The sequence below is a fragment of the Homarus americanus genome, unplaced genomic scaffold (genome assembly GCF_018991925.1).
Source record: "Homarus americanus isolate GMGI-L3 unplaced genomic scaffold, GMGI_Hamer_2.0 scaffold58482, whole genome shotgun sequence".
NCBI lineage: Eukaryota > Metazoa > Arthropoda > Malacostraca > Decapoda > Nephropidae > Homarus > Homarus americanus.
In genome coordinates this window covers 1-57,599 of record NW_024750711.1, presented here as the reverse complement: position 1 = coordinate 57,599, position 57,599 = coordinate 1, and the positions used below count along the sequence as shown (strand labels likewise).

General features: G+C 39.4%; 3 long non-coding RNA genes across 4 annotated transcripts; 1 reads left to right on the top strand and 2 right to left on the bottom strand.

Annotated features, from left to right (window-relative positions):
* Positions 1 to 1,029: 1,029 nt before the first annotated feature.
* Positions 1,030 to 2,735, bottom strand: LOC121854153. Of its 2 annotated transcripts, none has more exons than XR_006086492.1 (3): positions 2,619 to 2,735; positions 1,989 to 2,081; positions 1,030 to 1,091 (listed from the first exon to the last, which is right to left on the bottom strand). It is a non-coding gene; the product is annotated as an uncharacterized LOC121854153 (long non-coding RNA). The 2 variants fall into 2 exon arrangements; XR_006086491.1 differs by lacking the exon at positions 1,030 to 1,091 and adding an exon at positions 1,360 to 1,419.
* A 10,978-nt stretch (positions 2,736 to 13,713) lies between these two features.
* On the bottom strand, positions 13,714 to 30,681 carry LOC121854152. The gene is made up of 3 exons (XR_006086490.1): positions 30,622 to 30,681; positions 26,275 to 26,387; positions 13,714 to 13,773 (listed from the first exon to the last, which is right to left on the bottom strand). It is a non-coding gene; the product is annotated as an uncharacterized LOC121854152 (long non-coding RNA).
* A 21,004-nt stretch (positions 30,682 to 51,685) lies between these two features.
* On the top strand, positions 51,686 to 57,497 carry LOC121854151. Its single transcript, XR_006086489.1, has 3 exons — positions 51,686 to 51,803; positions 53,703 to 54,407; positions 54,554 to 57,497. It is a non-coding gene; the product is annotated as an uncharacterized LOC121854151 (long non-coding RNA).
* Positions 57,498 to 57,599: the final 102 nt, after the last annotated feature.

Here is a 57,599-nt window from a genome sequence, read left to right as displayed (position 1 = left end):
ATCCGTTTGATTGATGTCCGTGTATCTCGTTGTACACCTTGCTGATACTTCACCTGTGGACGAAAAATATACAGTATTATAAAATGGAAATTTTTTTTGCAACCACAACAAAACTGTGACTACCACTGTAGTTAATAATGCTACTGTACATAATGTATCTTGCTATTTTTAATACTTTGTGTGGCTTTAATCAAGGTTCACTCCAACAGTTTTGAATGCATTAGTACAGTACTTTAAGTATTTTCTCAAGTTTCGCTAAATTATAACAAAAATATTTCCGTAATACTTAACTTTCACATTACACTATTCTTACAGTAGTGTACAGAACACCAATTCTGTTCTTTCTTAGTAAGGTGGTAGTCATCAAGGTGTGGGATGCTAGACAGTCGTGGTCACCTTGTTGTCTGGTCCATCTATCTTGTACACCAACCACCTGCAACATGACTATATTTGTTTTTAGATACTCTACATCTGAATTAATTAAGCTATTTTATAACACAACCAATACACAATATTGAGGTTAACTTGTACTGTATGTTCTTAAATGCACTATTTTAAGTAATATATCTAGTTTTGCTAAATTATATAAAAAAGGTTTCAGTAATACTTAACTTTTACATTACAGTACACTATTCTTAACAGTAGTGTACAGAACACCAATTCTGTTCTTTCTTAGTAAGGTGGTAGTCCTCAAGGTGTGGGATGCTAGACAGTCGTGGTCACCTTGTTGTGTCTGGTCCATCTATCTTGTACACCAACCACCTGCAACATGATTATATTTGTTTTTAGATACTCTACATCCGAATTAATTAAGCTATTTTATATCACAACCAATACACAATATTGAGGTTAACTTGTACTGTATGTTCTTAAATGCACTATTTTAAGTAATATATCAAGTTTTGCTAAATTATATAAAAAAGGTTTCAGTAATACTTAACTTTTACATTGCAGTACACTATTCTTAACAGTAGTGTACAGAACACCAATTCTGTTCTTTCTTGGTAAGGTGGTAGTCCTCAAGGTGTGGGATGCTAGACAGTCGTGGTCACCTTGTTGTGTCTGGTCCATCTATCTTGTACACCAACCACCTGCAACATGATTATATTTGTTTTTAGATACTCTACATCTGAATTAATTAAGCTATTTTATATCACTACCAATACACAATATTGAGGTTAACTTGTACTGTATGTTCTTAAATGCACTATTTTAAGTAATATATCAAGTATTGCTAAATTATATAAAAAAGGTTTCAGTAATACTTAACTTTTACATTGCAGTACACTATTCTTACAGTAGTGTACAGAACACCAATTCTGTTCTTTCTTAGTAAGGTGGTAGTCCTCAAGGTGTGGGATGCTAGACAGTCGTGGTCACCTTGTTGTGTCTGATCCATCTATCTTGTACACCAACCACCTGCAACATGGTTTGGATTTAGATCAATCTTAATTAGCCTTAATGTATTACTACCAATACACAACATTTACTCCAGAATTTCTTGGAATCTAAACTTGCATTCTTATATATATGTGATATATCCATACACTCAAACACCCTCCTATATCACCTTACACAGGAGCATTGTCCTTCTCCCTTTTGGCTGCAGCAGTCTTCATCTAGGCATCATCCCCCACATGCCTTCATAGTACATGCTATTTTTTGCATCACATTTTTAACATGCACTCCATTCACCATTGCTTGAGCACACCACCATCCATGCATGAGCGCCCCCACTGTACGAGCGCCCGTCCACTATACGAGGCACCCACCCCCACTGTACGAGCGCCCGTCCACTATACGAGGCCCCCACCCCCACTGCACGAGGCCCCACCCCCATTGTACGAGCGCCCCTGCACTGTACGAGCGCCCCTCCACCGCCCAATGCTCCTCCTTTCCTACCCTTCACACAAAGTAAGTTCCTCCTCTCGAGTCTTACTTCCATTAGTTTTTGGGGATGGCCATACTAAGGTACATAAGTAATTTACCTAAGAAGGCTTAAGTAACATGCTGGGTGTTACATCTTGCTCAAGGTGTCGGTCACTTCCTCTACATTGGCATTCACGTACGTCAGCTGTCACCTGCAACATGTTTAAAGTTGTAATTTATGTACAATGAAGATTAAACATACAATTTCCATCTACCACCAGACTATATGTACTTATACTATCCCCAATTGTTTATTTAAATACCTTATCTACAAAAGATCTTATTTTAAGTTGCATTAGTGTTTTAGTTTTCTTGATACCTCAACAACTAACATTTAGCACAACAATAGTATAGCCAATCATAACAAGCCTTCATCACCAATACTGCTACACTACTAAATCTCTCCACACTGCTTCATACACAGCAGTTTACCACTGTTCACTTACTGAATCCTCCCTCCCTTCCTCCCACCCCTCAAGCCCCCTTAGGTATTCCCCTTGACAACTTGGTCACATTTAGCTTGAATGAAAAACTTTACCAACACACCTGCTCACCCCATATGCCAACACACAAGCCATATTGTCCCCCCCCACCCTAATTACAACAAGCCACACCCACACAATGTTTAATGATTTCACAAGTCCCACAAGCTTCCCTTGCCTAAATAAAACTCCGTAAGTTGACTTTACCTGTTCTGGCATTTTAAGTTATTTCTCCTTAGGTTCAGTATGATGTTACTTCTGGCCAGCTTAACCTGAGGAGAAAGTCAGTACAGTACACGATTAGATTTTGAAAAGGAAACTGCAAAGTACACAAGCTATTGATTTTTAATAATTTAAACAAGTGAAATTTTTTCTAGCTTAACTTTCTGAATTCATGATCAGTTAACTTGTGGCAAATTTTAAGTTACATTCTTTAATATATTTGTTATCCAATATATAAACTATATAATAGGTAACTTAATATTAATTTGGGTTAGTCTTGATTAGTTACATTTAATCTGTTAGGCTGATTAGGTTAGTTAATTTGTTAGTTAAAACCCACCTACTAACAACCAGCTTTACTTACTATTAATCACATTACTACTACTAATGCTCACTAATACTGTAACTAATTGGCATTTAGTCCTGTACATTTTTATAACACTTTATTAAGCTTTCCCAAATCTCTACAGCTAATCTTAATTTGACTCCCAGCTCAGTTTATCTAGACAGTCCACACAGCTCTCCAGAGCCCATGGTAAAATTGCAGTTTCGTCGAATATGCCCTCGTAGTTTAGAAATTCGTTTATCCTGTGTATTTTGGGTCGATTCAATGAAATGTGGCCTTTATTTCCAGGGGAAAGCACCCTCTTTAGAATTATATCCCCCCCCAAAAAAAAAGCATGGAAATCTTTAAAACTCCTTTCTGACATTCTTTGCTCCCTGGTTAAAATGGTGTTAGAAATACTCCAATAAGGAGATCTAAAGGTTGGGGATGGTTAAGTCAGGTGTGTACTGGCCGAAACTGCAATAATACCGAGCCCTCCAACACACACACAGTCCTCCAACACACACACAGTACTCCAACACACACACACAGTACTCCAACACACACACACAGTCCTCCAACAAACACACACACACACACACACACACACACCCCCACCCACACACACAGTCCTCCAACACACGGTCCTCCAACACACACACACACACAGTCCTCCTTTACACACACACACACACGGTCCTCCAACACACACACACGGTCCTCAACACACACACACACACAGTCCTCAACCACACACACACACACACAGTCCTCCAACACACACACACAGTCCTCCAACACACACACACAGTCCTCCAACACACACACACAGTCCTCCAACACACACACACAGTCCTCCAACACACACACACAGTCCTCCAACACACACACACCCCCACCAACCCCCACACACACAGTCCTCCAACACACACACACTCCTCCAAAACACACACAGTCCTCCAAAACACTCACACACACACAGACCTCCAAAACACTCACTCACACACACACAGTCCTCCAACACACACACAGTCAGTCACACAGTCAGTCTCACACACACACACACACTTCTCCAGAGCCCTCCAACACACACACAGTCCTCCAGAGCCCTCCAACATTCACAGTCAGCCAGGTCCCACACACACACCCTCCACTGCCCAGTGTAGGAGCACAGTGTTGAGTGGTTTATGGGCTGACCATAATAGCTAAGATAATATATAACTAACTTAACTGATGAGGCTGAAGTAACATGCTGGGTGTTAAGTCTTGCTCAAGGTTCTGTCACTTCTCCATTGGCCTTCAAGTACACCAGCTGTCACCTGCAACATGCTTAAAGTTGTAATTTACGTAGAATGAAAATTAAACTTGCAACTTCCATCTACCACTACACCACGTGTACTCACAGTCCCCAACTGTTTACATAAACCATTACCTCCACACTAAAACTATAGCATTTTTAGATCTCATGGTGTTGTCCCGACCTCCGTAAAGTGTCATTAATGCAAGAACGAATGTAAGTGTCGTCAAGACCAACATGTGGTAACTCCAACGAGAACCAGGCCAATAAGGTAAGAAATAAGGGATTCCAACATATGGCGAGAGTCGGTTAGATTAGGTCCGGTTTATGTTTTTATAGGTTTTTTTTTTGCATTTTTCATTCGCCGAGCCAATATTTTTTTCGGGAAACACCACCAAAAAATCTATTAAAAACGACCAATTTCCGACGGAAATGGAGGTCATAACCGATCTAAACACAAATACGCTAATATTATTTTGTTTTACTTTCTAATTGTTGTGTGCACATACAAATGGACCTTTTTACACCAGGAGACAACCAAGGAACCTCCAGGTTACGTTACGTTGTTAGGTTAGTTATGGTGCTTTTTGGTTGTTGACCAATGGGTTTTTCCGATTGTAAAATCCATGGTTGTCCACTTTTAAAAAATTACCAGGACCTTAATGTTACGGGATTTAATATATACTGTATTCTGAAACGTCTCGCCCTCTAGCCTAGCCCCGCCCCGCCCGGCTCACTACCTCACCTCATCTTGCCCGGCTCCCTGCCTCGCCTCGCCTCGCCTCGCCCCGCCCCAAGCCCGGCTCCCTACCTCACCTCACCTTGCCCGGCTCCCTACCTCACCTCGCCTCGCCCCTTCCCTCGCCTCGCCCCCTACCTCACCAAGCCCGGCTCCCTACCTCACCTCACCTTGCCCGGCTCCCTACCTCCCCTCGCCTCGCCCGGCTCCCTACCTCCACCTCGCCTCTCCTTGTCCCCACCTCGCCTCTGCTTGGCTCCTACCTCCTCCCCAGCTCCTCCTGCCCAGACCTGTTTGTTGGCTGTGTGCTTCCCTCCCTCCTCCCCCCTCCCTTCCTTGGTGCATCCCTCTCTCCTCCTCCCTCCCCTCCTCCCTCCCTCCCTTCCTTCGTCCCTCCCTCCCTCCCTCCCTCCTCCCCTCCTTCTTCGTCCTTCCCTCCCTCCTCCCTCCCTCCTTCCTTCCTTCGTCCATCCCTCCCTCCTCCCTTCCTCCTTTGGCTCCCCTACCTCCTTCCTCCACCCCGCCAGCTCCCTACCTCACCTCACCCAGCTCCCCTACCTCACCTCGCCCGGCTCCCCTCCCACCCCTCCTTGGCTTCCTACCTCACGCCCGGCTCCCCTCACCTCCTTGGCCTCCCCTCCTTGGCTCCCCTACCTCACCTCGCCCGGCTCCCTACCTCCCTCCTTCGCTCCCTCCCTCCCCCTCCCACCCCTTGGCTCCTCCCCTCTTGGCTCCTCCTCACCCCCTTGGCTCCTCCCTCCTCTCCCTCCCACCTTGTCCCTCCCTCCCCTCCCTCGCCTCCACCCCTTGGCTCCCTCCCTCCCTCCCTCGCCTCCCACCCCTTAGCTCCCTCCCTACCTCGCCTCACCCCGCCCGGCTCCCTACCTCGCCTCACCCCGCCCGGCTCCCTCGCCTCACCCCGCCCGGCTCCCTCCCTCGCCTCACCCCGCCCGGCTAGAACCCGTAATAAATTGTTTCAACTCCCAGAAATCGTAGCTAAAGAGAAAGCAAAGAACTAGCCAGTAAAAATACATCTTAATTCCGCAAAAAATACTTCTATTTGTGTTAAATCTAGTCAATGTGGCGCAGTTGTCAATGGTGAATACAGTGGTGGTGATGAACTGCGCAGTTGTTGAGTTATGACCACCCGGCTCCCCCATAAGTGTGTTGGGCTTCGAAGCAAGAAATAAAAAATAAATAAAACGGTAATCTACCCCAATCTGGTCATTGTACTCACTTACTGGTTAATTATTACCTAAATACTGATGAACGGTTTACGCTCGTTACTCACTACCGGCTCATAGTTTAGGCTCGTTTGTCATGACTCATTTGGCGGTATATTTGCCTAAAACATTAAGAAATTACTGGTTAGACGTTAGAGAGCCACTTAATATAATACTAATGTATTTGTTTAAGCTGCACAGTAGGTACCATGGGCCTTAGAGCCCAGTGAAACTTGGGGATACGACCCTATGAACTGCAACAACCGGCCGGCAAGTTTTGGACTTAAATCAGCATTTATTACGCCATAATTAAGTATATTAAACACTACCCAAAAGAATAACCATTTCTCTTGGCCATTTTGACTGTAGGCAGTCGGGCAAAAAATTTACACGTATATAAAGGAGACTAGAGGAGCGGCGCTTACCTGCCTGTCAGCTGCAGTCAGTGAGTGGCGAGTGGTCGGTGAGGAAAGAGACGAAGGCGAGTTAGTCGAGGCCTTATATGTCAAGGTTCACAGTGACGTCACGAAGCTTCATTGTATCATTTTTTTGCTTCATTGAAGCATTTGAAGCTTCGAACTTGTATATACGTTAAAATACGTAAAAACGTCAAATTTGTGGCCCGATTTCACTTTTCATTAACTTTAAGGGAATAATACAACGAAAACAGTGTCCCAGAAGGAAAAGAAAAGCAAAAACAAAGCAAAACGGCTCTGTGAGCGGCAGTTTTTGGAGTAACTATTATATTTAATCACAGAAAACGGAGCAGATATTTAATCATAGAAAACGGAGGAGGAGTAACTATTATATTTAATCACAAAATGGAGGGGTAACTATTATATTTAATCACAAAATGGAGGGGTAACTATTATATTTAATCACAAAATGGAGGGGTAACTATTATATTTAATCACAAAATGGAGGGGTAACTATTATATTTAATCACACAAAACGGAGCAGGGGTAACTATTATATTTAATCAGTGTTCAGTCGCAGCCAATATATTAAATATTGACCTCATAGATAATTTTTCTATTAAATTTGTTTATATCTTGACAGTCTTGGTCTGTCCTTCACTGTCGACAACAGTATTGAAGTAGTTGGGTTGGTTGGTGATATAGAGATGAACCATTAGCTCTGAGGGTGCAGTACCAGGCCGGTCTCTTTCAGGCCAAGTTATTCTATTTCATGGGCCTTTATATGTTAGGGGAGTCCTTCCATGACCCTTGTGTCAATAGAAGGATGATCCCCATCTTTTTTGTTTCTAGTTTTTATTATAGTTTTCGTAATATTGGATATTTTTGTTATATCTCCTTTATTTCTGCATATATTTCTTTTTTTATTTATTTATTTAGTTTATTTTGTATTTCCTAATTACTAGTTGAAATAAATAAAAATTTACCAATTGTTCACTCAATTATTTAAATAAATTTATAAGCATTTAATATTTAAGAGTGTGTCACTTTGGTAAGGGAAACAATGTTAAGTCTTGTAAGTGTATTTTACTCTCTCCTCTTGGTCACAGATCGTCTTGTTACTTCACACTCTAGTGCCTCTTGAGTTATTCTAAAGGTATAAACTATATTTACTGTGTTATTACCGTACATATGGTGGTTCTCAGTCCACATTCCTGCCACTAGGGTCCAGGTACAGGGTGTATTAATATACCTTCTCAGTGGAAACTTTTCTTTTTTTACAGACACTGTACTGTACGTCGCTGCTCTTCAGTGACTACATCACAACACATTCACGTAAATAGTTCTCAGTTAAATCAGTCGTTGTAAACAAGGAAATAAATAACTTTCTCCTATTATAACTGACTTTTAACTCACCCTGTTAAAGATACATTTATTTACATCAGTTGTATCATTAATGAGGGACATCTGTACTGTACTGAACTGTACTTCAGTTGCAACATTAATGAGACATCTGTACTGTACTGTACTGTACGTCAGTTGTAACATTAATGAGGGACATCTGTACTGTACTGTACATCAGTTGTACCATTAATGAGGGACATCTGTACTGTACATCAGTTGTACCATTAATGTGGACTACTGTACTGAACTGTACTATACTGCACTGTACTGTTCTCTACTGTACTGTTCTGTACTGTACTGAACTGTACTATACTGTACTGTACATCAGTTGTAACATTAATGAGGGACATCTGTACTGTGCTGTTCTGTACTGTGCTGTGCAGTACTGTACTGCTGAACTGTTCTGGAGTACTGTGCTGTGCTGTACTGAACTGTTCTGGACTGTAATGTACTGAACTGTACTGTACTATACTGTACTGTACATCAGTTGTAACATTAATGAGGGACATCTGTACTGTACTGTACTGAAATGTACTGTACTGTACATCAGTTGTAACATTAATGAGGGACATCTGTACTGTACTGAACTGTACTGTACTGTTTTGTACTGTGTTGTGCTGTACTGTACTGTACTGTTCTGTACTGAACTGTACTATACTGTAGTGTACTGCGTACTATACAGTACTGTTCTGAACTGTACTGTGCTGTGCTGTACTATACTGTACATCAGTTGTAACATTAATGAGGGACATCTGTACTGTACTGAACTGTACTGTACTGTTTTGTACTGTGTTGTGCTGTACTGTACTGTACTGTTCTGTACTGAACTGTACTATACTGTAGTGTACTGTACTGTACTATACAGTACTGTTCTGAACTGTTTTGTACTGTGCTGTGCTGTACTGTGCTATACTGTACATCAGTTGTAACATTAATGAGGGACATCTATACTGTACTGTACTGTACTGTTCTATACTGTGCTATACTGTACTGTACATCAATTGTAGCATTAATGAGACATCTGTATTGTACATCAGTTGTAGTATTAATGATGGACATCTGTACTGTACTATTCTGTACTGTGCTATACTGTACTGTACATCAGTTGAAGCATTAATGAGAGACATCTGTACTGTACATCAGTTGTAGTATTAATGATGGACATCTGTACTGTACTGTACATCAGATGTACCATTAATAATGGCGTTACAGCTCCATTTATTTCTATAAATTGAAGGGTAAAGTCTACATATCTCCCTTAATATTGATGTAATTGATCTGAAATTCATTATGAGCAAAGAAACCTTAGCTTAAAGTGCCACTTTGTTCAGTGTTCTTATGAATGCAGCAGATGAGTGCTAACAGGCATTAGTCGATCCATAGTTTACCATGATGAGGTGTATCAAGTGAAACAAGTATATGGAGCAAGTAACAACATCACTACATTATAAGATGTTGTAACTGATAGACTAAGGTTAGGATATAAGTACCTCTGGCAGTATGTCCCTCAGGCAGATGTGAACAACACTAAATGTGAAGTGTGTGGCCAGACATATGGCCACACACTCTGGCAGTATGTCCCTCAGGCAGATGTGAACAACACTAAATGTGAAGTGTGTGGCCAGACATATGGCCACACACTCTGGCAGTATGTCCCTCAGGCAGATGTGAACAACACTAAATGTGAAGTGTGTGGCCAGACATATGGCCACACACTCCAAAACTACATCCTTGACTGTGTGAAAATAGAACCTGAATATTAACCCCCAAGTGCAGTACAGAACAGTACAGTATAATATGGATCAGTACAGAACAGAACAGTACAGTACAGAACAGAACAGAACAGAACAGAACAGTATAGTATAGTACAGTACAGAACAGTACAGTATAATATGGATCAGTACAGTATAATATGTATCAGTACAGAACAGAACAGTACAGAACAGAACAGAACAGAACAGTACAGTACAGTACAGTACAGTAGTCCCTCATTAATGCTACAACTGACATACAGTACAATACAATACAGTACTGTATAATATAGATTAGTACAGTACAGGGTTAAAGCTTCACATATAACAAAGACAATGTTGAATCTTGGTCAAACACTTAAACAGTCACCAGGAAAGTGATCTGGACAATAAATACTGACTCCAGTTTACTGTATACACAATGTAAACACTAGTGACCCAAATTTATATAAAACACTCGTCTCTATGAGTTATTGGCAGTCACCTTCAACCCTTGCCATCATGTTATTTAATAATATTCTATCTAGACTCATTTCCAGCAATAATTACGGTCATAAAACAGTAAATTATCATAAATATTACCTTGGCTCCTCCCCGGGCGTCGTCCAGACCAATCTAACATTTGGCTCTCAACTCAAAATATAAACCAGCCATGGAATCTTCTGCTCATTAGATCCCATAAATACAAAAACCTATTATTTTACTGCTTCTTTACTCATAATGAATTTTAGGGCAATTACAGCAATATTAATTCAAGATATCCACATACAGTATCTGAAGACCAGCCATTATTGTACACATGTTCTACAATATTGGGGGTAAAATAAAATATTCAGCAATAGTTTAAATACTTATATGTCATTCTGTAAGATATTAATGTTTGTGGCACATCATGGCCAAACATAAAGTGTATACAGGCAGTCCCTGAGTTACGGCCGTCCGACTTACCATCACCCGCACTTATGAACGGGATCACATTCACTGCAATTTTTTTAAATTAAAATCCCAATTTTTTCATTAGTTTATAATTATATATTGTTTAACATCACTTTATTTACATTATTTTTTTATATATGGGATATTATTGTTGTTTTGTATGGGCTTTAACCTAACCTAAACTATGGGTCCAGGAACTTATCCCTGTTGTAAGTTGGGGACAGCCTGTATTAACATAAAACTCTATATTCATGTCCACAAAATTAATTCCATTCTTGTAGCAATCATTTTTTAAAAACCATTGTTAGATAAACACAAGCCAGTACTATTAGGAAAAGTTGTATATAAGAACAGCAAATATCTAAATACTATATGCTAATTTCAACAAGTCTTCTGCTTGACATGATTTAAAAACAAATTTTAACCCAGAGTTTGACATTTCAGCATTGGCTACTTTAAGAAAATGACTGCCCAAGGATGAATTTATATATAACCAAGAAGAGTTACCTAACTAAGGTACAAGATGCTAACTGAACAATATATTAAACATGATATTATATACAGTTAAGAGGTGTTAAAGTTCATCTGCACCATAACACCAGGTACTATATATGAACCCTAACCATTATTTACCAGACAATGGTACCATATATCTGTAAGTGATGAAAGAATATATTTAAAACATGAATCAAAACTACCAACCATTTTAGTAAAGATAAAATATCAAAATATCTCGTCAGAGTTGAGCAAAACTTATCAAATATTTACGTACAATTTCAAGAGAGATTGAAGAGTTTCCGTGAGATAATGACAACACCTTGACGATAACAAATGGTCTACCACCACTGTACTACTTTACCAAGATGATTTACTACCCGTGTTAATGTACGTACAGGTTATACCTCTCTAGTCCGGCAACCTCGGGACCTGACCGGTGCCGGACCATGGAAATTCACCCTTTTCCTGGATAGATAGTGACTTTTGCTTATGCCTGGAAGCACTAGCACCACTTTCTCTGCATCATGGTCTCTTTGAAGACATATTGAAGGGTTAAATGTCGTATAGTAGCTTCTCAAATTTCGCGAGTTTTTAATTCTTAACGTATTTTATTGGAACACACAAAAAAATAAATAAATAAAAATTTTGACGGCGGAAACTTGAATTTCGACGGGTTTGAACGGCCCGCCAACGTGCAGACAACGTGCATAATCGTGTAAACAGCGTCATTTCTCTTAAGTACAAAAGATTCATTATTATTGATTACTGAATGTCTTTTTTATTGAATTAATGTTTATATGTGCAAAATGAGCAATACAATTCATTAATAATACGTAGAAAATTAAAACACATGAGGAAATGACACAGCATTGTTTTCGTTGATTACAAAACCAGTGACCGACTGGTTCTACATATAAAACTGAAGAAAATAAGACCTTGGTTGTAGCTGTAGTAAAATTAATATGGTTGTTTTAAGTAATGTTATTTAATGTTAATAAATGGAACAATAGAAGTAGCTAACGATAATGGTAAAGAAAAAAGAGAGATCGCGTATGTAAGTGCGCATGCGCACACGTGAAAACATATCGTCATTACTTTACATAAGAATATGAAAGCAACACTTATTTACTGTTCATATATATTTTAATTAATGTTTCTGAATTTGTTTTTATTGAATTAATGTACGTGTGTGCAAAATTAACAATACAATTTATTAATAATACGTGGAATATTAGAGGAGACGAGACGGCTGCCGGCATTGTTTATGTTAAAGCTTACGAAACCAGTGACTGATTGGTTCTACATATAAAACTGAAGAAAATAAGACCCTGATTGTAGCTGTAGTAAAATTAATGTAAAAAATGAATATGGTTGCTTAAAGTACCTGTAATGTTATTTAATGTTAATAAATGGAACAATATAAGTAGCTAACCATTAATGGTAAAAAAAAAAGTGAGACTGCTCGTATGTAAGTGCGCACATGTGAAAATATATCGTCATTACTCTACATAAGAATATGAAAGCAACACTTATTTACTGCTCATATATATTGAAGGGTTAAATGTTGTACTCTGTATAGACAAGCAGAGAGAGAGAGAGAGAGAGCAGCCGAACTGCCGGATGTAAACAAACCTTAATTTCCCGCGGCTTTGTTGTTGTTTTTTTTTACGGGGATTAGCCCACCCGGGCATAGGTCACTGACCCACATTGGGGCCTGAGGGGCAAAAATTTAATACTCCTGTAATAATAATAATAATTCAGACAAGTAAAAAAAAAAAAAAAAAAGCTGCCTATCTACCTATTGGACAAACTAAAATCGTTCCGGACCACGGGAGTTTCCGGACCACAGAATGCCGGACTAGAGAGGTACAACCTGTACTTGTGATAAAACTTACGTCACGTGTAAATAAAGACAGACGTACACAGTTGACACAACTACTGATGCACAAATTATAGTAAATGAGAGTTCATCAATGTTCAACACAACTTATCCAGTAAAGATGAAATTTTAAGCACATAGATGATAAGTTTAACCTTTGCTTACTACTGTACTGTAAACAACATTATTATTATGAGTGATATTTAACCAACACCAAATGTCTACACCAAGGCCATGGTAGAAGAAATTTACATCTTAAGAGTAGATAATTATAACTTGTGCTTAATATCTATAAAAGTGGCATTTGTCACTTGTCTTTATTTCTGGTACATTCATAGAGTTTGTTCAAGTGGTTTTATATTGATGTATACCACTGTATTCAAGTTTATGTGTCACATTTACCTTCTGTTAAAGTCATTCAAACATTTATTGAATTCTGTTTTTTTCATGCACAAAAATGTGTTTCTTGAGAGTACTCTTCCAGGAGAAACATTTCCCACATTCCTCACATTCAAACTCCTTCACACCATTGTGTACAAGAATGTGTCTCTTGAGATTACTCTTCCAGGAGAAACATTTCCCACATTCCTCACAGGATAACTTTTTACCTCTGCTTGACATTGTGAACTTCTTCTTAGTTACACTTGGTCTTGAGATGTGACATCACAGTATCTGAAACAAAATATTTTGCCTTAGATAATATTCTTATAAAAGTCCAATTTATAAATGAAAACTACAAGTGACTAAATCAATTTGTGTAAAATAAGAGTAAAAATAATTTAAAAGTATAAAATAAAAAGGTTATATTAATCTACACCGCAAAGATGACGGAAAACCAGCTTTTTGAAGTGACAGATTGCATGGGTATGGAAACACAGAAGGCAGAGCATTCCACAGTGTGAGGAAAGAAGGAGGTACTATAATGGGTTAATATAGTGTAACCCACATCCACAGAGAGACAGTTTGGCTGTGTGAGTAAAGAAGGATGTACTATAACGGGTTATTATAGTGTGACCCACATCCACACAGACACAGTTTGGCTATGTGAGTAAAGAAGGATGTACTAGAACGGGTTATTATAGTGTGACCCACATCCACACAGACACAGTTTGGCTGTGTGAGTAAAGAAGGATGTACTAGAACGGGTTATTATAGTGTGACCCACATCCACACAGACACAGTTTGGCTGTGTGAGTAAAGAAGGATGTACAGTGACCCCTCGTTTAACAAACGCCTCGGTTAACGAAATTTCGGTTAACGAACTGCCTTCCATAAGGATCTTCAATTCGGTTAACGAACAAAAATTCAGTTAACGAATTTCTTACGAACCGACCTCAACATGTTTTCGCTTGCACTGGCCGGGCAACCAGCTTTAGTATCAGTCCGCCAATACATTAATCGGTTTTAGGGCTTAAATTCCTTACTATTTTAGTAAATATCAAGAAGTTTATACTATTCAATAATTTTAAAAGTTTAATATTCAATTTTTTAGTCATTTTAACAATTATTGAACATAATTGAAGGTAAAGTGACTAGATTAATGTGCGGCATCCAGCCTCTTAACACAGCAAACAGGCGTTAGTCTCTCTCTGTTTTCACTGGAGGCAACATCTTGCTTGAGACTCTCTTCAACTAAACGCTTTTTTTCTGTGTTTCCAAGCAAATTATTGATCATTTTGAAATTTAATTTACATATTGACAATATATAATGCAGTGCAGTGTTGATTTAAAGAAAATAATCTTCAAATACACCAAGAGAACTAAAATTTTATGGGTGAAATAGTGCCATGGGGTGACTTCTCTTCCACCCCAATGCCTTCTCTTCTTCCTTCTCCTCCACCCCCATTCTAATTCCCATCATCATCATCCAGGAGCCTTCTACATACACACCTCAAAGTAAGTGAACTTTTCTACCATTTTTGTTGAATTTAGGCAATTTTTGGTGAGCTGGAACCAATTACCCAAAAACCCATTGAAACAATGGTTTCGGTTAACGAACGACCTTCTGGAACGGATTGAGTTCGTTAACCGAGGGGTCACTGTACTATAACGGGTCAAAAGAACATAAGAACATAAGGAGTCTGCAATAGGCCGGTTGGCCTGTGCATGGCAGCTCCTGTTGAGAGTTACTACCACTCTCTATCATCCATGAATCTATCTAGCCTCCTTTTGAAACTTTCCAGAGTTCCAGCACTTACTACAAAGTTGGTGAGCTTGTTCCACTCGTCCACCACCCTATTTGTGAACCAGTTTCTTCCTATCTCCCTCCTAAACCTAAACTTATCCAACTTAAATCTGTTGCTCCGAGTCCTATCCTGCTCGGATATTATAAGAACTTTATCTATATCCCCTTTATTGATTCCTTTCACCCACTTAAATACTTCTATCATATCTCCCGGCACTCTTTGTCTTTCTAGGGAATGCAAGTTAAGTTTCTTTAACCTATCCTGATATGTAAGGTTTCTAAGTCCCGGAATCATTTTCGTCATTCTTCGCTGCACCGACTCTAGTGAATTGATATCCATTCTATAATAAGGGCACCAGAACTGAACCGCATAATCGAGGTGACCCACATCCACACACAAACTTAGGCGCAGTATGGGTCAATAGGCCAGCTACAGTTTCCTCCATTCTTAACTGTGGGCACCGTGGGCATGACGAGTGTTACGAGCCCACGGCCCTGATGGTGGTACACAGGACGATAAATCCACTTTACTTACTTACTGTATTGTGTCTTAGTTATTACCTTATCACAGCCATACATAATGTTAACTTACCACGAGGGAGGGAGGAAGGCCCACAAATTAACATTTACTAACAATAATAAACCAGACGACCACGTTAGTTGTACTGTGTCTTAGGTATTACCTTAACACAGCCATACATAATGTTAACTTACCAGGAGGGAGGGAGGAAGGCCCACAAATTAACATTTACTAACAATAATAAACCAGACGACCACGTTAGTTGTACTGTGTCTTAGTTATTACCTTAACACAGCCATACATAATGTTAACTTACCAGGAGGGAGGGAGGAAGGCTCACAAATTAACATTTACTAACAATAATAAACCAGACGGCCACGTTAGTTGTACTGTGTCTTAGTTATTACCTTAACACAGCCATACATAATGTTAACTTACCAGGAGGGAGGGAGGAAGGCCCACAAATTAACATTTACTAACAATAATAAACCAGACGGCCACGTTAGTTGTACTGTGTCTTAGTTATTACCTTAACACAGCCATACATAATGTTAACTTACCACGAGGGAGGGAGGAAGGCCCACAAATTAACATTTACTAACAATAATAAACCAGACGACCACGTTAGTTGTACTGTGTCTTAGTTATTACCTTATCACAGCCATACATAATGTTAACTTAACCACAAGGGAGGGAGGAAGGCCCACAAATTAACATTTACTAACAATAATAAACCAAACGGCCACGTTAGTTGTACTGTGTCTTGAGTTATTACCTTAACACAGCCATACAGAGATAGTGAAGAAAACAAATTAGTGGGATAGTAGTGACTAGCAACGATGTTAGTAAGCAAATAGACAAACTAAAGCCAAATAAGTCACCTGGTCCCGATGAGATATTTGCCAGAGTATTAAAGGAATGTAAGGAAGAGCTTAGTATGCCCTTAGCAAAGTTGTTTAACATGTCATTAAAAACAGGTGTAGTACCAGAATCCTGGAGGATAGCGAATGTAATACCGATTTTCAAGAAGGGGATAGATCACTATCCTCTAACTACCGCCCAATCAGTCTAACATCAATAGTAGGCAAATTACTGGAAGCAATCATTTCAAACTCTATTCGAAATCACCTGGAGAAGCACCGATTGATCAATGATTCCCAGCATGGCTTCACAAGCGGACGTTCTTGCCTAACTAATCTATTAACATCCTTTTCATCAGTTTTCGAATCGGTGGACGAGGGGCACAATTATGATGTGGTATATCTCGACTTTAGCAAAGCCTTCGACAGAGTCCCCCACGAAAGACTAATTAGAAAGGTAGAAGCTCATGGCATCAAAGGTGACATCCTTAAATGGATTAGGGCGTGGTTACAGGACAGGAAACAGCGAGTGAGCATTAACAGCACTAAGTCCCATTGGAGCAACGTCACAAGTGGAGTTCCCCAAGGCTCAGTACTTGGACCATTATTATTTATTATATACATAAACGACATAGATATCGGCATAGACAGCAACATAAGTAAATTTGCTGATGACACTAAAATAGGACGTGTTATCAAATCTGACGAGGACTCGGCAAAACTACAGGAAGATCTAAACAAATTTTTCGAATGGTCTGAAAAATGGCAGATGAAATTCAACGTCGACAAATGTAAAGTACTCAGTATAGGAGATGTAAACAGGGAAACCAGATACCAGATGAACAACGATGCCATAGAGAAATCCGACTGCGAGAGAGATTTAGGAGTAATGATAAGTAGGAACCTTAAGCCAAGTAAACAATGTGTTTTTGCTCGTAACAAGGCTAATAAAGTACTTGGGTTCATACAAAGGAGTGTTAGTTACAAGACTAGCGAGGTCATCCTAAAACTGTATCTTGCTCTTGTGAGACCACACCTGGATTACGCAGTTCAGTTCTGGTCACCGTATTACAGAATGGATATAGAATCCTTGGAAAGAATTCAGAGGAGAATGACAAGACTAATCCCAGGCATTAGGAACCTTGAGTATAGAGACAGGTTAAAGCATCTTAATTTGCACTCCCTCGAGAGACGTAGAGCGAGGGGCGACCTGATAAAGGTGTATAAGTGGAAGGCAGGGCTAAACAAAGGGGACATTACAAAGGTACTCAAACTATCCAACCAGGAGCGAACTCGTAACAATGGTTTTAAATTAGATAAATTTAGATTTAGGCGAGAAATAGGTAAACACTGGTTTGGAAACAGAGTAGTGGATGAATGGAACAAGTTACCAAACATCATCATTAACTCGAATACGCTGAATTGCTTCAAACATAGGTTGGATGCTCATATGAGCAATAGGGGTTGGGTGTAAACGGGACTGCCCAGTATGGGCCAATAGGCCCGCTGCAGTTTCCTCCATTCTTATGTTCTTATACATAATGTTAACTTACCAGGAGGGAGGGAGGAAGGCCCACAAATTAACATTTACTAACAATAATAAACCAGACGGCCACGTTAGTTGAACTGTGTCTTAGTTATTACCTTAACACAGCCACACATAATGTTAACTTATCACGAGGGAGGGAGGAAGGCCCACAAATTAACATTTACTAACAATAATAAACCAGACGACCACGTTAGTTGTACTGTGTCTTAGTTATTACCTTAACACAGCCATACATAATGTTATCTTACCAGGAGGGAGGGAGGAAGGCCCACAAATTAACATTTACTAACATTCCTTCTTACACTATCCCTTAACACATCAGACTGCTCCACCTGTATGGAATATAGCACCGTCGGTTATCATACATAGTAGCACCATCTCAACACACCTGTTACACTCCACCCCTGCAGGTATGGGACTCCTTGTAACTTTCAGGTATACACAACAGGCACCTCGTTCGCACACCGCCCTCGGTGGGTAAAGACGAGGGCTTCACCAAGAGACATACCAGTAACATACCAGTACTATTTCTACGCCTGGTATTATAGGTCGCTCCAAGTGACGACCGCAGTGTTTCTCAAGGTTTCCTTATTTGTTACTACTCATTTGGAGTGGTGTGCTGGAAATCCACAGGTTCACAGTGGATTGGCATAGCTGGGAGTAGTCACCACCTGTTGGGACGCTCATAGGGATAATGGCTGCCGGGCAGCAAGGCACTCCGACCGCATGGAACCTGAGGTGACGGTAGAACGGAGGGTACTCAGAAATAATGCCTGACGGGCGGTTATCACACCCCCTAACACATTACTATTGCACTTATATATCAGGCAAAGCTTTAAACTGTAATAACTTCTATATAAGCCTTAATTATAGGGCGGGATATAGCCCGCTAGGACACTGACCTGAGGTGACGGTAGAACGGAGGGTACTGAGGGCAGTGCCCTGCCGCTCGTCACCGCATAGGCCTACAGTTTCCAATCTTTAATTTTTACTTTTATTTCTTACGGTTCTCACCTGAACACTTTTCGGTATATTGTCACTCATGCCGTATAAACACATATTTTAATCCTAAATTACACACTAAGGTAAGGTCTTGGTTTGCTAGTTCGTGGGTAAATTCATTGGGTTATAATATCAACGCGGCACACCCGAGGCGGGTACATGACGCGCCTTAAAACAAAGGCTGAATGTTCATGGCGGGGTGTATCAACTTCACTTAAAACTGTAATGAGGGATCCTCCTCTCACACATTGCACTATTTGAACACAGACATAAGATTCTCTGATCACTGTACCTGTCGTGGGTATATGTCACGTGAGGATACGAGGTGTATTAAGTTCATACCGACGCATACAAGATATTTCCTTTCAAGTATAGTTTCTGGGTCACTTCCAACACCTCACATAGTTCTGATACATTTATCCTTTTTCCAGATCATTGTTCTCATGTATTTTCATATGATATCTGTGGAAGTTATGTTCGCTACACGCTCACAGATGTAAATAGTATGACCTTCAAACCCTGATCCACACTTAGTCCTACAGTACACTAGTCCGGCTCAACTGGACTTTAACATTCATCTTATGGATACCCTGAGTTCTCCTTAATGCTATGAATACATACAATTAATATGATATAACTGTACCTGGGTACAATACAACACATGGTCTAGTAACATTGAGTAGGTGAGTTATCCTTTATCAATGTTTCCCGTTTTCTGAGGTTCTACAAGCGCGGTGGATTTGAATGTTATATAGCGTAATATGAATTAAATAGGGTTTTTAGGAATGACAATGATGTGCGCAGTACATAGCCTTTCCCTCCCAAAGATTCATATCATGCGAAATAATATGCAAAAGCACTAACGCTGTAGTGTACATACATTTTACAACATCCTAACAGTTCGGGATTAGAGTACGTTAATACGTCAAACAAAACATTAGGAGACTTAAACGTTTCCCACGAGCGTCTCCACTACCATATACATCAGACAACCGTTTACAATCCTGCTAGTTCGGTACACAATATATCAGTAAAAAGAAAATTATAAGGAGACAAACTTTTCATACTCGAGTCTCCGTTACCTATACATGCAACAACTTATCAACTCTTATTTCAGTACAATATAGTATAGGGAACATTCCCCTAACAGTTCATCAGCGTATTACCTCAACATACTTTTGGCACCAGCACATAAACAGTGACTCTTTAACATTACATCTACAACAAAAGTTCTCTGCATGAAATTACATATACTAAGGAATTTAAATTCTTGTCTATGAATGGGGAATTAGTTACATCAGACACTTCCTCAGATTACTACTTTGTTTCAATAATAATTCACCTTTTCAACACAAAACCGTGGTTCTAGACGTACACATTGGGGCTCATAACACAAGACACGTATTTTCTATCTCACAGTTCAGAAGAACTGGTATTTCAAGGTCGGGGTGACTTCCTCACCCGGAGCGAGTCAACAACCCAAAAAACTTTCGACACACATATAAACTGAGATTTCTCCCTTCGACAACATAGGCAGCAACTGGATTTCCGGACTTCAGTTCATAAGAACTGGGATTTCAAAGTCGGGGTGACTCCCTCACCTGGAGTGAGTCAACAACCCAAAAAAAAATTATGACACACATAAACTGAGATTTTTCCTTTCGACAACATAGGCAGCAACTGGATTTCCGGAATTCAGTTCGTAAGAACTGGGATTTACAATGTTGGGGTGACTTCTGTACGACTGACGAAGTCAACAACCCCCAAAAAAAACATTTTCAGACAATATAGATACCACTACTAACAGCTGATCTTCAAAAAGCATCCCGACAAACCATCTGAGCAACTGTCTCCCCCACCAAAAACTTTATAATTCAACAAATTAACCTAACAAACTGGAAAGCCAATAATATTCAATTGAAGCAACATTCTGGAACTATATTTCCTACAAATCCATTCTAACTACTGGTCTCCTCTGCCTCACAGGGAATCTACTTGCAGGTTGACCTTCCACATTTCTGTCCTCACTTTCCTCATCTGTTTCGTCTGAACCCGAGTCCGAGGAAGAATCATAGGGTGGGAGTAGGGGCTCATTCAGCTGAACAAACATGTCTCTACTTACATACCTCTTTACTTTCTCAGCCGCCCTCTTTATCACCTCACTTTCGTCCAAGGGGTTAGTCAACTCATACGCGGCACCATCTCGTATAATTTCTGTTATAGTGTACGGACCCCTCCACTTGGTATTCAACTTCCTACTGGTCCCAGGGTTGGGCCATTCATTCCTCACCCATACTGTTTCTCCTAACTGCACAGTTTGGTTCGTTCTTGATCTATTTGCTCTCTCTCTGGTCTCTCGTGACATTCTGGCAGACATCTCTTTTATCAACCTATGGGCTTCTTTCAACTCTTGACTACTCTAATTCTCTATTATAGGTAAGTCAATTCCTATTTGTCTTTGTACATGCCTCGAAAAAAAAGCAAAATGGGGCTGTACCCCAGTTGTGCCATGGACAGACGTGTTCAGAGCCGACTGCACGGGACTGAGAAATTTTGACCACTGAAGTGGATTATCTTCACACATGATTGCAAGTGTTGTATTAAAGGTCCTGTGCATTCTCTCTGTGACACTATTACCTCTAGGGTGGTAAGGCAATGTAAAATAGTTCTTAATGCCAGTTACTTTACATACAGTAATTCTCTAAACTGTGTTGCTGTAAATTCACTTCCATTATCTGCAATGACTACTCCAGGGCTACCAAAAACATTAATGAATTTACCAAATTCTCTGGTCACTTCCTGAGTGGATTTGGTTGTCAAAGGATAAAATTGACAAACGTAGAATAGTGATCTATGACGGTCAACACATAGCGATATCCATTCACACTATTATGTAAGTCTGTCAAGTCCACAGATACTCTCTCCAAAGGTTTAGTTACTTCTGACATCCCCTGCCATTGCTGTTCTAACCCTTTTGTCCCTATGAATCTTTGACACACTTCACATGATTCTACAAATTTCACACAGTCTCTGCAATAATTGGGCCAATAGAAAAGGCCTTCTACTCTGGCTATAGTCTTCCACTGTCCTAAGTGACCTGAGGCCTCTCTGTTATGTGCCCACTCTAGTGCTGCTCTACGCAAATGATCAGGTATTACAAGGCAGTACATCAATGCTTTATCAATTTGTTCCTTCACTAAATACAATACCCCCTCCACTACTTTAAATTTGTCAATAGTCGTCTTGGGATATTTATGTTTGGGTACCTGTCCTCCTTCTAAATAACTAGCCAATGCTTCCCATCTCTCTTCTTTTCTTTGTTCTACTCCTAACTGCCGATGCGTTAACCCGTCTAGCTGAGGGAACTGACCTGCCGTCCTACTCCTGGCTACTTTCCTTAGGGCCCCTACCGGCCTACTCAATGCGTCCGCGACTAGATTTGCCTTTCCAGGTTTGTACTCTATCTTATAGATGTAATCCTTCATTTCCAACATCCATCTATTCATTCTTTGACTTTTAGTTTTCTTGTTAAAAACAGACGTTAACGGCTGGTGATCAGTTTTGATGGTGAATTGGGAACCCCACAAAAAATGATGGAAAAATCTACAGGCTAACACTATTCCTAATGCTTCTTGGTCAGTGGTGGAATACCGTGTTTCCGCGGGCTTTAGTTTCCGAGAGAAATACCCAACAGGACGCAAAGAACCGTCATCCTGTGTAGCTCAAAGGGTTTATCCATGTCTACTTTTACCAGTACTGGAAAGGAAGCTAATGTCCGCTTTAACGTTTCAAAAGCTGTCTGGCATTCTTCTGTCCAAGCAAAGGCAGCCTGTTTCTTAGTGAGTTCTGTGATAGGATATGCAATCTTAGCAAAATTGGAAACATGCTTACGATAAAACCCGCACATCCCTAAAAATTGTTGGACTTGTTTGACATTAGTGGATGGTTTACACTCTGTTACTGCTTTTACATTCTCAGGATCCGGCTCAATGCCTTTCTCTGGCACAATATGTCCCAAGAATTTTACTTGTCTTTGACCAAACTGACATTTAGATAGATTTAATTTGATTCCCATATTTACAAACCTGTCAAATACTTTAGCCAATCTGCCCATGAGGGTATTGAGATCATTAGCCCACACATGACATCATCTAGATAGTTCCTGACCCAATCTTCTTCTGCTAAAGGAGCTAAGACCCTGTTTACTTCCCTAGTAAAAACGGCTGGGCTGGCTGACAAACCAAAAGGGAGGCATTTGAACCGCCATAAATTATATCCATCACTGAAGGTGGTTATGTCTCTACTGTGAGGACCAAGAATTACCTGATAGTAAGCATCTTTCAAATCTAAGGTGGCATAATATTTATTTCCGGCAGCCTTCTCAACTAATTCATCCAATCTTGGCAAGGGTTGTATATCTACTTTCAAGTGTTTGTTGACTGCTCGGAAATCGAGGCACATACGTTTCGATCCATTAGGTTTAGTTACTAACACGATAGGTGATAGCCAGACAGCGGTTGATGGTTCAATGATGTCCCTATCTCTCATGTCTCTCATCATTTCTTTAATAGTACCCTTGGCTTTCTCGGGATACCTATACTGAGGTCCTCTTACAGGTTGTTCATTGACCAATGGGATGTTAGCTGGCAAACCCTTAATTGTTCCTATTTCATTTGGACCTAAGACAAACAATGCATCATGATTCATTACCACCTGTTGCAACTGTGTCCGCATGTCCCTATCCAAGTGTGGCCATTGCTGGGTCCTAATTAACTCCTTCAATTTGTCCTGTCTAGTTTCTCCACGCTTCACTTCATCACAGTCTGGTACCATAGAATTTAATACTTCTTGAGCTCGTCTAATTTTCTGGACTGGGGAATTTTCCATACCCCTACAAAGTATGCATTGAGTTGGGAATTTCACATCATGAGTCAATCTTAAGGGGATTTTGTTAGACCTCTTATCATTTTCTCTCTGTATGGCCAGGTGATGTGGTGAGCACAGTGGTATTTCTACAGACCGGTCTACCTTACCTAACTCTTCATAAATGTGTGAGATAGTTCCGAGATTATGCCCTTCATCATCAAAGTAACAGAATTCATCATCATTAACTACTTCATATTCACCTAAAACCGTACCAGGACTCAAACACACTGGCTGCTCCGAAACATTACTCATAGGAACACAAACACAGGAATCATCTTGGACTACCACACATATATCCGGTTGTTGTTTCAACCCCTTATGCGTAAATCTGATACCTAAGGTCTGACCTAACCCTACCTTCACTTTAACTGGTCTAATCTGAGAACTGTGCCCACTTATTATAGTCTTCCTATCAACGTGTAAGTTAGTTAGCTCCTTGGGAGAAGATAAGATCGAAGCATTCGTGAGCTGTTTGACTTTGACAACCGTTCGCAACTTTCCTCCATGACTTGGTTTCCAATAAACTTGTTTATGACCCCCCCCCCCAAATGAACTGATTTTTTTCGTGATGCCACCAAACTCCAAATCTGCCTAAAATGTCTGCTCCCAATAATACATCAGTGTCCAACATGCTATCTTCCACTATTACAGCTTGGTGGCGGATTCTTTTCCTACGGGACAACTGTACACTGATGACAACAGTGCCTTGGGCCTTAAACTCTTCCCTGTTAAGAGCTACATATCTCTCGGTACAAGGCCTAATGGGCCCCACCTTCAAGGCCCTCACCAAACTATCATTAATGATCGTAGATTCACTACCCGTATCAACCAACGTTATACAAGTATGTCCACATATAGGTAACTTAATACATGGAGAACTGTGTGGGTATGGATGTCGTGGTCATTGGCCCGAAGGGGGATTCCTAGCTTGGCGTCTTGGACAAGTGGAAAAGAAACTCCTACAGTTCATCCTCATGCACATGTAACATGAACCTGGTCTGGGCCTGGAGGGACAATTATGCGGGCTATGACTGTCCCTCCTACAATACCCACACCATTCATTCCCTGTCCAACTTTGAGTGTTAGTCTCCTTCCACCTCGTGTTCTGATCCCGTCTGCCGTCAGTCTCGTTCATACGGTAGTCTCCCTGAACTCTATAATTCTCAAATATTGTCGTGGGTTGTACTTGTTCGTGGCGGGATTGTCTAAAGTGATATAAGTCCCTGCTATCCCCACCCAGATATTCACTCCTACTTCGCTCTAACATTCTTACAAATGAATCCAATGTACGGCAGTCTTGTATATAGGGGGTTAAGTCTCTCTGCATTGGTTTAGGCACAGCTCTGTACAGTCTTTGTATTATGTAAGTATCTTTAGTGGTTACTGCTCCAAACTACTTCTCCATGACTGCCAACCTCGCTCTCATGTCACCTACATAATATCGGGGGTTATTATTCACGTTATACACGATTCGTTTCAACACCTCGCATGCTTCATCTTCGGTGGATGGTCCTAAATTCAATCTTAACATAACCTTTCTGAAACTGTCCCAGTCCTCACTAACTGCCACTAACAATGGCCGTACCAACTTGGCCACGCTGTTTTCCATCCAACTCAGGGCAGTTGATATTCTTCCCTCATCCTCTGTCACACATCTTTCAACTTTCCAAAAAAACTTACTAAGGACCTCGTCTACCTGTAAGCTCTGCAATTCTTCCAATGTCAGCTTATCAGTATGGTTAAAGTGGCATGGAATGTTTACGCTGACGGCGCTCCTACTATTTGGTAGTGGGGTTGTGTCATCTCCTACAACTGACTCTTGCTCATTGTTTGGGTTCTTTGCATGCTGGAGTGTTTGTTTTAGTTCCTTAATCTGTTTCTGTAATTCTTCTAACTCCGAGTATTGTCTCTCGTTGATCAGCAACGCCCGTTCCAATCTCTCTGCCAATGTGTCCCCAACTATGGTACTTCCCTGTTCTACTGACTCATCCATTTTGACCTAAAAATGTTACCCCTCGACCCAAGACAAATACGAACCACTTAACACAACTACTCTCCTGTACTACTACAACCTGAATTGATCAATGGTACAATACCACACCTTAACATGGCACCAAAAATTATAACTCACATGAACTGGAGACCAAAAGTCCTATGGTATTCCATAGGCGAACCACTTGAGACACTTCTCAGACACAGTGTGGACTCCCTTACTTCAACGCCAACAAGGTTAATCCACAACTTCTGTAATTATTAATACATATTAACACTGGATAAAACACCAACACACAACACATCAATGACACACATGACTTCAGTACTGTATAAATTTTTAAAAATTCTTCTTACATTTCTGTACTCAATGTTATTCACCTGCAAGTATCCCTCAAAAATCAGATAATCCATCATTAAAATACTTGTCTATTTCTGCAACGTAAATCACAGCTTCAATTCCCTCGGATTTGATCAATGATTAAAAACCATCCCACCGCTATAGCCACCAATTTATACTGCCAGACTGGGGGTCACTAATGCTAAGGGGGAATACTTAACTCTATCTTAATTTCTAAGGGTTGCTGCCACCAGACCCCCTCTGGACAGCATGTAGCTCGTTAGGTAGCGTGCAGAGTGGACTAGGCAATGGGCTAGGTTTTCCATTGACCAGATCGATAAGGGGAAAGAAGGGTGAAACCACAATATGTCTTAATTAATTTATTCCTTATAAAGCATACTGGTAAAAAACATACACATGAATTGGTCTTCCTCGGAAGAACTACGAAAATGTTGGTTACCCAGATGGGCACCAGACTCTTACATTAATGGCGTGTTATCCACATACTTACTGCATAACAATCTGTGACCACCTTACCTTGGTCATTCCTTCTTACACTAGCCCTTAACACATCAGACTGCTCCACCTATATGGAATATAGCACCGTCGGTTATCATACATAGTAGCACCATCTCAACACACCTGTTACACTCCACACCTGCAGGTATGGGACTCCTTGTAACTTTTAGGTATACACAACAGGCACCTCGTTCGCACACCGCCCTCGGTGGGTAAAGACGAGGGATTCACCAAGAGACATACCAGTACTATTTCTACGCCTGGTATTATAGGTCGCTCCAAGTGGCGACCGCAGAGTTTCTCAAGGTTTCCTTATTTGTTACTACTCATTTGGAGTGGTGTGCTGGAAATCCACAGGTTCACAGTGGATTGGCATAGCTGGGAGTATTCACCACATGTTGGGACGCTCATAGGGATAATGGCTGCCGGGCAACAAGGCACTCCGACCGCATGGGACCTGAGGTGACGGTAGAACGGAGGGTACTGAGGGCAGTGCCCTGCCGCTCGTCACCGCATAGGCCTACAGTTTCCAATCTTTAATTTTTACTTTAATTTCTTAAGGTTCTCACCTGAACACTTTTCGGTAAATTGTCACTCATGCCGTATAAACACATATTTTAATCCTAAATTACACACTAAGGTAAGGTCTTGGTTTGCTAGTTCGTGGGTAAATTCATTGGGTTATAATATCAACGCGGCACACCCGAGGCGGGTACATGACGCGCCTTAAAACAAAGGCTGAATGTTCATGGCGGGGGTGTATCAACTTCACTTAAAACTGTAATGAGGGATCCTCCTCTCACACATTGCACTATTTGAACACAGACATAAGATTCTCTGATCACTGTACCTGTCGTGGGTATATGTCACGTGAGGATACGAGGTGTATTAAGTTCATACCGACGCATACAAGATATTTCCTTTCAAGTATAGTTTCTGGGTCACTTCCAACACCTCACATAGTTCTGATACATTTATCCTTTTTCCAGATCATTGTTCTCATGTATTTTCATATGATATCTGTGGAAGTTATGTTCGCTACACGCTCACAGACGTAAATAGTATGACCTTCAAACCCTGATCCACACTTAGTCCTACAGTACACTAGTCCGGCTCAACTGGACTTTAACATTCATCTTATGGATACCCTGAGTTCTCCTTAATGCTATGAATACATACAATTAATATGATATAACTGTACCTGGGTACAATACAACACATGGTCTAGTAACATTGAGTAGGTGAGTTATCCTTTAACAATGTTTCCCGTTTTCTGAGGTTCTACAAGCGCGGTGGATTTGAATGTTATATAGCGTAATATGAATTAAATGGGGTTTTTAGGAATGACAATGATATGCGCAGTACATTACCACGAGGGAGGGAGGAAGGCCCACAAATTAACATTTACTAACAATAATAAACCAGACGGCCACGTTAGATGTACTGTGTCTTAGTTATTACCTTAACACAGCCATACATAATGTTAACTTACCACGAGGGAGGGAGGAAGGCCCACAAATTAACATTTACTAACAATAATAAACCAGACGGCCACGTTAGTTGTACTGTGTCTTATATTACCTTAACACAGCATACATAATGTTAACTCACCAGGAGGGAGGGAGGAAGGCCCACAAATTAACATTTACTAACAATAATAAACCAGACGGCCACGTTAGTTGTACTGTGTCTTAGTTATTACCTTAACACAGCCATACATAATGTTAACTCACCAGGAGGGAGGGAGGAAGGCCCACAAATTAACATTTACTAACAATAATAAACCAGACGGCCACGTTAGTTGTACTGTGTCTTAGTTATTACCTTAACACAGCCATACATAATGTTAACTCACCAGGAGGGAGGGAGGAAGGCCCACAAATTAACATTTACTAACAATAATAAACCAGACGGCCACGTTAGTTGTACTGTGTCTTAGTTAATATCTTAACACAGCCAAACATAATATTAACTTACCAGGAGCGGTCCGACTAATTTCCCAAATGTAGCCAAATATAGCTGGAATGAAGTCAAATAATGGTCCTACTGTAGATGAATAAATCGGACTGCCAATCACTTCTCGACTAGTATTTTGTGTCAGAAAGTAAAAAAAAATTGGAAAACTTACTTTTAATCTGAGTTAATAGATCGCGTGCATGTACCGAGGGAGCGAGGAATTACCCAAATGTAGCCGCAATGAAGTCAAATGATGGTCATACAAGCGTAATTCGGGCTGTGAATCACTTCTCGATTATTATTTGGTGTCATAAAGTAAAAAAAAATTGGTAAACTTAATTTAATCTGAGTTGTGTTGTGTTAGGTTAGATTAGATTAGGTTAGGTACATGCACTTGATCTATTAACTCAGATTAAATTAAGTTTACCAATTTTTTTTGACTTCGTGACACAAAATACTAGTCGAGGTTAGGTTAGGTACATGCACTCGATCTATTAACTCAGATTAAATTAAGTTTACCAATTTTTTGTGACTTTGTGACACCAAATACTAGTCGAGAAGAGATTGGCAGTCCGATTTATTCATGTACGACCATCATTTGACTTCATTCCGGCTACATTTGGGTAATTCCTCGCTCCCTCGGTACATGCACTTGATCTATTAACTCAGATTAAAGTAAGTTTTCCAATTTTTTGTGACTTTGTGACACCAAATACTAGTCGAGAAGTGATTGGCAGTCCGATTTATTCATGTACGACCATCATTTGACTTCATTCCGGCTATATTTGGCTACATTTGGGTAATTAGTCGGACCCACCAGGAGGGAAGGAGGAAGGCCCACAAATTAACATTTACTAACAATAATAAACCAGACGGCCACGTTAGTTGTACTGTGTCTTAGTTATTACCTTAACACAGCCAAACATAATGTTAACTCACCACGAGGGAGGGAGGAAGGCCCACAAATTAACATTTACTAACAATAATAAACCAGACGGCCACGTTAGTTGTACTGTGTCTTAGTTATTACCTTAACACAGCCAAACATAATGTTAACTCACCACGAGGGAGGGAGGAAGGCCCACAAATTAACATTTACTAACAATAATAAACCAGACGGCCACGTTAGTTGTACTGTGTCTTAGTTATTACCTTAACACAGCCATACATAATGTTAACTCACCAGGAGGGAGGGAGGAAGGCCCACAAATTAACATTTACTAACAATAATAAACCAGACGACCACGTTAGTTGTACTGTGTCTTAGTTATTACCTTAACACAGCCATACATAAAGTTAACTCACCAGGAGGGAGGGAGGAAGGCCCACAAATTAACATTTACTAACAATAATAAACTAGACGACCACGTTAGTTGTACTGTGTCTTAGTTATTACCTTAACACAGCCATACATAATGTTAACTCACCAGGAGGGAGGGAGGAAGGCCCACAAATTAACATTTACTAACAATAATAAACCAGACGACCACGTTAGTTGTACTGTGTCTTAGTTATTACCTTAACACAGCCATACATAATGTTAACTCACCAGGAGGGAGGGAGGAAGGCCCACAAATTAACATTTACTAACAATAATAAACTAGACGGCCACGTTAGTTGTACTGTGTCTTAGTTATTACCTTAACACAGCCATACATAATGTTAACTTACCAGGAGGGAGGGAGGAAGGCCCACAAATTAACATTTACTAACAATAATAAACCAGACGGCCACGTTAGTTGTACTGTGTCTTAGTTATTACCTTAACACAGCCATACATAATGTTAACTCACCAGGAGGGAGGAGGGAAGGCCCACAAATTAACATTTACTAACAATAATAAACCAGACGGCCACGTTAGTTGTACTGTGTCTTAGTTATTACCTTAACACAGCCATACATAATGTTAACTCACCAGGAGGGAGGAGGGAAGGCCCACAAATTAACATTTACTAACAATAATAAACCAGACGGCCACGTTAGTTGTACTGTGTCTTAGTTATTACCTTAACACAGCCATACATAATGTTAACTCACCAGGAGGGAGGGAGGAAGGCCCACAAATTAACATTTACTAACAATAATAAACCAGATTCACGGCCAGCCTGTGTCTTGAAGTATTACCTTTACAGCCATACATAATGCTAACTTTCACCAGGAGGAAGGAGGGTAGCCCACAACCAACATTTACTAAACAATAATAACCAGACGACTATTGTTAGTTGTAATTGTGTCTTAGTTATTACCTTAATACAGCGCATACACAAAGTTAACTTCACCAGGAGGAAGGAGGAAGGCCTAGCAACTAAACATTTACTAACAATAATAAAACCTTAGACGGCCATGTTAGTTGTGTATTGTGTCTTAGTTATTACCTTAACACAGCCATATATAATGTTAACTTACCAGGAGGGAGGGAGGAAGGCCCACAAATTAACATTTACTAACAATAATAATCCAGACGGCCACGTTAGTTGTACTGTGTCTTAGTTATTACCTTAACACAGCCATACATAGTGTTAACTTACCACGAGGGAGGGAGGAAGGCCTACAAATTAACATTTACTAACAATAATAATCCAGACGGCCACGTTAGTTGTACTGTGTCTTAGTTATTACCTTAACACAGCCATACATAATGTTAACTTACCAGGAGGGAGGGAGGAAGGCCCACAAATTAACATTTACTAACAATAATAAACCAGACGGCCACGTTAGTTGTACTGTGTCTTAGTTATTACCTTAACACAGCCATACATAATGTTAACTTACCAGGAGGGAGGGAGGAAGGCCCACAAATTAACATTTACTAACAATAATAAACCAGACGACCACGTTAGTTGTACTGTGTCTTAGTTATTACCTTAACACAGCCATACATAATGTTAACTTACCAGGAGGGAGGAAGGAAGGCCCACAAATTAACATTTACTAACAATAATAAACCAGACGACCACGTTAGTTGTACTGTGTCTTAGTTATTACCTTAACACAGCCATACATAAAGTTAACTCACCAGGAGGGAGGAAGGAAGGCCCACAAATTAACATTTACTAACAATAATAAACCAGACGGCCACGTTAGTTGTACTGTGTCTTAGTTATTACCTTAACACAGCCATACATAATGTTAACTCACCAGGAGGGAGGGAGGAAGGCCCACAAATTAACATTTACTAACAATAATAAACCAGACGGCCACGTTAGTTGTACTGTGTCTTAGTTATTACCTTAACACAGCCATACATAATGTTAACTCACCAGGAGGGAGGAAGGAAGGCCACAAATTAACATTTACTAACAATAATAAACCAGACGACCACGTTAGTTGTACTGTGTCTTAGTTATTACCTTAACACAGCCATACATAATGTTAACTCACCAGGAGGGAGGGAGGAAGGCCCACAAATTAACATTTACTAACAATAATAAACCAGACGGCCACGTTAGTTGTACTGTGTCTTAGTTATTACCTTAACACAGCCATACATAATGTTAACTTACCAGGAGGGAGGGAGGAAGGCCCACAAATTAACATTTAGTAACAATAATAAACCAGACGGCCACGTTAGTTGTACTGTGTCTTAGTTATTACCTTAACACAGCCATACATAATGTTAACTTACCAGGAGGGAGGGAGGAAGGCCCACAAATTAACATTTACTAACAATAATAAACCAGACGACCACGTTAGTTGTACTGTGTCTTAGTTATTACCTTAACACAGCCATACATAATGTTAACTCACCAGGAGGGAGGAAGGAAGGCCCACAAATTAACATTTACTAACAATAATAAACCAGACGGCCACGTTAGATGTACTGTGTCTTAGTTATTACCTTAACACAGCCATACATAATGTTAACTTACCACGAGGGAGGGAGGAAGGCCCGCAAATTAACATTTACTAACAATAATAAACCAGACGGCCACGTTAGTTTTACTGTGTCTTAGTTAATATCTTAACACAGCCAAACATAATATTAACTTACCAGGAGGGGAGGGAGGAGAGCCCCTGAAATTACTTTACTAACAATAATAAACCAGACATGCACGTTGGTTGTACTGTGTCTTAGTTATTACCTTAACACAGCCATATAATCAGTAACTTACCACGAGGGAGGGAGGAAGGCCCACAAATTAACATTTACTAACAATAATAAACCAGACGACCACGTTAGTTGTACTGTGTCTTAGTTATTACCTTAACACAGCCATACATAATGTTAACTTACCACGAGGGAGGGAGGAAGGCCCACAAATTAACATTTACTAACAATAATAAACCAGACGACCACGTTAGTTGTACTGTGTCTTAGTTATTACCTTAACACAGCCATACATAATGTTAACTTACCAGGAGGGAGGAAGGCCCACAAATTAACATATACTAACAATAATAAACCAGACGGCCACGTTAGTTGTACTGTGTCTTAGTTATTACCTTAACACAGCCATACATAATGTTAACTTACCAGGAGGGAGGCCCACAAATTAACAATTTACTAACAATAATAAACCAGACAGCCGCGTTAGTTGTACTGTGTCTTGAGTTATTACCATAACACAGCCATACACATAATGTTAACTCACCCAGGAGGAGGGAGGGAGAAGGCCCTGAGTAACATTTTACTAACAATAATAAACCAGACGGCATTAGTTAATGTCTTAGTTATTACCTTAACAGCCATGCATAATGTTAACTTACCCGAGGAGGGAGGAGGAAGGCCCACAAATTAGCATTTACTAACAATAATAAACCAGACGGCCACGTTAGTTGTACTGTGTCTTAGTTATTACCTTAACACAGCCATACATAATGTTAACTTACCAGGAGGGAGGAGGAAGGCCCACAAATTAACATTTACTAACAATAATAAACCAGACGGCCACGTTAGTTGTACTGTGTCTTAGTTATTACCTTAACACAGCCATACATAATGTTAACTTACCAGGAGGGAGGGAGGAAGGCCCACAAATTAACATTTACTAACAATAATAAACCAGACGGCCACGTTAGTTGTACTGTGTCTTAGTTATTACCTTAACACAGCCATACATAATGTTAACTCACCAGGAGGGAGGGAGGAAGGCCCACAAATTAACATTTACTAACAATAATAAACCAGACGGCCACGTTAGTTGTACTGTGTCTTAGTTATTACCTTAACACAGCCATACATAATGTTAACTCACCAGGAGGGAGGAAGGAAGGCCCACAAATTAACATTTACTAACAATAATAAACCAGACGACCACGTTAGTTGTACTGTGTCTTAGTTATTACCTTAACACAGCCATACATAATGTTAACTCACCAGGAGGGAGGGAGGAAGGCCCACAAATTAACATTTACTAACAATAATAAACCAGACGACCACGTTAGTTGTACTGTGTCTTAGTTATTACCTTAACACAGCCATACATAATGTTAACTTACCAGGAGGGAGGGAGGAAGGCCCACAAATTAACATTTACTAACAATAATAAACCAGACGGCCACGTTAGTTGTACTGTGTCTTAGTTATTACCTTAACACAGCCATACATAATGTTAACTCACCAGGAGGGAGGGAGGAAGGCCCACAAATTAACATTTACTAACAATAATAAACCAGACGGCACGTTAGTTGTACTGTGTCTTAGTTATTACCTTAACACAGCCATACATAATGTTAACTCACCAGGAGGGAGGGAGGAAGGCCCACAAATTAACATTTACTAACAATAATAAACCAGACGGCCACGTTAGATGTACTGTGTCTTAGTTATTACCTTAACACAGCCATACATAATGTTAACTTACCAGGAGGGAGGGAGGAAGGCCCACAAATTAACATTTACTAACAATAATAAACCAGACGGCCACGTTAGTTGTTGTTGATCTGCGTCAACTTGTCCGATTCTCTCTATCTTTCAGTAATTACAACTTTTAATTATTATTACTTTACTAAATGTATTGTAATAATAAATAATACATAATATAAATAAATTATACTTAATTATAATGCTTAATTATTGAATAAATGCCACTTATTGGTAATATATTAATGTTAAACTAAACTTAAGTCTTAGCCACAGAATCAAATATTCGACAGCATTTACAATTCCACCAAAATAAATTAAATAACAAAATATTTTTCCTTTGGTTATTTAAAGTCTATTTACAAATAATTTATTAATATTATAATACTATAATAAGTTATAATGACATAATAAACCGGCTATATTAACTATATAGTAAAATATTCAGATTAATAGAATTTTATACTCCCAAACTAAACAATTATTGAATAATAATTATTAAAAAATTATTAAATATAACAAATAAAGTTAATAATGATTAAATACTAATTATCTTATAAATATTTAATCGCTCTTGAATGATGAGTACCTCTCACTATCATGTCTTGTTGGCCTGATAATCTACTTTCCCGAAAAGTAGAAAAGATAATCTACTTTTCAGGAAAGTAGATAACCAACTTTCCCGGAAAGTAGATATTTCCCATTTTCTATGATACAAATTTCCCGTTTTCTATGATAATCTACTTTGCAAAATTAGGTAATATTTCCCCAAAAAGTCGAAAATCTACTTCCCCTTAAAGTCGATATTCTACTTTATCGAAAAATAGATAATCTTCTCATGGGTAGGTAGGGGGTGGGTGGGTAGGTAGGGGGTGGGTGGGTAGGTAGGGGGTGGGTGGGTAGGTAGGTAGGGGGGTGGGTAGATAGCTAGGTAGGTAGGTAGGCATTGAATTGAATTGAATTGAATTGAATTTAAACAGTTTATTTAGCCAGAAAATCACAAATACAGAGTGGATAATAATAACACTATTAACATGGCTGAGCCAGTTGAGAACCTGAGCTCTCGTTGAGACACCTGATATATACTATACATTTATCTCAAGGAAGTATTATGTAACATTTAGTATCATCTGGAATAGTACAATAGCATGGTGGTAATAAGAACATCTTATAATGTTACCACGGTTGCCTCTGTCTACTCGGCAGTAATTGGGGACCTGGATGTTAATCGATATGCGGAATGTGTTCCGGGTTAATGGTTAGTCAGTGCAGTTGGCGATTTGTCCGGTCTTCTCGGACTATTCCTTGACCCTGGGCTGGGTCATGCAGCTCGTTAACTTAGGATGTGGTTGTTGTGTTGGCGACAGCTTCTACACCTTAAAACCTTGGGCCGGCCATCCTCTTTACACGAGGTGCAACCATTAGGTAGGTAGGTAGGCCGGGCTCTCGGCATGGAGGTAGGCCAGTAGGTAGGCAGGCCGAGCGTTCGGTAGGAAGGCAGTCTGTCAGGCAAACAGGTAGGCCCCGAGGCAGGCAGGCAGGCGTGATCTGCAGAGCTGGAGCTACTGTAGTATGTGGTCTACGGAACTGGTGCTGCTGTCGTATGTGGTCTACAGAGCTGGAACTGTGTCTACCAGGATATTTACACTGTAGTATCCACGAACCTAACATAACCTAGGTTATCTTATGTTAGTGGATGCTACAGTGTAAATATCAAGGTAGACACAACTCCAGCTTTGTAGACTCCATACTACAGTAGCTCCAGCTCTGTAGACTCCATACTACAGTAGCTCCAGCTCTGTAGACTCCATATTACAGTAGCTCCAGCTCTGTAGACTCCATACTACAGTAGCTCCAGCTCTGTAGACTCCATACTACAGTAGCTCCAGCTCTGTAGACTCCATACTACAGTAGCTCCAGCTCTGTAGACTCCATACTACAGTAGCTCCAGCTCTGTAGACTCCATATTACAGTAGCTCCAGCTCTGTAGACTCCATACTACAGTAGCTCCAGCTCTGTAGACTCCATATTACAGTAGCTCCAGCTCTGTAGACTCCATACTACAGTAGCTCTAGCTCTATAGACTGCATACTACAGTAGCTCCAGCTCTGTAGACTGCATACTTCAGTAGCTCCAGCTCTGCAGACTACATACTATAGTAGCTCCCAAATAACAACATAAGCATCTATTTGTAATTTTTTCATTCATGGTGATGTAGCCTCTTGTCATCTGGTGGTACTGGTGATGTAGCCTCTTGTCATCTGGTGGTACTGGTGATGTAGCCTCTTGTCATCTGGTGGTACTGGTGATGTAGCCTCTTGTCATCTGGTGGTACTGGTGATGTAGCCTCAGTCATCTGGTGGTACTGGTGATGTAGCCTCTTGTCATCTGGTGGTCTGAATCTCCGGGTTCGTGGTGGAGCAGGAGAGGCGACGGGAGTTTGTGGGTGGCTGTATCTTATTTAAAGGGAGTCTTGATCACTGATAAATCTAATATTATTTTTTTAGTCACTGTAAAATGTATTTAAAGATATAAAACTATTCATTAAACTCTCTGACAAAAATTCTTCATCATACAGCTGCTTAGTGTGTTAGATAATGAAGCTGGAGTCATAAGTGTTACCATTAAGAGGAGTTCATCATAGTCATCCCAGGCAAATGATCTTATTAAAGTGATATTCAAAAGGTTCATGGGATTCTTTCATTGACTTCCTAAACCAAATTTATATGTATCTATAGATTCTGTACTATTTTCCCCCTTTAATTTACTTTAGATTTCAATTCGTCATATTGAAGATAGTTTTATTATATGTGATCAAGGGAATTGTTATAATACAGCCTTTTTTATATATCAGCTTTACATAATGTCAAGACAATGCAGTAAATCTAAAACCTTACAGTAATTTTGGTATTTGATGATAATCTTACCATTTACAGTTTTTACTCTCATAATAATAATAATTTTGGGGGATTTCCTTAAAAATATATACAACTTTTATTCTTATAATGATAAAACTTTTTGGGGTAATTCCTCATAAATATTTTCTTGTCCTGCCATTTGCAACTTTTACTCACATAATGATACAGGAAAATAATACTTTTGTGGTTATTCCTCTAAAATATTTCCTTCATTCAGAGTGTGGACGTGGTGAAGGGCGTAGAGAGGAAGCTGGAGGGGAGTCAGGTTCAGTTGGCAAGTGGCGTGAGTGAGCTTAAACAACAGTTGCAGAAGGTTGGTACTGTACCCTGGTGTTGTTTCTTGTTCCTCTGTGATGTATATAACTTTCCCGTGGTTGACTATTGAGTTTATATAATTAGCAGTGTATAATCTGCCTTAGAAGTTATTTTTTAGATAATTTATATACTTACTACCACATAATATGCCCATGCAGAGAAGTGAATATTTTTTTTTCCTAAATTATATCTCTTAAAGGTACAGATATTAAATTACTGTATTTATATATGGTTCTTGCTAACATTAATGTGTTCATGAAAAGAATTTAACTCTTTTTATTGTATACAAATAAATTCCAATTTATGAGAGGGTTGCATTCCTAAAAATAGAGAGATGAATTCAGTTTAATTTATTGTATTTAACCCTTTCAAATGGTAGCCATCACCTGTAGAAATTAGCTGTAGGGACGGCAGCCATCATCTGCAAAAATTTCATGTTCTTTGCGTTCCATTTTTGCACACAGGGGGGAGGGGGGAATCCTCAGCCACCAATTAAAGGTTAAAATTATTTATCATTTGTCAGATGGAGCAGCAAGTGGCGACGATGGCGTCTGCTGTCAGTAATCCCTCACCTGCGGCATCTCAGCTACCCTGCGAGATTGGAGCGCCTGAACTTGCCTAGCTTATACTACAGACGGGCAAGGGGGGACCTAGTTGAGGTTTATAAGCATCTCAGGGGGCACTACTCAGTTGAGTGTCCTTACTTGGAGCTGGCGGACGCTCGCCCCACAAGGGGTCACAGCTCAAGATTGAAGAAGCCGCAAGTCCGGAAAACCGTGAGGGCAAACTTTTTCGGAGTGAGGGTTGTAAACTCTTGGAACAATCTACCAGAAAGTGTTGTGACGGCACCGAGTGTGAGCTCTTTCAAGAAGACTTGACCAACACTGGAGCGGGTTCAGGTACATTCAGGAGCCGGTGCATGCCCAGTATTTGCCAACAGTGCGTGACAGAGACGTGACCGATCGCCCGGGCAGCTAGCAGCCGACCTTTTGGTGAAGAATATAAAGGAAAAAGAGTCGTGACCGATCGCCCAAGCGGCTAACAAGCCGATCAGTGGCGAAGAGGATAAAAGTAAACGAAACACATATTCGCAAGCAGAGACTAATACACAGTGGTAAGTGTAAATGACTCTCACTACTATTGAGCTTACCGTGTGTGTGGGTGTGTGAGTGTGTGTTTGTGTATGTATTGTTCACTATGGATTTATGTGTGTATGTGTGTGTGTATGTGTGTGTGTGGCTGTGTGTATGTGTGTGTGTCTGTGTGTATGTGTGTGTTTGTGGGTAAACAATAATTTGGTATCCTGAAATATAAATCTTTGTTATCCTAAATAAATCAAATTCACTCTTACTGCATATATATCAAGACTGACAGCTGTTTGTGCACGTTACAGTGTATCAGATCCCAAGTAGAATGAAAAAAATGTTGAGAGTCACGACTCAGGTAGTGTTTTAAACTCCTTTGATCCTCCTCGTGTATTTCAAACTCCCTTTAGGTGGATTTAGGGGATTCAAGTCATTCTGTCTGCAACACTACACTACCTGCTACCCAGATAGACTCCTTATTCTTGAGTCATGAAATTTGATTGTGGAAGATGTGTTATACGACATAGGGCTTGAATTTAGTGATTAATAGATGGATATCATAAGCCTTGACAGCTGTATATCTCTTATGGTAGGTATTACATAACTTGAGCTTGGATATATCATTTGGAAAAAAGAGATACAATTTAAGGTTTAAAGAGACAGATGAATGTTACATTGTTTGCTTTTCTTCCAGATTCAGGAGCATCAAGGGACAGCAGAGGACCATGATGATGGAGTTTCCGTACTTTTTTGTCAGAACGAACTTTATGTGCCAATAATGCTCTGCTTTTATCCAAAGATGTTTAAGCTATTTTCCTTCTTATGAAGAAGGCAGATGAAGCTTTGCCTTCCCCTCCTGATGTAGTGAAATAGTTGGTATGGACCTCAATGCCTTCTTGTAGAGCTACATTCCAAACTTTAGATATGTAAAAAATGTAGAAATGTGAGCATCAAGACCATTTTCATAGCATAGTTCTACCTGGTACTGTACACCCAGAAGTTTGTACCTGTAAACCATCGACATCATGTACAGGAATTATGTCACCACCATTTTAATGCACAGTTACTTGGAGTAAGGGAAGTACTGTGTTGTAAGTGCAGTATACCAGCTCAATTAAATTGACTTATTAATATTGTTATTCATTTATGTGGATTGAAGAGAAACTGGAAAGTTAACATTAACAAATTATACAGAGTTCAGTCACATGTCCTTCACAGGATGATAAACTGCTACTCTTTGTATTATGTGTTGACAAAAAAACCTTAAGTTCACTAACTAATGTTTATCATGACTTGGTAATTTTATGGTAACACTGTACTGAACCCTAGAACATTTAATCTGCATTGGTCATTTCACCATCATCTGCTCATGTCAGGGAGCCTGTGCAAGCATCCAAGTCACGGCACATCAACACACACACACACACACACACACACACACACACACACCTCTATTCCATGGTTCTCTTCTTTCTTGTCTCCCAGTTGTTCCAATGTTCATTCTTCCTTTTTCCTATATATATATATATATATATATATATATATATATATATATATATATATATATATATATATATATATATATATATATATATATATATATATATTATCATTTTTGTCACCTTGTTACCTGCTATGTGACGTTCATTTATCTTATGGCAGCCATCTTGCTGTGAAAACTTATGTATTGAGTTTTAAATGTTCCTAGAGACAGACTGTTCCTTTATGTACTGTACTGTATTCTCTGTTCCGTACATAAAACACAGATGACTCACCATTTGAGAAACTTTTCAGGACTGACACTAAATTGTTTACTGAGGAAGAGACTTTTTTCATTAATATCATAAATGAAAGAATTATCACAAACTTTTGTTTCATAGTTTGCAAAAATTATCAAATTCTCTCCTCCGTTTGTGTTGTAAATTTATAATATTTTGTTCATATGTTTAGCAATTGTTTTCTCTCATCGTGTGATGCTCTCTTGTTCTTTAAGTAAGTTTCAAAACATTCTTAAGTTATTGTTGTTTCTTATCTGCTTCAACAGTGTTTATTCATAATATTAAGAGCACTTCACCTTTTCTTAGTTTTCATAATTTATATTTTGTCGAATAGAAAATGTTATTAGTAGATTTTCACATAATTTTGTGAGAGGTCGAGTAGGTCCCTCAGTCACATCCACAGGTGAAGCAATTTGTTGTCACATTTACTCAGGCTGAATTCATCTCACCAGTCAGAGTTTTGTACATAACTCGTACACCAAGATCTAGTAACACCAATGACCTATTAGATACCTGTAGTTAGTAAGGTACCAACCAGGATGTCAGTGCAACTGTTAATGGTCTCAAATGTGACTCAGACTCAGAACATCTTACCACTCAAGGTGTTGGACATAACCCGGACTTTCAGATGTAATTACCGAGACTGTACAGGTATATAAGTTAAGAATGTTCGGGACTATCAACCATGACACTTCCACGGCCCATTCTTGCAGGAAGAACTACAGTACTTTGCTATATTCTTCATTCTCCTTCCTAAGTCATTACCCAAACAGTATTTTTTTGAACTGATTTCTCTAAAGAGGAAAGTAAACCAACTCCTTTGTATCTTAAATCTTCCTTTTATTTATTTGTTTCTTTATCAAAGTCTGTACAGTACAATACACCAAGAGGCACCACAACACGACCACTCCCACGCTACTTACTCCTGTCTGTGTCTTCGCTCTACATTTTCTTTAATCACTAATACGTACATTGACGTCAAGGATGTTGATATACTTTTACTTTTACTTTTATCCTCTTCGCCACTGATCGGCTCGCTAGCCGCCCGGGCGATCGGTCACGTCTCTGTCATGCACTGTTGGCAAATACTGGGCATGCACCGGCTCCTGAATGTACCTGAACCCGCTCCAGTGTTGGTCAAGTCTGGTCTTGAAAGAGCTCACACTCGGTGCCGTCACAACACTCTCTGGTAGATTGTTCCAAGAGTTTACAACCCTCACTCCGAAAAAGTTTGCCCTCACGGTTTTCCAGACTTGCGGCTTCTTCAATCTTGAGCTGTGACCCCTTGTGGGGCGAGCGTCTTTTTGCTTCTGGCAATAATCTTAAAAGATGAAATAAGTTTTCCATTCCTAATAATGTACAAGGTGTCCGAAAAGTTCTGCCCAGAAGGGAAAGAGGTTGAAACTCCGACAAAGAGATCTGCAGTTGCATTAAGCCGTACTTCTTCTTTCCCTATGGGCAGAGAGTTTTTGGACATCCCGTATTTTATAACTGTAACAGTAATAATGTTAACTGGTCAATTGTTTTGGAAATAAATTAGTATAAACTCACATTTTATTACAGCTGCAACTTTGTTAAGAAAAACAATATTTTTCTCTCTGTCTGTGTTGTAAGTGTTATTAAATGTAGGGAGAATGTTCATACCTCTGATATATTGTAATAATAATGATAACGGCTTTATTTTGTCCTACAAGTTTGTTGCTAAGAACCGATTTTGAAATTGTTTGCTGTGGTCATGCAAGTTTTATGAATGAAGATGTCTGATGAGGTTTATTATTACTATATGGTTCAGCAGTAATTGCTCAATAATTTTTAATGAGTGACTTTCATAAAGCTCGATATTAGTTGTAACACTTTCAGGCTGAATACTTGTGATAAAAGATCAAATTTGTTATTGTTTGAAATTAATGAAATTCGTATGATATCGGTTACAGCTTATTAAATTTGAGCCACACTTGAAACACATATGTTATGCTGTGACATAAGTTACAATTTTTTGCAGCAAATATTAATGATCTTTTGTCAATGGTCAGCTGTTAGAATTTCCAAGGAACACATCATATGCAGTTGTTAACCTGCAAGTGATCTGTTCACCCTTGTGTCATCAGACTGTACTGTACAGGGCTGGGAGGTCAGGAGGAAGTAGCACTGCATTGAAGGTCTTCTAGTGAAGCATAATTTGTTTTAATACTTATTTATAGTGTAATGACCACGGTCTTTACGTCAGTTAAGCGCCAAAATCAAATGATTCATATTACGCTTAATAGCCCACAAAAGATGAAACTCGGCCCGTTACAAATGGTGACCAGCTAGTGGGATTATTTTCATTTGAGAACCAATTTGAAGGAATGAGGTGTGGTACTTTGGTGAATTTGTTTTCTCAAAATACAGTATACAGTAGTGTACAATTTTGTCATCAGTAAAGAGTACAAATAAGTGTGTGATTTAAAGTACAAACTTTTGTGTCAAGTACTGTACAATACTACTGTATTTGGAACTGCAAAGATATTTTTTTAAAGAGTTAGGGAAGAACTAACAATTGATTCAGTTTCACAATTTTTTTTTGTGAAAGAGTTATAATTTCTTTTGTGTCACAAAGTTAGGTAATGCACCAACTTTTTTTTGTAAGCTACCTAACTGATCTTTGTGAGTTTTTATTGTGTGAAATTTCAGAAGAGTGGTAATTGCACATTAGTGTAATTTTTTTATGTTTGTGACCAGTGAATTAATCTATTGATATTTGCAGACATTGAGTGGGCAGTTTACATCTTCCATGTTAAAAATGTGATGAACAGTGTTCATCTCTTGAGTGCCAAAGGAAGTGTCATATTTACAAAGGTTATGTAATCCAATGTTTTATTTGTAGCTGTGGCATTTATTGGAAATATTGGTGTGATTTCAATAGAAAGTGTTCAGACTCTCACTTGAAGTATTTTTCTAACTTGAATTTATATTATATCACCTGAATTGAGTGTTATATGATTTCTCTTTGTGTGTTTTTAATTATTTTTGGTTCTTTTTCTAGTGACTTTAATTGTGATTTAACTAGAAAGGGTTCTAGTTCCCATTTGATGTCAGTTTATGACAAGTGAATTTATTGATATAACAAAAGTTTAGTGTTAGAGATTTTTCCATATGGCATTTTTAATCTGTTTCTTTAACTGATAATTTCATTAAAGACTGAAATACAATTTAGTACAGTGTAGACTTATATGCATTGTTAATAAATGTGCTATATGTATTTGAGAACTAATGCCTGTGTATTTTCAGCAAATGTGTTGATTGGGTTGAGAACCCTGTGGTGAGATGGATGCCTCTAAGAATGCAATCTCTGAAACCAGATACTAGTTGAAATTACAAGTAAGGTCCACCAAGTGTTGAGTACAGCACATAGTCCAGATAATTGAAAAGAGACAGTGAATACTTGTCGAGTACCGAAAATCGGCTTTTCTGTTAGTCATTCCTGAAATGAAGAGTGATATTTTCATGGGACATTCTCGTCAAGTATCATCACTTAATGTTTTAGCATTACTCTGAGTACCTTGTGAAGTGAAACTTCTGTGTTGTTTTCTTTAGAGATCGTTAATTTTTTTGTGTGACAGTCTCCGATACTATTACCAATAATTTTCATGATTGTAATTTAAGAAGTATCCTATGCAAGTTTGTGTTAATGTTTACCCCCCCCGTGTCTTGAAGGGTGTTAATTGAGTTTATCTTTGGTGGGGTAGTTTTGTAGAAGTTTTGTTGGGACATCAACGCATGATGATCACAGTAGTTGTTAATCAGTTGCAACTCGTATGCAAAGAAGGCTGAGAAAGCTAGTGGTTGTCATGGCTACTAGAATTTGGGTGTTTGAGAAGGGAGAAGGTCAGATCTTACGTCTCAGGTTTACCCATCGCTATTTCAAACAACATCCAGAAATATGCGTGAGCGTCAATTCGGATTCATGTATATATATGTTCCTTTTAGTAACATAACCTCGAAAGCAGTTTGTTTGCTCACCGGTATAATACTTGGGTAGTATGAGCTAATCCCGGAGCGAGAAATTTCTTATTTAGATACTGCAGGGACCAATCTAGGGAACATTCCACAAGTATATGATGAATTATGTAAAGTCAGTCAAGCAAATGAACTCTCCTTATGTGCACCCCATTACTTGGCGATCCAACTTGAACAGAAGAATAGGCCCAGTACCTTGAAAGTCATTCCAGTAGATGATAATAATGCTTCCCCCCACTTCTTGTGTGATCTGTAATGGCATACCAACATCTTCCATCAATAACGTAAGGCTTATTCAGGGGATTTCGAACAGCATGATACCATATTGTGATGAAGTAAATATGGAAACACTAGACCCAAGAAGTTGAAAGAACTGATTAGAAATCAACCTTGGCCGCATTTGACTAGAGATATGTGCAAAATGTTGGAGGGTGTAATGTTGGATCACACTGCTTTGTTTGTGTTAGGAGCTCGGGAAATAGGTACCATTGCGGGGCATCCCGCTAATATCCAACTAGCCAACGATAACCCCATTGGAGGGACACAGTACCGACACCCTGAAAAGGCTAAGGATATCATTAAAGGCATGATCACCGACATGCAAGACAGACATATCATCGAACCATCAACCGCTGTTTGGTTGTCTCCCATTGTTTTAGTCACTAAACCCAATGGTTCCAAACGCATGTGTTTAGATTTCCGAGCGGTAAACCAACATTTGAAAGTAGATATACAACCCCTTCCCAGGTTAGATGAATTAGTAGGAAAAGCTGCCAGAAATAAGTATTATGCTACTTTAGACTTGAGAGACGCAAATTATTAAAGTAATACTTAACGACAAAAGTCGAGACCTAACCCCATTTAGTGATGGAATATAACTCATGAAAGTTTATACACTTATCTTTTGGGCTTTTTCAGCCAGTCCCGTTATTCTTTTTATTTTACCAGAGAAGTAAACCTAGTGGTAGCCCCTTTTTGCAGCGAAGAACTGGGTGAGAAACTACCTCGATGACGTGATAGTGTGGGCTAATGATTTCACAACGTTGGTGGACAGGCTGGCCAGAGTGTTTGATAGATTCGTAGAAATGGGAGTCAAGTTAAACTTATTAAAGTGTCAGTCTGGTCAACAACAAGTGAAATTTTTAGGGCATGTAATGTCAGAGAGAGGCATTGAACCAGATCCAGAGAATGTCCGAGCTGTATCAGAGTGTAAACCTAAACCCCCAATTAATGTGAAGCAAGTTCGCCGGTTTTTAGGAATGTGTAGATTCTACTGTAAACATGTCCCCAACTTTGCCAAGATAGCTTATCCTATCACCGAACTCACTAAAGCAAATGTCTCTTTCGTGTGGACTGATAAATGTCAGAGGTCCTTTGATAAGTTGAAACACGCCCTCACATCATTTCCGGTTCTCGTTAAGGCAGATGCCGATAAACCCTTTGAATTGCACAGCGATGCCAGTGCCGTCTGTGTAGGAGCTTCCCTCAATCAGCTGCAGACGGATGGCTCGTTACGTCCGGTCGGTTATTTTTCCAAGAAATTAAAACCCACTGAGACTCGTTATTCTACCACCGATAAGGAAGCCCTCGGAATTGTATTAGCATGCCGGTTCTTCCATCATTTTTTGTGGGGCACACAATTTACTATCAAAACTGACCACCAACCTCTGACCTCCGTCTTCAGGAAGAAGACTAAGAATCAGAGGATGAACAGGTGGATGTTAGAAATGAGGGAATATTCCTTTACAATTGATTATAAACCCGGTAAAGCAAATGTTGTAGCTGATGCGTTAAGTAGACCCGTAAGAGTAGTAAGGGAAGGGCGGCTGAAAGACCTAGTCGATCAATTTCCTACGCTAGAGGGCTTAACACCGGCCGAGCTTGGACTAGAACAACAGAAAGAACCACGGTGGAAAGAGCTCTTGCAGTATTTGACTGGGGAAAAGTTACCGAGGCACAGATACCCTAAAACCACCATTGATAAGTTTGAAGTGATAGATGGGGTTTTATATCTGGTGAAAGAACAGATTGACAAAGCATTACTCTATTGCTTGGTAGTACCTGATCATTTACGTGAAGCCGCCTTAAAATTAGTACACAATAGTGCAAAGTCAGGTCACTTAGGGCAGTGGAAAACCATTGCCAAGACAGAAAGTCTATTCTACTGGCCAAACTACCGTAAGGATTGTATTGACTTTGTGAAATCATGTGAAAGCTGTCAGAAGTTCAAGGGGACTAGGGGTCTTACCCAGAAATGGCAGGCCTTACCGGTAGTTTCCAAGCCTCTCGAGCGAGTTTCTGTCGACCTGACTGACATGCATGCGGGGGTCAATGAGTACCGTTATGTGTTGACGGTCCTCGATCATTACTCTAGGTTTGTTAACTTCTACCCCCTTCGAACTAAAGCGACCCAAGAAGTTACCCGAGAATTTGAGAAATTCACTAATGTATTTGGCAGCCCGAAGACGGTGATTGCCGATAATGGAGGGGAATTTACAGCAGCCCACTTTAAGAGTTTTTGTAGAAGGAGCAATATTAGTTCATATTTCACTTTGCCATACCACCTCCGAGGCAACAGTGTTACAGAAAGAATGCACCGAACATTTAAGACCCTCCTTGGCATCCTGTGTGAAGACAACCCCCGACGTTGGCCCAAGTTCTTAGGTCCCGTGCAGTGTGCATTGAACACGGCGGTGCACTCCACGACTGGAGTGCAGCCACACTTTGCTTTTTTCTCACGCCATGCTCACCGACAAGTGGGTATTGGATTACCTGTAGTAGAAAGTGAAAGTAGTGAGGGGTTAAGGGAAGCTCACCGATTAATAAAAAAGACTTCCGAGAGAACGTCAAGTGAAGTCCGACAACGAGCCAATAGAGATAGGAAGAACGAAGAAGTCCAGTTGGGACAAATGGTATGGGTGAGGGCTGAAGTACCTCTTCCAGGTACTAGTAGGAAATTGAACGCTAAATGGAGGGGTCCGTATACAGTAACTGATATCATCCGAGACGGTGCCGCCTATGAACTCACCAACATGTCCGACGAAACAGAGATAATTAAAAGAGCAGCAGAGAAAGTGAAAAGGTTCGTGGGTAGGGATATGTTTACGAAGTTAAATGACATTCAGGTTCCACCTTGTGAGTCTTCATCAGATTCAGAACCAGCTGGAAGAGAAAGGTTGGCCAGTCCAGGGAACCCAGGGGGAGTTGCTGCGGCTAGGTTCCCACAGAGAAGGAGACCACGGATCCGTATGGATCTCTAGGAACAGAACCGGTTGGTCGGTCACGTCTCTCAATTGCCGTGAAGGGCACTTAATTAGTACTTGAGATTCGTTGATCGTGAACATCAACTTTTTGTTTTGCCATGCAAGTTTGGCCACTGTGAGACCTTGTGAGAAGGGATTGTCAGTATGTAACCTGGGCCAGAGGAATGAGTAGATGTGTCTTACTGCAGTGAGAACATCGTGATCCAGTGATCAAGTTTACCTGGAGGTCCTATGCGCATAGGCCTAAGTTGGTGTAGGAGGTAGTGGGGCTGGACTTTAGTCACGGCTAGGCGTGTACAGGAGTACCGTACATGGACCTAGTGCAGTTTAAGACGGTTGCATTGCAAAGTCACGGCTAGGCGTGTACAGGAGTACATGGACCTAGTGCAGTTTAAGACGTTTGCATTGCCAAGTCACGGCTAGGCGTGTACAGGAGTACAGTGCATGGACCTAGTGCAGTTTAAGACGCCTGCATTGCAAAGTCACGGCTAGGCGTGTACAGGAGTACATGGACCTAGTGCAGTTTAAGACGCTTGCATTGCAGAGTCACGGCTAGGCGTGTACAGTCGTGTACAGGAGTACAGTGCATGGACCTAGTGCAGTTTAAGACGCCTGCATTGCAAAGTCACGGCTAGGCGTGTACAGGAGTACATGGATCCTAGTGCAGTTTAAGACGCTTGCATTGCAGAGTCACGGCTAGGCGTGCACAGGAGTACATGGACCTAGTGCAGTTTAAGACGCTTGCATTGCAGAGTTACGGCTAGGCGTGTACAGGAGTACATGGACCTAGTGCAGTTTAAGACTCTTGCATTGCAAAGTACAGAAGGGAACCGAGGTTTTGGGGGTTTCACGTGGACCGAGTCGCTGGCATTATAGTCTATTTGAGTCCATGCTCTGACCACTTAGATCTTGCCTCGTCTCGTGAGTGAACAATGATTCTTCCGTGGTAAGGTCAACCCTAATACTTCAGTGACTGGATGGGGTCCGCCTAACTACTCCTAGCTTGAGATCTCAATTGCTGAATTTGGTGCTTGGACCCAGTGTTATACATATGTGATCAATGGTGTAGTTACAAATGTACAAAAACTATAATTAAGGCCGGCCTATTTTTATTATTATGTCTGTACTATTGATGTATGATTATGTTCTTCTGTGGGTCATGACCAGTATTGCTTTGTTAGTTTTATCTGCCCATGTCTGGGAGTTTTTGTGATTATTCATTTGAGTTGCAAAATTTTATGTATGTGAAAATTTTGTAACATGTGTGTTACCTGTATTGTTGACCATTATCCCAGTAGTGCAAGATATTGTGTTTGAAATTTTGTATTTACTGTGAATGTTTTGTCGACTATACCGCATAATATTGAATCTTTGGGAGGGGAAAGCTTTGTAATGACCACGGTCTTACACGTCAGTTAGCGCCAAAATCAAATGATTCATATTACGCTTAATAGCCCACAAAACATGTAACTCGGCCCGTTACAATAGCTATACTGTATGTCTTGCCTTTTATATGTATATATCTTGCTTATGTCAAAAGTTTGACTTACTACACTGCAGAAGTTTAAAGTGGAAGGTATTGTGTGTGTTGTACACGTTGACGGAGGAGCTCCTTCTCCAGAAGTTTGACGTGAGGTGTTGTAGTGTCACTGAATTTATCCCTGACGGGGAAGCATTGTGTTGAGGATTTATAAAAGTTTGTTGTTTACCTGCTGTGGTCCTCCAGGGTGCCAGAACTGCTCCTGCAGGTGTACCAGTATTGCTCACCATTGCATAAGGACTGAGGTAAAGTCCACTAGTGTTACTTTAAGGTAAGATGTAAAACATGTCAATTTGAAGTTTGAAAAACTTTATGCTATTAATTTTTGTCCAATGACTGATTTACATACAAACATGTTAAACAAAGATTGAAAGACTGTTAGTTGCCAAGTTATTTAGGTTGAAACTTTTGTAGGCATTTTGGGGAATTGTCACCCATACTGTGCAGTACCAAGACATCTTTGTGATGATTTTATAATACCAGGTTTATAATATTACAGTTATTTAGTAAATACAGTATATGAAGTTGAGTACTTCAAGTGTATTACCATTTTAAGTTGATAGTAATATAATGCATCAAACAAGATAGACTATGTGGTTAGTGACTACAGATCTACTGCTCTGGGTAGTAGACCTCTGTGTTTAGTTGCTTTTAGATTCTACTTAATCCATTCCTAGTTCAACACAACTTGCATTCATTTTAAAAGATGAACAATCAAAACTTGTAAACTAAATCATAGACGGTCAAGTGTTTGATATATATAAAAAGTATCTGACTGATAAACTTGTTGATGTCCATAAGAGAAACTTTAACTAGAAATTAAACATGTTCATTCTGTTATCCATAAAATAATGTCAGTTAAGGTAAGAATGAGGTAAATTTTTATTTATTTTTAACTAGTAATTAGCAAATACAAATTAAACAAAATAAATAAACCAAAATAGAAATATATTGAGAAATAACAAAAATATCCAATATTACCAAAACTATAATAAAAACCCACAATAAAAACTAGAAAAAAAAAGATGGGGATCATCCTTCTAGTGACACAAGGATCATGGAGGGACTCCCCTAACATAAAAAGCCCTGTGGGGTATGAGATGTTTGGTTCACACTCAGGATGGAATGGAGAAAGGAAACTCACAATGTGCTCTCTGTATACATGTTGTATTGGATGTACAATGCAGCTTGGTGCTGGGAAGGCAGCATGGTTACAAGCGTGATGTAGAGAGAGCTGGTTGGTGAGGATGCTCAGAGGAGGACCAGCCTGTGGGTCGCCATGCTCGCCGGCCGGAGCGAGGACCACCAGCCAGGCGGAGGAGGAGAAGGTGTTACTGGCTGGTTGGTGGAGGTATTAAGAGAGAGATGACCACGAGGTCAGGTTTTAAATAGCGGGGGTTGGCGTGGCTTAGTAGTTGACCCCCGCTCCGTGATGTATGGCGGCGCTGGTTGACCCAGACCACGAGGCACACACTGGGGAATTCGTGGGGTCGGCTAATGGTTCATCTCTATATCACCAACCAACCTAACTACTTCAATACTCTTGTCGACAGTGAAGGACAGACCAAGACTGTGAATATATAACCTAGTTTAATAGGAAAATCATAAAATTGATCTATGAGGTCAATAATTATTATATTGGCTGCGACTTAACGCTTGCGTTTTTCTCCAAGTTCACTGATCAAATATAATAGTTACCCCAGGAACGTTTTCTGTGATCAAATATAATAGTTACCCCTAAAACCTTCCTCTTATTAAAGCACAATCCTTTTTATTCTCCTTCCTCTCATCAAAACACAATCCTTTTTATTCTTCTTCTTCCTCTCATCAAAACCACAAGGAAAGAATGCAAGATAGATGGAAGAAACAAATTTCAAAGTGCGTTTTTTATTAAGGGAGTGTGGGAATGGTCCCTGCTGGAGGGAGGCCTTATATAAAGTTATCAAGGCATTATTGCCAAAGTACACACAGTGACAAAATTTACACAATTTAAGATAATTAATAATATTATAGAATATTTTTATAATTGTTAGATTATTTAAAAACTAAATTTAATGTAAAAGGTGTTCCTTTTATAGAGGGTGAGAGGGAGCCGTGTGTCATGGCCTCCTCCATGTAAACAAAGCGGAGAAAAATATTGTGAAGAAAATTGGTTTGTATTGGTGTAATATTGTGTTGTGAGGACTCATTTGTGTTTTAGTATGAATGATAAGTGTGCAGGGATTATGGTGGTGTGAGAGAGAGAGACTTATAATAGTTGTGGACAAGGTAAGAGACTTGCTGTGTGTTGGTCTGCTGGCAGGAGCAACAGGTAGGCAGGGCTTATAGCACTATTTTACCCTCACTTATATATCATATTATTGTATGCCAATAATTATTATTCAATATATTTAGCAATGGTTTTACTGTATCAATTTGACTAACAAATTATAAATATAATATAATATCTTGAAGGTTCTAAGGTTCTTGTGGCCCCAGAATATACTACATATTATTTTATTGATAACTTTAAACTATTGTAACACAGTAGAGATAGGAACACGTAAAGGAAGATAGAACATGATTAAATTATAAATCTATTAACCAACAGCTCAACGTTTAACAGTTATGATACAGTTTAGGTATAGACTAAAAAATGTTTATCTAACCTAACCCAATTATATGTCCATAAGAGAAGTGGGACATCTTGGAGTATCACAAGGGAGATAATGATTAAGCATTAATGACTAGTGTAATAATGCCCACAGCCATCCTGTCCACAATCCCATTAAAATCATAGACAATCTCCGCAGCTAACGGTCAAATACCCTTTGGATATTTGCCCAGCCAGCACAGTCAAATAACACCTTCATAACTTGTACTGAGCCATTATTGGGTAGTGGTGGTGGAGTCCCTTAGTACCAGAGTACTGTGTTTATATTTGATTCATATTATCCACAGTTGTTCTGTGGATGATGTAGTATTAATGGTAAAATTTCACTTGTTACCACCAAGCATTTGGAAGTTGAAATTATGCTTGATGGATGTAAAATGTTATATAGATTTGATTCTATTGTTTGAAATTTTTTGGTACAAATTTATAAATTAAAAAGTTTTGATTTTAGGGGAAAATTTGACATTTCCTACGAACATCTCGGACAAGAGTGTACAGTGTATTTAATTAATTTGTATTTAGTATATATGTGCACTGTATGTATTAGATATAGAGTATATAATTAATTTAGGAAAACCTAACCTAACCTACTCCAACTTAACCTAACCCATGCACTATACCAAGATCTGGTTGGTTAACAAACCAGCAACTAAAATATCTCACTTATACAGTACTTAATTTGTGACAGAAATGCCATATAATAAAAGTGTTTTAGAATGATCAAAACTACTGATTGCAACCGTAAAATTATCAAAATTCTTTGGGTGGCAACAAATGACATAATATCATATTAACTAATAAAATTGACACAACTTCTTAATTTAGTTATAAGTACCAGTATTTTTTTTCGCTCTTCTGTAAATACGAACATAAATCACTTGTAGTTGACAGGTCATGAAGGATGAGGGCAATTATGGGGTAAAACACAGTGAAGAACTGATAGCGTGACACTGAAATGATGTCTCTATGTGCTTTGTAGGCACAGAAATTAACTATTTACTGTAAACAATCTGACCCAAAATATGACGTGGCAGCCTGTGTTGTTGTCCGCTCTTAAACCTATAAACACTGACTCCGGTAATACTGTACTTAACTTGTCAATAAATGACAGAGCCTCACATTGGGGGTTTTATTACCATAAATATAGAATTGAATGACTTTTTCTTTTAGGCTTTACTATCCAGATTCATGAGTCTATTATCTCCACAAATCCCTTATTTATTTTTTCGTTTGTTCAAGTAGGATCTTAAACCTATTCTATGCACATTATAAATTGTGAGAATTATATTGTTGGAATCAAATCCCATAATATGAGTTTAAATGTATTCCCAAGTTCTTTTGAGTAGTATTGGTTAATGAGTGAGAATTATGTTCTTATATTTTATTTTCCCTCCGTAGTTATGACTTCGTGTTGGCGTTGCTGTTTATCAAATCGTAAATTATCTGCAAGACCCATTGTCAGATTTATAACCGAGTGGGGGTGCCTGTTCAACGACCAAGAGGGCCAAGATTATTTATTAACGACTGCCATATATGACATTATTAGTTGTAATTTCTATAATGAAACCATTTGCATATAAAACCAATTATACAACAGAACACTAACTTTATTTATGACAACTAATGAGTCAGCTCACAACATTTTATGTATACTGTATATAAATTCATAAATTATTAAACTACACACACATATATGTAATGATAGTTTAAGTATATAACATTTACAGGAAAGAATTATATAAACTGAAGTACAGCAATGAACAACTGAATGTAAATTAATTTTTCTCAAATAACCAACAAGACAATAATGAAAACTGATGATGTTTATGAAAAAATTGACACCAGAGAAATAATGAGAAAATATTCCTTCCATTAATAACTTCTATATACACAGTACTGTACTCATTATGTGATAGTGATAATTAACTCAATACAATTTAATTTTCCTGCTCTTTCCTCCAAGTTCAATTTCTGTGTAAGGTCTGCCCAAAATACAGTCAAGACCAGCTTACTTTTTCTACGGTGAGTCATTGAATGCCTATATTGTGTAAGCACGTGACAGTTGAGAAGGAGTGTTCACATATTGCAGTGCTTGTACCAAATGTGAGGGCAGCCGCATAAAGCTTGTGTATGTGAGTTAATCCATTTCAGAAAGGATATGATATCTTGAAATTTTCACCAATGTTTTTGAGAACTGGGCAATAAAATTCTTCAATAAGTCATTTAGCAACATGACATTCACTTACCAGAAGAGACGACTCAGTGTCGACACCTATGAGTTTAGCCAATGGGACAAGATTTTCCGGAAGTAATAAACAAGTCTTGGATTCTGGCCAACGACTAGAAATGACTGTAAGTAGTCTAATATTATGCTCACCAAACTCAGCATTGAGTTCACCAAGGCAGTTATCTAAAATATTGTAGTACAGTTGATGATGTAAATCAGCTTCACTATCAAAACCATGAACATTAGAATGTCTTACAGTTGTTTTAGTCTGTTAAGTATTGGGGCAGTTTGTGTTATGCTTTTGCTTTTCCTGATGGTATTCTGTAAGGTCGTGATGATCAAGTTTTGATGAGATATTCTCATTGCCAGTGTTGTTCCAGATGTCTTTAACACTACTGACAAGAGATTCAATAAGGTGAATTCTTGTCATGAAGTCAGTCATGTGATTGTAAAAGCTGATCTGCAGGTCCAAGTGTCGGCAGAAATTCCTTCACACGGTATGCAGTAAACATGAATTTTTCTGCATTTTATCTGTTTCAATAATCCAGTTGCCACACTGCTGCATCACACTCATTTTCCTCACATGTATCAAGTACATCCACCAACTTTTTGTGGTTAGCTATAATTGCTGACACAGTGGCTGGGTGACGTGACCACTGCTTGCTTTCCAATAGTATGCACTACTGTTAACCAAATGTAGCGGATGGTTAAAATTTAATTAATTTTGCCACTTACAGTGACCAGATTATTGTGCACCCCATACTTATCCTGTGAGCAGTAGCACAAAAGAATTACAGAGTTGAGGTCACAAGGGGTCTGGATAACTAACCCCAGTGGTCAGGACATTATGACATTGAATGTTACAGAGTATTTCAAATACTGTACATTGTTTGTTTTATTTTTGTACATCGAGGGTAACTTATTCACAACTGCCTGAGTACAACAGTGTGAGGCAATATGCCTGGCCACACACTTTGTTATTCGCATTTGCATGAGAAGTATTCAGGCATATTGTGTGTTTGGTTCTATAGATGGGAAATGATATAGCAACTGAGTTCAAAAAAGTGGATGCAGTCTTAATATATCGGCTATCTTGCCATTTAGAGATAAAGTGTTGTTCATTTCACACACAGTGTATTTGGACCTGTCCGTAAAAGGTTCTGTCTTCACACAGTCAAGGACGTGGTATTCCAGTTTGTGGTCATTTGTTTGATCACACACTTTGCATTTAGTTTTTTTTCGCATCTGCTTGAGGGATATACTGCCAGAGGTACTTATATCCTTATCTTACTTTAGCAGTTCCATTATCTAGTTCCCTGCTCCATATACATGTTTCACTTGATACTTCTCATCATGGTAAACACTGTATTGACTAATGACTGTTTGCACTTGTCTGCTTGCATCAAATTCATCAATCTGTTCTTTCCTAGTTACAGTTTTAAGGGTTCTTTTTGACAGACCCAAATTGTGTTTAACAGTGTCTTTGTTAGACGTGAGTTTGGCGAGGGCATCAACTCTGTCATGTTCTTTGAGGCCTGTGTGAGAAGGGATCAACAACAGTTTGATCTTGACACCTCCATCAACAAGGTCCACATTTGTGTCTGGCTTCACAGACAAATGCGTGACAACTTAAGTTAAGAGCAAGCAGGATAGAGAGTCAGTGATGACGAGACTGTCGGTGATGGTGATTTAAATAAATTTAATGGCTGAAAGTATGGCAACTAATTCTGTTTGTTGAATGGATGCCCACTTGTTAATTCTAATTCCTTTCTCAGTTACATTTCCATTAGGTTGATCATAACCTAACATCTTCATTTGCACCGAAAAGTGAGATAAGTCTCCTACCATTGGTGTTAGTGGTGGGGTCTTTTTCTTCATCATATAGATTACAGCTCCTCCCCGACTTACGACCTCCGACCACCTGGACATTCGACCGCCTGGTGTCCAGAAGACACACATCTGTAGCACACATCTTCTGGGGCCTTGCATTTTTTGGGTGGGTGACTGTACCGCTGACACTTGAAGCATCTGGTCTGTCATGGCACGTAAGATCTCACTCAGACGATGTCCCATCCCAGTGTGACCGTCTCTGGAAGTTTGTGGAAAAATCCAACTAGAGCCGAGGTGGATTTTCCGTCGGGTCTCTTAATTTCTCTCTGCGCGTCTATTTCTTCTTCTATGAGTTCTTTAATATCATTCTTGTTCATATGTTATACTTTGGCGTGGGAAATAGCTTCCCACACCTTCACGGGGCCGTCATTGATGACATTAAACGTTGCTAAGTTGTTTAGCCTGTCTCCAGTCACCGAAGGTGAGGGAGGCTGAGGACTGTGTGGCACTTCTAAGAAGTCAGCAATGACTGGGAGGCATAACACCTCTCACATAACCTCCAGTGTGACCAGCCAGGAACTCCTGGTTAAGTAGCCACTTCCTTTTTTATCATGACCCAGTTTGTCTCCAGCAAAGTAAAGGAATACAGATGTAAACCTTCCTTTTTTCTCTCTCTGGTGTTATCTCTATCAATACAGTACAGGCACCATCTACTTGTAGAGGTTTTCTATAAGTATATGCTGTTGTTTCTTCTCTAAAACACTGTCTGCTGTACTCGAGACTCCAGTATTGGTGGGACTGTGTTGGCTGATGCATGGCTGTGTGCTCATGATCACATTTGTAAATAACTGACGGTCTTAATTTATATGGAAACAAGACTTTTATCAACAAAGTCATTTCATAAGTTTTGAATATATTCTATCTCAATATGCTGTAAAAAAAATTGGAGAGTGAAAATGTTTTTATATTCCTTGGAACTGCCATAGAGCGGGTACCCCTACCAATGAGTTGTTCCAATGATCTAGATTGGAAACTTGATCCACCAGGACTGCCTTTGGGTCTGTTGGTATAAACACAAACTGCTCCAATACTTAACAGTGACTGAAACAACTGTAAGACATTCTAATGTTCATGGTTTTGATAGTGAACCTGATTTACATCATCAACTGTACTACAATATTTTAGATAACTGCCTTGGTGAACTCAATGCTGAGTTTGGTGAACATAATATGAGATTA